The sequence below is a fragment of the Hemicordylus capensis genome, chromosome 2, assembly GCF_027244095.1.
Source record: "Hemicordylus capensis ecotype Gifberg chromosome 2, rHemCap1.1.pri, whole genome shotgun sequence".
NCBI classification, from domain to species: domain Eukaryota; kingdom Metazoa; phylum Chordata; class Lepidosauria; order Squamata; family Cordylidae; genus Hemicordylus; species Hemicordylus capensis.
The window spans coordinates 158,334,945-158,407,033 of NC_069658.1; the positions used below are offsets into that span (position 1 = coordinate 158,334,945).

General features: G+C 45.1%; 1 protein-coding gene across 1 annotated transcript; it reads left to right on the forward strand.

Moving 5' to 3' along the window:
- Positions 1-524: 524 nt before the first annotated feature.
- Positions 525-27,926, forward strand: LOC128343699 (rap1 GTPase-activating protein 1-like; the record flags this gene model as incomplete). Its single annotated transcript, XM_053293134.1, has 6 exons — positions 525-586; positions 4,365-4,494; positions 4,742-4,897; positions 8,123-8,257; positions 26,546-26,909; positions 27,855-27,926. Coding segments are annotated over 5 exons (579 nt in total), but the record flags the coding sequence as incomplete, so codon positions are not given.
- Between the last annotated feature and the right edge of the window lie 44,163 nt (positions 27,927-72,089).

A 72,089-nucleotide genomic window follows, 5' to 3' on the forward strand; every position in this document is an offset into this window, starting at 1 on the left:
GTTTTAAACTGTTTTAAACTGTTGCCCTGATTTTCAGGGCTTTTAGCTGTTTTATTGGTTTTATTGTGTTTTAATAGTTTGATTTTAATTGTTAATTTGTTTTAATTGTTTTTATCATGTTGTGAACTGCCCTGAGCCATTTTGGAAGGGTGGTATATAAATCAAATAAATAAATAAATAACCACACTCATCTTCTTCCAATCCAGCTTCTCTCAGTCGATGCAATCAAAGGCTTTTCTGTAGTCAATAAAGCACATATTGAGTTCTTTCTGGTATTCTTTGGCTTTCTCAGTTATCCAGGGTGCTTCAGCAATGATGTCTCTTGTTCCTCAGCCTTTTCTGAAACCAGCTTGAACATCCGGCATTTCCCTTTCTACGTAGGGCTCTATTCTGCATTGGATGATCCTGAGCATTATTTTGTTAGCATGTGCTATTAAGGATATTGCGCGATGGTCTTCGCAATCTGTTAAGTCTCTTTTCTTTAGTAGGGGTATGTAGACTGACCTCTTCCAATCTGTTGGTCTCTAGGCATCTTAGAGTTCTTAGATCTCCTTGGGGACAGAATCCAGCTGCAGGACTTCCGCGGGTCACTACTTTTGCATTGATGCCTCCAGCACTGTCTGTCTGAGCAATTTTCAGCCCAGCCCAGAAAAATTAAAGCCTCACCTGGGGGATGGCTAAAAACAGGGGACAGGGCTGAGGAGATAAGGAAGCTAAAGGACAGGCAGCCCGCAGGCAAGGAGGCTGAGGGAAGGGGGCATTGCTGGCAGTGAACTAAGGGCCGAACTATGTGTAGCGGCGTGAGTTTTGGGTGGTATATAAGTATGGTAAATAAATGAATGTGAGAACAAGCATGCGATTAGCCCTTGTGTGCCAGCTGTACAGCAGGGAAGGGCAGTCTGGCCTGGGGCCATGGTGTGTGGGACAGGGCTGAACTCTTTTCCGCTGCCACAGTTCCCATCCAGATCAGGCCCTCCCTAAGGCTGCTCTTTGCCCTGGGAAAGAAGTTCCCATTGACTTCAGGTGGATGATCTTCACTGGGACTGTAGCGTGAAGGGAAATGGTTACGTATCCCCTTGCTGGACATGACTGTCCTGATTCTGGGCACCCTGTCAGATACTGTTTTAACTTTTAAAACAACAACAACAATTGCGGGGCCATACGGCGCATTACATTGACGCGCACACAAACATGGCCCTAAAAGCATGGGCTGTGAACTCAGAAATTCTCAGTCATAGATAAGTTGAGATATGGACTTACTAGTTGGCCTCCTAAGATAGTAGTTTAGACTCTTTTAGCTTCCAGTCTCCATCTGCAATATCAAGGGTATTAAATAATAATGCAGATTATAATCCAAACTGTGCTTTGGATTTCAGAGACTGCTCAGGGCCGAATATCACACACTTCCTCTGCTTGCAAATGCCACCCGCAGTTTGACACAGAAACCGGACAAAGAGCGGTTCTTTTAAAGTTCTGCTTTAATAACAGGAATCTGACGGAGGGTGGTTGTTGTAGCGTCACTGGGAGATATTCTTTAAAACTGGTCAAAGTGTTATAACAATACTCGTTAAAGTGAAATAACGTCCCAAAATCCATCTCTGTTGATCAGGCAAAATAAAAGAAGAAAGGTAGCACAGGAAGATCTTTTATTGTCACAAGCATACTTGTAGTCTCAAGTGGAGCAAACAAAACCATGTTCTACGACAGATCATCATTCTCAGAACTCTGCTTGTTTTTTCAGTAAGATTGCTTAAATCTTAAATCGTGAAGCAGAGAAGTGTGAAAGAACAAGGTGAGAGGAGAGGAGAGCTGGTCTTGTGGTAGCAAGCATGACTTATCCCGTTAGCTAAGCAGGGTCTGCCCTGGTTGCATATGAATGGCAGACTAGAAGTGTGAGCACTGTGAGATATTCCCCTCAGGGGATGGAGGTACTCTGGGAAGAGCACAAGGTTCCAACTTCCAAGTTCCCTCCCTGGATTCTTCAAGATAGGGCTGAAAGAGAGATTCCTGCCTGCAACCTTGGAGAAGCTGCTGCCAGTCTGTGAAGACAATACTGAAGCTAGACAGGTCAATGGTCTGACTCAGTATATAGCAGCTTCCTATGTTCCTATGTAACAAGTGACACAAAACTAAATGACCATTCATTCTCAATTGATTTATTAATCATCAGCTTGGAGAACCTCCAGCTCTCAGCAGCTGCTAGATGTGATGGGCTTAGTGCTACCATGTGTAGGCACTAGAAGGCCTGGTCCAGACCTTTCTGAACTGGAACCAGGACCGGCCTTAGGGGTGGGCAAGGCAACTGGTTGCCCAGAGTGTCAACTTTAAGCTAGTGCAAAGAGCTGAGTTTGCACAAGCCACACAACTTGGCAACACTGAAAGACCAACCTGGGTTGTGTGTGTGTGTATATGTGTGTGCGTGTGCATGCCAAAAGCACTCCTCACTCCTCAAAGGTGCTGTGTATGATAGGGCCAGCCCTGCTCAGGGTACTGAGTAGTTAGCTTGTAAATATTTCCAAAAACAAATATGCAACACTCTGCGTGCAGGAGCGTGTATGTGGATGAACTAGGGGGGAAGGAAGAAGTTGGAAGATGCTGCAAGTCGTAAGAGTCTAGGTCAGGGCTGCACAACTCAAATGCCCTAGTGGGCCAGAACCACACACAACTAGGCGTGAAAGGGCCGCTGTCAATTTTTAGCACATTACATTAAATTTAAAAATATCGTTAGTTACTTGTGGACCTATTCCCCCTATCAACAGACCCATAGTTTTAACCAAGAAATAGTGGCCAGAAAATAGGTCCTGTCCCTGCTCAGTCAGTGGGGCCCCTGGAGTGCAAACCAGCCCAAAATAAATGCCAAGTCCTCTCCTCTCCCTAAATTGTCATTGCTTTCAGGCTGCAATGCTAGGCATGCTTACATGGGAGTAAGACTCACTGGGTACACCATGGAACATATTTCTGAGAAACCATGCATAGGATGGCGCTATAAGGCAGTTTTCAGCTCCTATGTTGCTGCAGGATACCTGGGGGCCAGTAAAATAGTCCCTGCAGGCCGAATCCGGCCCCCGGGCCTTATGTTGTGCAGGCCTGGTCTAGGTGGATGCACACACACCTGCCCTCTTGTGCCTTAGCCAGATTGATTTTCAAATGAAAAGGGAGAAGATGTAGACATGCTGCTGACCCAAATGGAACCTCCCCTCCTGGACAATGGCAGAGAAATCCCTGCTGTGAGAAAAACCCGTTTTGGGGTTTTTTTGGTCAGTATCCCTACCCTGCCAGAGCACTACAGACTGGATGTGCAATTCTGTCTTCCCAAGACGTGTCTGAATGGGAGTCTAGACATGCCATCCTTGCTTCTCCTTATGCTGTTTAGAACCATATTTCTTTAGGGGCTCCATTTTGTATTGCTATCGCCTTCTTGGCTAAATGCTCTGGAATCTAACATATAGATGAAAACCATAGTCCACTGCCCTCTGCAGCACAGTGGACTATCAAGTTTTCATCTATATCTTAAATGGCAACTTGGATCACATTTTATTTCCCAACTCTGGATTTAGAGAGCCATCCCTTTTATTTGCCATTATGAGGGCATGTTATTCTGAATTATGCTCTCCCACAACTTACCTGGGTGCTCAAATGCATTCCCAGTTATACCTCAGAATGAAAGAACTGTTGGGAATTCTCTCTGGTAAGAGATACTCTCCTAATATAGCAGAGTGCACAGAGGCACAACACAGCGGAGTCTGCCCAGGCATGCGTGTATGCTAAGAGTAAAATAACCTGGAGCCAGTTCATCGTTTCAGATCAATATATGGAGCATTTATTAGTGAACTCCATTCTAGATAGTAAAGTGGAGAAATAGTATCTCTACTCTATCTAGATAGCTGGATGCAGATGGATTCTACATCTCTGCATACATAATGCAGGGAGAGAGGAGCTTGCATTGCATGTTGCAAGGAAAAAGAAAGGAAAGAGAAGGAAGAGGAAGTGGCCAGCCAGGCAGGCAGGAAGTCAATCCCTGAGAGTAGCAATCTACATACCAAAGGGATAATGTCAGAGCAGTAGAGAAAGGATGACCAATGTCTTGACCTCTCTAGCCCTCTGACCCACTAGTCTGTCCTCCTATGTCATTGAGACATGAGACAGCGCAAAGTCCTTCACTTCCAACAAGAACTTTAATCTTGCAGAAGCATTATGAAGAATTGGTAGACGTGCATTTTACAAAATGTGCCCTCACTTGACTTGTATTTCCATCTCTGAATAAAGTGTTTCTTTTTACTCTTCTCTTCTTTTTCTCCTCTTCCCCCGCTCTGCCTCGCCCCACCCCCCACCTTTCCTGAAATATGTGGGACTGATCTGCTCAGATTCCGAGGTGGCTTGGATGTTACGAGAGGTCAGACAGGAACAGAGTCTGTCTGCACCAATTTCCGGGGCAAGGAGATCATGTTCCATGTCTCTACAAAGCTACCCTTCACAGAGGGAGATGCCCAGCAGGTACCTGGTGCTTCGTGGCGCTTAGGGAGCTGCAAACTGTGGACGGGGTGGAAGAGAGAGTGATGTATGAGCATCTAGACTGGTAGCGACATATAGATATTTTAGTGTTGATGGAGCAAGTTGGGAGTGGGGTTTAGAATAGATTCAGGTTTTCAACTGAGATGGGAGGCCGGTGGGGTTAAGTAGGCCATGTTGGGCTATTTGCTGTTTGGAAGGATAACTCCCTCTCTTGTGTGCTTCCTTCCAGCTTCAGCGGAAGCGCCACATTAGGAACGATATTGTGGCCATTGTCTTCCAGGATGAAAATACTCCCTTTGTCCCTGAAATGATTGCCTCCAATTTCCTGCATGCCTATGTGGTAGTGCAGCTTCATCACCATGCCCTTGGGGAGACTCTCTACAAGGTAAAATGCACACCTGGGAGCCATAAACACTTCAAAAGTAGCACCTGCTGCATCTCTGAACTTTTTCCGTTGCCTAAGCTCCTTGCTCCTGGCCATTAGGCCTGTGTAAATATTTGGCTCCAAGTAGCCAAAGTCAGATAATCCTCCGGGCCAAAGTCAAAGAACCCTTCCGAAGTGACTATCCCCATTGCCCACCTGCTCACAATGTTGCGCTGTTCCCCGCAGTGGTGGAGACCCTTAAAGATGCTGCTGGATGCTCTGGCAAACTCCAGTGGCATCTGGGAAGGCACGCAGGGAGCACTGGAAAGTGAGGAGTCCATGGGAAAGCACGGGAAGGATTCCACTTCCCAGACATTGCTGCAGCTCACCAGGGCACCTACTGGCCACGGTGGGGCTCTTCTGCTGTATTAGCAGCAGGGAGCGGCATTCATGTGCCTCTATAACAGGGTCTTAATCTAAGTTGCACTTTGTCCCTCTGCCCAGAGGAACAAGAGGCAGGGATCAGATTGCTTTGTCATTGCTTAAAAGATGTGGAAGTGAAGCCTTTCGTGCTCACTGGTTCTGTGTATTTTGTTAAGAATGGCCAGTGTATCATGTGTGTGCCATTCTCCACCAATGCAGAGGGTGCTGCTTGTTGTCCTCTGGTATCCTTAAATAAGTACTGAATTGACTTCTGTGATCACACTGGTAACGCTGACTCTGATTGGTGATAATGTGACCCATTCTTGTTTGGGGACAAGAACCTGGATAATGGCAGGCCGGTTAGTTTCTTAGTGCTGCAGAAGCACCCAGCACAAATCCTGGAAGGAACAGGAGTGGGAGGCGAAGGTTGCCGAGGTGTTTTGCCACTCTGGTCTGCGATCTCTTCGAAAAAGCTAAGGAGGCTGTTCACACGAGCAGCCTGGACAGAGCTGCTTGAATGGAGCACCGGCGGTCAGAGCCGATCTTGGCGCTGCCCTGCCGGGTAGCCGAATTTCTGTCCTGGGGCTATTCTCGGGGTAGACTGGTACCCTGGTCATGTGTCTGCTGGGGCTGCCTGGAGTGGAAATGCCCCCAATGCGCCTGGCTCCTTGCGCAATGCATTGAGGGGTTTCTGGAGGCCAGGCTGTGTTCCCCAGGCCTCCAGATGGCTGTGCTGCCATGAGGAGCATGGCATTTATGGGCCTGTGAGTCGTGCAGTCCCGGAAACAGTAAAGATCATCTGGGGAAAAGGTCAGATCGATCCTGCCTTCCCCCGACCGCACCCTCCCTGCCCTGCTCACAGGTTGTGAGAATGACCTGAAGGAGTTCCCTGGTGAAGAGAAATGCAGCTGATCTGATCTCTTTAGAGTTATCAAGGCATTTTTAGAACATTGCCTAGTAAACCACAAATAAGCCATCTTATATTATTATTATTTCTCTGTGTAAACCGCTTTGGAAACTTTTGTTGAAAAGTGGTATATAAGTATTTGTTGTGGTGGTAGTAAATTTGCCGGTTAGCTGGGAATCAATGCAAAGATATTACAGTGAGGTGGGAGAAAGAATTGACAAAGGCAAGGATTATGTGCAAAGGAAAACTTTCAAGTTGGAATTAAATAGCCTACAGTGTTGTTCTTGAATAGCACAGTGCTGAATAGCACAGGGTGTTTTTAGGCTTGCTTGGGGTTTTTTGCATGTGAGTTGCCATTTTGGAGGGGAATGGAGAGAGGGCAAGCTCTCCTCACTCTGCATGCAAAATGGATCCGTTTCCTGCTGCTCTGAGGCTCCAGACCCTGCCCTACACAAAGAGCCTTTCCACACAAGCAGTGTGGAGAGCCTTACCGGGCTCTGTGGGGGGAGAGTGGGCTGAGCAAGGAGCCAGGAGCCGACCCTGGGAGGCCAGATTGCCTGCCCACACAACTATGGGCTCTGTCACGAAGCCAGGAGGGGCGGTGGGGATCGAGGGCCGCCCGGCTCCTGGAAGTCCCAGGATGCCTCGTGCAAGTGCACGGGGCATTCTGGGGAGACCCCGGAGGCTGCTTGTATGTAGTCTTCTGGTCAGGGGTCTACTCATGTGTTGCTGTGCCCAGTAAAACAGGGTTAGCAGAGTGCTAACGTGGGGTGAACTTAAGCGGGCTAAGTGAAGTAGTTTATTTAGGAAATGCCTCAGAGAGCTAGGAAAGGCCTTCATGCCAAGGCCTTTCCTAGCTTCTTGCTACATCAGGAAGGAAAAGGAGGAAGAGGAAGTCTGTCTCTCAGGTGAGAGTCTCAGGTTTCATTCTATCAGCCTAAGGAAGGGAAAGTAGAGTAGAAAAAGTGTAGTCAGATATGGGGCTCCTTTGCTCATGATCTCTACCCCTCGTGCCCCTAATGGTCAAAAGGGTTACTGGGCTAAGAGTCGATGCCATCAGGAGCTGCATCTCCTCACACTTCTGGGTCTCCTCCACACAGTTTCTAACTGGTCAAAGACCAAAGAAGAGAAGTATTTATAATAGAACTTGGTAGGAGTTTGCAGTTGAAGGTGGACATCCTTGGACTTTTCTAGATGGCAGAGGTGTGATTTTTTTTTAAAAGCTTCTGCGCAACTTCCTAAGCCGCCATTTTACCCACTGTTCAGATGCTTATGTGGGCATCCATGCTCCTTCCTATCATGGTTTGACTCTCTGGCCACATGTTGAGCATGGACTTTGTGTGATTTTTCACAGTGCTCCCTGCCACCCAGCTCTTGGGTTCTGAGAAGAATCTATCCCTTTTTCATTACTGCTGAAGGGACATACGCTATGCCAAGTGCTGGCTGGGAGGTGGTGCTGTGAAAATGGGGCAAGGTCTGTGCTCAGCATGTAGCCAGAGAGTCAATGGAGCCCACACAAGCCGATGCTTGCATCTGGACAGTGGGCGAGATGGCATTAGGAAGTTGTGTGGAAGCTTTGAAAAGCCTTCATTTTACTGCTCTCTGGAAAAGCCCCTTGTCTCCGCTTTCACCTTGCTTCTCAGTCTTAGAGTCAGAGTTTGCTAGCATGGCAGGACCTCGTTTTCTGTGTGCAGAGGCTGTTTTTGTGTGGGGGGAGCATTCAAACATGCATGCAGCTCGTAACCTGCAGCCCAGGAAAAAGGTTCCTCTGTGAATTGACTGATTGTGTAAACTGGCCCTCCTATATACTGTATATATATATACTTGCCTTGTTTTCTGTTATTCTGACTTGGCTGTCTGTCTGTGCTTGTGTCCTCTTTGTTCTCCGACCTGGGTGCCTTCTCTTTCTGGATCAGGAGCGGACCCGCAGTGCTCTTCTCGAGAGTCTTTATGAGGAGCTGCAGATCCGGAGACGCAGTATGATGGGCTTGGCCTCTGGAGATGATGACAAGATAGAGAATGGGGGTGGTGGCTTCTTTGAGAATTTCAAGGTGAGAGAACAGACACTTCGTTCCTTTTAGTGTAATGGAGTGTTTATCGATTTCTTGTTGTTCTGGAGAATATATGCAGTAACAACGGCAGGCTTGGGAGTATTGAAAGCACTTCACAGAAGTCCTCTTGGTTATTTCCTCTGCAAGGTAGGTTTGCAACACTTCCTCCAAGTTGTCGGTGTAAGGAGGAGGAGGGCTGAGGCCAAGGCCAAGAGACGGGGCTTACCGAAGGCAAAGGACTTCCCTGGCTCAGAGTTCAGGCTTTCCAGCCACCACACTGCTACAATTTTGCAGTACCTGATTTCCAAAGAAAATACTTCCACATGTCTAGCTGCTTTTTGCGGGCAAGTTGTTAAGACTGGGGAAGTTCTGGGGTCCCAGTGCAAGTTCTGGGGCCCCAGTGCAAGTTCTCCGAGAGGTCTCTTCCTTCCCCTTCCAGCTCACTCTTTGTTGTGCTCCCCAATGCCTGCACACTTTACAGTCCTCCTAACTTGTACAACTTGCACTCTCCCTGTCTTACTATAAAAAAATTACAATGAATGGAGGGGATGCATATTCTGTCGAATAATGAGCCCCTGCTGGCGCAGTGGTAAAACTGCCGCCCTGTAACCAGAAGGTTACAAGTTCGATCCTGACCAGGGGCTCAAGGTTGACTCAGCCTTCCATCCTTCCGAGGTTGGTAAAATGAGTACCCAGAATGTTGGGGGCAATATGCTAAATCATTGTAAACCGCTTAGAGAGCTCCGGCTAGAGAGCGGTATATAAATGTAAGCGCTATTGCTATTGCTATTGCTATTGCTAATATTAGAAATGAAGAGTGAGGGAGGTCTGACATGCCATGATGTAAGCAACTTAGTCCGGTTTCATTGGTTGCTGTCTCCCACTACAGTCCAGGAGCAGGCAGAACAGGTTTTTGGGGTGCATGGTCTGGGAAGCAGGACCCCAGCCCTTGCCTATCATGACACGGAAATGCCATGATAACCCCAGGCAAAGTGCCTCATTGGGAGCGGGAGGATTTGCATGGAACTTGTTGGAAGTGTGAATGGGATCAAGGCTGGAGGATTTCATACCCTGTTTTGTACAATGCTGGGGGAGTCCACAAGAAGAACCTTTGCATCAGCCGCAGTTGTCTACTAAAGTGTTGTGTCCTGGAGCTGGGCACATCCACAGCCTTTGGGTACATCCAAGTTTGTAACTTGTCACATCACCTTGCAGCCACCTAATGGCGCAGCAGGGAAGTAACGTTCCTAGGGAGCATGAGGTTGCTGTTTCGAATCCCCACTGGTATGTTTCCAAGACTAGTATGGGAAACACCTGTATTGGGCAGCAGAGATATAGGAAGGTGCTGAAAGGCATCATCTCACACTGCACGGGAGATGACAATGGTTAAATCCCCCCCTGTATTCTACCCAAGACAACCACAGGGCTCTGTGGTCTCCTGGAGTTGACACTGACTCGACGGCACCACCTGACTTTCCTTGACATCCCCTGGGCAGTTTCCATCTTGCTTTCCCAGGCTTTGATGGAGCTGCCCCTGCCCAGGACTGGAGAAATGCTTGTGGGGCTTCCTTCCACTGGCCGAAGATCTGAGGACAAAGGTCTGTGGGGACCGAGTTCCTTCTCTCCAGATGCTTCTGGGCAGACTCTGCGAGTAATCTTTACTTCAGCAAGAAAGAGAGGTTTCTAGTCCCTCCCGGTAGTTGTAGATATTCCTCTATATTCCAAGCTTCTTTTTCATCCAAAAAGAGAAGCCTGGTAAGAGGAAGTCAAAAGCAACCTTGAAGAAGAGAGATGATTTTTTCATACTTACAAGCCCCTCGTGGCAGTTGCAGCTTTTCCTGCAGAAAGCTCCTGTTCCACCCACCAGCAATGGCAGCTAAATCAAGCCTCCATGGGCAGAGACAGTATTCTTATACCAACTGCTGAATACCAAATACCACAGAACTATCACCTTAAAGGGGTGCGGGGTGGGGGGACACCTAATATCATTCTCTCTGCCCTTAAGTGTTTTTTTTTAAAGACTCTGAGCCTCCAGCTGTTACCAGCAGTGACCAGCCAATTGCACACAGACAGGCAGGTGGGGAAACAGCCCTCCCTTCTTGTTTGTCCCCAGCATTTGGTATTCAGCAGCATACTGCCTCTGCCCATGGAGGCTTGATTTAGCTGTCAGTACTGTTGGTGGAACAGGCAGGAGGAGCTTTGAGTAGGGAGAGAGAAGTGGATGGAGGTGTGGGAGTGGCTTGTAGCACCCCCACATTTTGGAGGGCCCAGCTGCCCCAGCACAGGGAGGGACACAATGGTTTTGCAAGACCAACACACAAAATTAGGAACTAGATCAGTGGTTCCCAATCTGGGTTCCTCCAGATGATGTTGAACTAAACTCAAGCAGAGTATTATGAAAGCAAACGAATGTTCTTATAGCAACAGCAGATCCAATAACCCTCAGTCAGAACCTCAGAGAGAGCCTGTGTGTCCCAAAGATGCTTCAGCCAATTTATCGTTCTGTTTCTCCTGGGTGCTTTCCAAACTAGCTGCTCAACAGCAGCAAAATGCCTCTGTTCAGCAAGTTGTATTCGAAATGTAAACAGCAGGGAGAGCAGTCTTGCAGAAATTAACAACCTGAAAAAACAGCAACTTTCTTAAACTGGATATGCGACGTCATAGCACTATATCGCAGTGATTAAATTCAAAACAAGCCACTGGAAATGTGAACGGCAGGCACCCTGCTGTCTGCAAAGGGACTGCAGTGTCACGACGCAGGAAGTGTGGAAGCACACTTCAGAGATACGCCGTGACCCCGTTGCAGGGTCTAATCTGGAAAGTGCCCGGGATTCAAACTGTAAACTGGTTCCAAATTGTTTTCCCTGTGTCCTGCCAACAGTTAGAAGGTATCGCCTTTCCAGTTCTGATGGCTATTGCATCCCATGGACTGGAGAGAGACTTACAGATGGAACATTAAACATCCTTCTGCTGTTTAGATCCCTGACTCCTTGGTTAGACACAATAATAATTATCCCTCTCTCACTGCACTAGAATGAGGGGTCATCCCATGAAACTGAATGCTGATAAATTTAGGACCAACAAAAGGAGGTACTTTTTTTTACACAGCGCATAATTAATCTATGGAATCCTCTGCCATGGGACGTGGTGATGGCCACTAGCTTAGATGGCTTTAAAAGGGGCTTAGATAAATCCAGGGAGGTGAGGGCTATCGACGGCTACTGGTCTGAGGGCTATAAGCCACCTCTAGCCTCAGAGGCAAAATAAATACCTAAATACCAGTTGCAGGGGAGCAACAGAAGGAGAAAGGGCATGCCTTCATCTCTTGCCTGTGGACCTCTCAGAGGTGTTTCGTGGGCCACTCTGTGAAATAGGATGCTGGACTAGATAGGGGCCTTGTGCTTGATCCAGCAGGGCTGTTCTTATGTTCTTATGAGGATAGACCCATACACAGTAATCAAGATGACCAAACTTACAGCAAGACTTGTAGCCCAGTCACCCAATGGCGATGTTTCCCACAATGTTATAATCATCCCAAAAACAGTGATGTAGGAAGGAATGCAGATACTTTGCAATAGAAAAGCCAAAAAATGTCCTATCCTAAGGAAACTCATATTATGCAATATGTGTACATTACAAAAGTGAAGTATGTATTCCCATATTCTGCACAATTTTGTTCTGATTTTGCTAGAAGCACTGAGCCATGCAAGGCATTGGAGCCCCCTTTCCTAGCCCACGAGCATTCTACTGACAACTCTGCCCCCGTTCCCTCTAGCTAGCCTGGCTTTGGGTATCTCATGAGTAGGCGTTGCCTGCTTGACTGATCTCATCAGCTATAAGGCTCAGAAACCTGCTTTTCTGTTCACAGAGATGATCAGGATGCTGAATTCCTGCCAGTACCAGATCTTAGCAGCTTGTCTGTACTTGCACAGAACTGTGGCGCTCTGAGTAGGCCCTCCTACTGCAGGCGTGTCCATAGCACATATCTAGACCAGGGCCAGACAACTTCCTGCCCTCCAGCTGCTGTTGGACTACAATTCCCATCATCCCTAGCCACAGTGGCCAGTAGTCAGGGATGATGAGTGTTGTACTCCAACAGCTGGAAGGCTGCAGCCCTAATCTAGAGAGTGCATTTTAAACCCCTCAACAAGCTCCATCAGACCCTGTGGTACTTCTGCAGGAGATGCTGATATTTCCGCTTAGCTCTAGCTAGGGAAATGGATCAGGCAAGAATCAATGAGGCAATCTGCATTACTGGCTTTTCACTAAGAAAATGAGGATGGGAAGCAGCTCAGGGCAAAGGGTCTCTTTCTATGATGGACTCTTTCCCTGCCTCTGATCTGGAGAGAAAAAAAGAATAATCAATACCCTCATTCAGAGTATCAGTTGTTGTGATGCACCACTGTAGAGTGTGGGGAATGCGGGGGCACTGAATCTAATGGCAGACCATATCAACACCACTGACTTAAATGGGTTTGATATTCATTTCCCCAGGGAACCCTTAGAAATGTAATTGTTTCCCCCCTGGAGTGAGAATGGAACCTGTCCAGTGCATGAGATTATTGATCCTGTAACATGTGAAATGTCTATATGAGGAAAGAGGCACCTCTTCCCAATGGCACCAAATTAGTTCCCAAGCTGGCCACCCTGTTTAGCGAAACTCAGGGCTGACAAAAACCAAGGAGGCTGGCCACAAGCTCTTCGTGACATCTGCTCTTGTGATACAGGTGCTGCAGTCGACAGCACATCCTGTAACCTGCCTCTGTTTAGTGCTCTCCGTCTTGGGGCTTTTTGCAATATAGACACATCCTGAATTCTTCTCTCCTTTGTAGAAGATCTGTCCCACTCAGGTCTGGTGCTTATTGATGGGCCTTATGGATAATCACTGACTCTGCTTTCTGCTTGTGCTGTACATGATAGTCCATGGCTAAAGTTTCAGTCCTAAGGGCATTTTCACTTGAAAGCAGATTCCATTCAAAGCAAGGAGACTGAACCACAAATGTGCTTAGAACTGGGGTACAAGCAGGAAAGGGCTCTAGAGCTGGTAAGATTCTGGACTGCATGACTTCTGTGGCAGGTGAACTTTTGAATGACTTTTCACTTAACAAAACAGAACCACCTCCCTCTATCTAGTATACTAGAGTCACAGGGCAAGGCTTGTGCTGAACTTTACTTTTACTGCCCTATATCCTATAAGTGCGCATGCATGGTTCGGGTTTTGTTTTGTTTGCTGTGGGGTGGGCCGCATTCAGACATGCAATCCTCCACCTGCAGTTTAAAGTGGCATAATTCTGCCACATCAGTTCTGTCACCTTATTTTGCATGGTGTGGGCCTGGTTTCCACAACCAGCAGAATATAGAATCCTGAGATGACAGAGTTGCCTGTTTCTCAACACCCCTGGAGGTACGCAAAACACAGGCAGGGGTATGGGACGAGGAGAGCGGGGAAGAAGCTCAAGAAGGAGGGTAGAGAGGAGAGGGCCCAGTTGCCTTTGCTGCTCAGTCTTTGCTGCTGTTTTTTGCCTAGAATTAGTCTCGCTTTCTCTTCTCCTATCTTTTGCTCTCTTCCTGTTGTGCACCTTCCTTCTCTTAGAGGGCAGAAAAACTGGCACACCATGCCATACACAACACTTCATATTTCCCAGCAATAATCTGGCACACTGTGCTTTGCACAGTGCTGGGTTCAGCCCTCCTAGCATTGACCAACATCGTCTCTAGCCTGGTTCATATTCCAGTTTTGCAGCCCAGTGTAAAAACTGGCAACCCTGCCCATATTAGACGAGACATCTGTTATATCACAGCCTTATACACGCAACCCTTCTTTCATCATATGGCACCCGTTATTGTGAATATAAAATCAACTAGAAAATTGAGGTTCTACTTAAATTTCTCAGAAGGTAGGGGTTCTCTCTACTTAAAAGGCTGAAAGACTTGGGCCTGTACAACTTGAGGCTGCAAGATGCGATTTTTGAATCCTCCTTCACCTTAAACAAACTTTCTGCAAGTAAAAAGCACTCTCTGCCACACTGCGCATTCAACAATGTGATTGCTCCATCTGCAGCCCACTACCTCATTCTGCTTTATGTGCAGACCAGGTCATGTAGAACGATTCTGAGGGGCCGGGGCATTTTTCACACAGGGCTTTTAAAGCCCTGTAGCTGAACACACATCTCCTCCGGAATGGAGGGTGTGCGTTCACATATCGGGCAGATTTATCCCGAAGTCCCTACAAGCTATCAGGGAGCACTTCACACACAATTCGTGGGTTTCACTGTGTATTAGAGTGTAGCCCAATTTATATCCCAGGTTAAAAAATCCACTTTTTGTATCAGTTTTTTGGAACAACTTGGAGTTTGCAGTCAAGCTTGCTGTGTGAAGGATGCCCTGGGAAGTCATCACCTTTTTGACTCTAGATGGAAAACCTTGATTCTATTTTTGATGGAATATCTTCATTACAGTAATGAGAGCCTACTCTCTCAACTGGTGCTGGTGGCTCTAGATAGCAGTGGAAGATGTTGGGTTTTTGGAGAATTGGAATTATGTTGGTGAGTATCTCTTATTTGCAGGAGACTGAGAGCAAAGACTTTGGCAACACTGCTAAGGATGATCTGGATTAGATCAGTCCAAGTAGCTTCTGTCCAAGGAGGTTCAGAAAGCAGTACCTTCTCTGCCTGAGTCTTGGCGATGTAACCTTAGTTCCCTCGGCGATGTAACCTTAGTTCCCTCGGCCTCCCTCCCCACTACCCTCCACTGTCTTCTGGTGCTCTTCATGATGTCCTTCTGTGTGTCTGTGAACCTGTCTGTGTCTGTCTCCCTGTTGCCCTCTCTCCAGCGGGTGATCCGGGGCCAGAGCCTGGATACTATGGGGATAGCCATGAGGAAGCAGCAGCTGCAGCAGCCGCCATCCACTCTGCCCAGCCGCCCGGCTACTGCTGGTCTTGCTCTCAACCAGAGTGTCGCTGAGGGCCCCAAGGCCATTGCTGCGGTAAGGTATTGGGGAGGTGGGGGTCACAGTGTGGAGAGTACCAGGTCTTCAGTGTCCCCTCCCCTCACTCCCCTGGACCTGCTACTCTGTTGACATTATCAGCTCTTGGTTGCTCCATGTTTGCGTTAAGTGCAGCAGGGTTGCCATTTCTTTTTCATCTCTGTGTTCATTTCCCCATCTTATTTCCCCTCTGTCTGGACCCGAATCATTTATGTGCTGATTCTGACTTTGACACACAACTTGAGGAATGGGGAATGCTTCACTTCTATGGGGTTGAATATTGTAAACTTTAGAGACCCCTCCCTCCTTGAGCATGGCAAGCCTTGATTTGGACTCAAGGACTCTCTCGGCTGCTTGGGAACCTTTGGGGGCATTGATTCTTCACATTCAATCTATGCAAAGTAATTCTTTCCCTAAATGCAGATGTAGGAATTTAGTTTAATATATTTATTGAAGTTAATTTTCCATCTCAGCCTTGCCTGACCAGACCTTGGCTGTTGGGTTGGAATTGTCCACTGCTTCAGGAATGGAATACAAACTCAAGAAATCAAATTTAAAAGTTTATTTCTATCTTATCAACTTCAAAACAGCAATTGCAAATGTAGATTAGACAAACCATAAAAATCGCAAACATAATTCAGACAGACAGTACACCCAGAGTCAATTGACCGTTGCCTGTGGTAGGTTACAGTGGACAGTACTTGTATACTCCACCCACTTTCAGAAAATCCTCCTTTCTGTAGGAAACAGAATCCATTTTAGTCTGTGATAGGCTATTACAAATAGATATTCGTCTACCTTAAGTGGTGCAGTGGGGAAATGCTTGACTAACAAGCCGAAGGTTGCTGGTTCGAATCTCCACTATATCAGGCAGCAGCGATATAGGAAAAATGCTGAAAGGCATCATCTCATACTGCGTGGGAGGTGGCAATGGTAAACCTCTTCTGTATTCTACCAAAGAAAACCACAGGGCTCTGTGGGCGCCAGGAGTCGAAATTGACTTGACGGCACATTTTACCTTTATTCAACATTACAATATATCCTCTCCCAACATGAATCAAGCACCCTCTATATTTTTGTGCTGACAACCAATTGTTTTTGCTGATAGGTCTGTCATTCTTTCTCCCATTTACGCCCTGTAACTACTAGTAGCACATCGATATCAATGGCTTTGCTTAATTCCCCTTTTCCTACAGCCAAGATATCCTATGCTTAAAGCTTATGAAGGGCTACCCATGCTAACTAATGATGCTTGCTGTAGGCTTGGTGGTTCTGAATATATATTGACAATTGATTAAGCCCCCATATATATCTTACATAGTAAAGTGAAATTTTGAAACTCATTTGGAGGCTTGCACTTGGTCAAAACCCCCCTACCAAACCTAATATCTGAAGAATTTTGAGAGAAGTAAGAGTTTTGATAATGTTTCTAGAATTTTAGGGCTATCTGTTCTTACATGGGCCCCTGCATAAAACATATAGCTCAGAATATTTAGTGCTGCTGAGTAAGAAATGACACCCGGAATCCAGGTAGACAAAACACCTGCATTAAAAATGTAATGTCAGTGCTTCATCAGGTTGTGGGTATAGCTGCCTTTCAGCAGCATTAAATTGTCCTGTTAAGAGTCCAGAATTGGTAAAGAAGTCTCCCATGCAATGAGCAAACTTGAGAAGAATAGGGATGTTTGCTGCCACCCCCAATCTCCCCCCACCCCACTCCCTTCAGTGCTGACGTGTTGAGGCCACCCCCAGACCTGGAGTTGACCTTGGCCACCGTATTTCTTGAAAGTGAAATTTTCTGGGAGAAACTGTCTGAGGAGTTCTGAGGGAAGTAAACATTTCTATAAGAGTAGCAAAATTTCTCAGGGTTTTCCCCACTTACAGCAGGCAATTTGCTGAGGATATTGTATCTGCAATGGGTATTGTTTGCATAGCAGGGCCAGTCTGTTCAATGACTCACTGACTGCTAAGTGTGATGAAGTGGTGTCTGTCTAGAAGCTAGAATAGCTGGAGATGCTACATTGGCAGCTGTTCTTTCACTTGGCATTCATGTAACTGTTGCTTGATCAGATTTGGGCTGAGCTTGTTTGGGATGGTTTCTAATGAGACAAGTGAGCATTTCCTCTCTTGCACAGGCAAGGCTTTGGAAGGACAGGAATCCTAACATCTTTTTCAAAAAGCCACAATTGGGTGGGTGGCGTGATTTGGAACAGAACTGCACAAGGGGTCGCCTAACAGTTTGTCCCACCTTGCCACAGCTCTGCTCCAAATCACTCTCTTGGCAGTTGCTTTTTGAAAGAGAAAAAGTCATCTGGAGTTCCAGTTGCAGAACTCCTGCATCTTTGGCCTTGAATTACTCCTGCAACTTTGGCCTTGAATTACATGTGAAGAAAAAGCTGTTCTGGAGATAGTCCAGTCAGCTTGAGGCTTTAGTAGCAACCAGAATGTGAAAAGCCTGTCTGTGTGGATTTGTTCTCAGACAGGGCTTAATTTGAGCAAGGCATGGTCCCTGAAGACTCCGAGAACTGTAGTCAAAACCGGTGTTCTGTCACTGAACCATGTCCCTCCCTTTAGTAGTAGAGTGCATGCTGTAGAATACCTTTTCCTTAGGTCGGAGGCTGTGGCTTACAGTTAGTCTTAAGCCATGATACCACTGCCCTCAGGGCTCCAGAACATTCAATCACATCTGACCTCTATGTTGCCGATATCACGTGTGCAAGAAGGGCAGTAGCCGAAGGAGAAATGGCAAGTTGATTTTCTTTTCCTTTCTTTTCTTGCAATGAGATTACAGTACATAAACATGGTCAATGATAATAATGCATGTGAATATAATGGGGGGGGGAAGGGGTCGGGGAGAAAAAACCCATAAACATAGCTTAAACATAGTAAGATACAACCAATGCAGGAGAAAAGTGGGGGAGGGGGAGGGGGGATCGCCTTCTTCAGGAATATATATCTTATATTTCAAAGCATAAACAGTTAATTAAAGTTCAGCCAGGTCGCTGAAAATTCTCCTTTACCTTGCCGATGAAGAAAGACCCGTTCAAATGCTGACAGAGAACACATACCAGTAATCCAAAGTAGCAATTCAGGAGTGAATTTGTCCTTCCAGTGTTGTATTATAATCCTTTTGGCAACACCCCAAGTGCAAAGAATCCACAGTTCTTGATATAGTTCTAGATTCTATATGCTGGGGATGTACCCCAACAATATGTGAACATCCTTAAAGGCATTGATAATTGCAATGTCATATTAACTACCGTATTAATTTCAAGCCAAAATGGCACAATAACTGGATAGAACCAAACCATACGCTTAAGTGTACCCTCATACAGATTACACCAACATCTAGCAGTCTGCAGCCATCCTTGATTAACATTGATTTAAGGCAATGGGATGTGCTGCGCCTTTTCTTTTTTCTTATCCTCTGGACCAAACTAGACGATTATAGTAAATGTTCAGGTACTCCACACACACTGGCCCTCACACACCTAGTTCCACCCCCACCTTAGTCTTGCCGAGTAGAACTGTTCCTGCCATTACATCATGACATCCCACGTTCCGCATCCCTGCTTCACTTCATTGGCTTCTGGCTATGACAGAGAAGGAAACGTGTCTCAGGAAGTTCTCGTGAATTTTAGGCAGGAAGGTGGAGCTTGACACCAGGGTGCCATTTTCAGCCACAACTACACATCTCTCAGAGTGTCCCACTTGGCCCTCTGGGGATCTGTGCATCTACCTTTCTGTGTGTTCTCTTCCCTGGATCTATATCTCCCCTTGTTTGTGCTACTGTCACTCTCCCACCCCCATACTTATGGAGTTCTGACTACTGATGTTTGTTCCCTTCTGTCATTAGTGTGCTCCTCTTTCTCGAGATTCTTCCCTTTCTCCTTTCCTGTTCTGTCAACCCTTGGCCGCTCCCTCATCCTGCTCACCTGGTACCTTGTGAGACTGGACAGGGCTGGATCTGTTGGCACTGAACAGCAGTACAAGGACAGAGCCTGGACTCCAGGCCTCCCCCTAGTCTTCCTCTTCCAGCTCTTGTCTTTGTTTCCTTCCCTTCCTTTCCTCCCTCTAGTCCTTTGCCCTGCCTGGGAGAAACCCGTCGCGCAACCGGGGCAGCCGCTTCAATGGGAGACGCAGTAGTGCCATTGGCATTGAGAACATCCAAGAGGAGAAGAGGTATGGCTGTGCGAGGGAAAGGGAAGGCTAGAACGGGGGCTGCTGGGCGGGGGGTGATGATGGCAGCTCTCTGGGTTGTGCGAACCTCTTTCTGTGAGAGCTGTTACTAGAATGAGTGGTCATCGGCGCTTGCCATTGCAGAGCCCGAAGTGAGGTGACATTTTTTAAACTGAGGGGCTTCATCCTTTTTAGTCATAACCTTCACTCACTGTTGTGAGCTGTGGGCTCTGTCGGCCCCCTCTTTTCCCCAAGAGCTTCAGGCCCACCGGAAGAGGCACCAGCTCCCGATTGCCACTCGCTGGCGACACATCACCCCTGGGAAACGGGTCTCTCCCCCTTTGTATGCATCTTAATCACTGGGCATTTGGGGGAGGTGATGTGTCCAGTTTTAATTTCTGTAGTCAATTATTTAAAACTTGCATGTGGCACTTTTGTGCAGGTTTTTGCTATTTACATGTTTAGGAGTTCTCTGACTTGGCTAGCTTTTCTGTATATTAAAATGGGGGGGGGGAATAGAGCAATAACCGGAGAGAGTTGTTAGTATTGTGTGATCTTGTTTCCAAATTGATGACATGAAAAAAAAAACCCCTAGAAAACCAGTTCTAGATAAAATAGGATAAGATGGCACCAGGTGGAACTGAGAGTCTGGATTTGGGGGAGAGAGAGGGGAACAAATGGCTGGGGCTGAAGAGAAGGCAATGGTTCCAGTGTTCCTTCTAACAGGGATTCCCAGCGGTTGTTGAGTACAACTCCCAGAATCCCCAGCTGTGACAGTTTCTGCTTGGGGATTATGGGAGTTGTAGTCAACAACCTCTGGGAATCCCTGTTAGAGGGAACACTGAATAGTTCGTAAGAGAGGTGAAGGTGGTACCAATAGAAGATCATTCCCCATAATCTTCCATGCTCTTCTCTTTTATCCCACTGTCTTCTCTGGTCAAACAGTGGCAAAATGACAGTGCATGTCATGGGCAATCATAACGATTGTACCACCTTCTTTTTGGATGAAAAACAACCGCCTATTACATGTTTTCATCCTAGGAGATGGAAAATGATGCAAAAGTGGAAGATAAGTCCAAAGAATCAAATTTTCTCAAATGGTGAAGGGATTTTGAGTTTTATGACGGGAAGAAGGACATAGATAATCTGTATTATAATTTGTGGCAAAGTTTGACCTTTCCTTTTTGCAGCTGACCAGAATGGGATTGTTACTTTCAAATTATACTATAACAAACGTTTCTGGTGAGATTGAAGCACGCTCTGCTAATTAAAGAGGCTTTTCCAAAGTTTGCAGCTGCGATTGTAAGAGTCTTTTGTGTGTGTGCCAGGGAAAAGTGATATTCTGACTTAATAATAGCCCCATTTGCTGCACTGCAAACAGCTTTGGAAGGGTCTCAGGAGTTTTTAGAAAGAACTTGTACAGCAGTTCAACACCACACTGTGCTCCTGAAACTTGCCCCCTTTCTCTGTCATACGTCTGTCATCTCATGGATTAGGGTTTAAGAGTATACTCAGTAATAGTAAGCAGGGGCAGAATGACCCTTATTTTACTCACAGTCCCTTCCCAAAAGTGTGTTGTCATCCCTTTGCCCCACCTATGGGCAAAAATGGAGGTTTTTTCATTTGCTCCAAGAGCGACAGAAGTAAATTAAGATTCCTGTTACATGGGCAGTAACAAAATAGCAAAATTCAGGCATTATATGGCCTTCCAAGTCCCACCACCACCACATATTTATTTTCATTATGTGAACAACACATAGTGTGAACAACACATAAGAATAGCTAGAGTCTGTGGAGCAAACTAGATAAGACATTGAAGACACATGCAGCATCTGTTTCAGTTTTTTATTTTGAACTAAGTGTAAACTCCCAAGTTTGATGAGAGCAGCAGCAGGGGGAAGAAGGGGTGTTTAGCCCTTTCCCCGTGGGCTATTTCCCCATTCTCAATTCTGCCCCTGCTTACTTTCTCCCAGCATCTCAGATCAGCAGCGGACATTCTGACTAACAAAGTGTGTGTGTGCTTCAAGGGACTGAAGGGCAGGTTGGGAGCCCTTGAAGAGTTCCCCCCTTTCCTCCTGCACGCACCCTGTTGATCCAGAGCCCTTAGAATCCAGAGCACTCCCCGCACTCCAGAAGGGCTCTGCAAGATTGGAAACGCATTGCTGGCTGGGACTTGTGTAAGGGCTCCCGTCATGGCCCCACAGTCTCTTGAAGTGTGCGTACTTCATTAGTGGGGATGTCGGCCACTGTATCTTGCCCAGCCAGAAGAAAAGCAACTGGATAGAATGTTTTTGATCAAGCAAAGGGCCTGTAGGGAAGGCGTTAATCACCCCCCGCTCCCTCAATGCTACAGCTCTGATCAAATTTAAATTAGGAACATAGGAAGCTGCCATATACTGAGTCAGACCATTGGTCTATCTAGCTCACTCAGTAGTGTCTTCACAGACTGGCAGTGGCTCCTCCAAGGTTGCAGGCAGGAATCTCTCTCAGCCCTGTCTTGGAGAAGCCAGGGAGGGAACTTGAAACCTTCTCCTCTTCCCAGAGTGGCTCCATCCCCGGAGGGGAATATCTTACAGTGCTCACACATCAAGTCTCCCATTCAGATGCAACCAGGGCAGACCCTGCTTGGCTAAGGGGAGAAGTCTTGCTTGCTACCACAAGACCAGCTTCCCCACTTGGCAGCATTAAAGTAAAAGAGATTTCTCTTGTATCACTTCTAATTTGACCCTCCACTGTGACAGTGGAGTTTACAAACCAAAGTTGCAGCTGGCCTGCCTTGCTCTCCAAGAGTAATGCTCAGTTTTAGTTGCAAAGAAAGTACGTGTGTGTGTGCGTGTGTGTGTCCATCCCTTCTCCTTACAGTCATGAGGGCTGGAATATCTAAATCGGATCCACCTTGTATTATGTCAAACTTGTGTCTTGTCTGACTGTCCATGAGAATGGGGAACAGCCCACCTTCTTGCAGACACAAGTACAAAGCCAAATTTCTGGCTACATTTAACAATTTCTGGCATACTCCTTAGAGTGCATTTGCCCTTCTTCAGCTTAATTGGAAAGAACAAACGGACAAAGCCAAGAGAGATTTAAATGACCTTTAAACAAAACAACAACAACCCTCTTCCCTACCAGTCAGGTTTCCTCTCTCTATGGTACCACTAAACACATAATTGCAGAGAGGAAATGTGACTATGTGGCTCTTCTTCTTCTTTTTTTAAAAAATTAAATTTTTATTAATTTTAACAATAATCAATCACAACACATTAAACAAATATGGACTTCCCGCTCACACCTCCTCGTGAATCACCAACTATAGAGTTAACCCTTGCTATAATAATAATTCAAAACATAGATTTAAACTTTACAAACACAATTTTGATCTGCTCAACCTGATATTATTACTAAATTTCAAACCCTGTTGTAAAATCAATATTTTACAAAATAGTTCTTTAAATACAATAAAAATGGTTTCCAATCTTCTTTAAAACATTCTAAAATTTGGTCTCTTACCAATACTGTAAGTTTTGCCATCTCCGCATATTCTAAAATTTTTATCAGCCAATCTTCTTTTGAAGGCAGTTCATTGCTCTTCCATTTCTGTGCATATATTATTCTGGCCGCCGTGGTAGCGTACATAAAGAATGTTAAGTTAGTTGTAGAAAACACTCCTCGTGTTATTCCCAGCAGGAAGGATTCTGGCTTCTTAGGAAATGTCATTTTAAATATTTTCTTTAACTCATTATATATCATGTCCCAAAATGCTTTAGCCTTTCTACAAGTCCACCACATATGAAAAAAGGTTCCTTCAGAGTGTCCACATTTCCAACATTTGTTTGAAACATTTTTATACATTAATGCCATTTTTTTAGGTGTCAAATACCACCTATACATCATTTTATAATAATTTTCTTTTAAAACATAACATGCAGTGAACTTTAAATCAGTTTTCCATAATTTTTCCCAGGCTGCCATTTCTATATTGCACCCCACATCTTGGGCCCATTTTACCATAGTCATTTTAACCACTTCGTCTCTTGTCTCCTCCAAAAGCAAGAGCTTATACATTTTAGAAACTAATTTTTCATCATTTTCACACAGCTCCTTCTCAAATCTCGACATCTGATCCTCAAATCCAACTTTAAGATCCTTCTTATAAACTTCGTTTAGCTGATGGTACTGAAACCAATCACTAACCAAATTTTGTACTTCAGTTATACTTTTTAACTTACAGCCCTTTCCTTGAAAATATAACAGATCCCTCTAAGTACCCCATTGTGATTGGATATTTACCTCTTTACGTGCTAAAGCTTCAATCGGAGATACCCATAGCGGAGTTTTAGGTTCCAGCCATTTTCTATATTTTACCCATACCCTCATTAGACTCCTTCTTACATAGTGATTCAGAAAGTCTTTATGTATTTTACTTTTTTCATACCACAAATATGAATGCCATCCAAACCTTCTATCAAATCCTTCCAAATCAAGTATTCTAGGATTTCTTAATGTTATCCATTTTTTCAACCAGGTCAAACAAACAGCATCAAAATACAACCTTATGTCTGGTAGGGTAAGACCACCTCTTTCCTTTGCATCTGTTAAATTCTTAAAATTACTTCTTGGTCTTTTCCCTTGCCAAACAAATTTAGTTATGTCCTTCTGCCATTGCTTAAAACAAGCTAAAGTATTGATTATAGGAATAGTCTGAAAAAGAAATAACATTTTAGGCAAGACATTCATTTTCACCACTGCAATTCTTCCCATTAAAGACAAATTCATATTAGACCATCTTTGTAAATCAGTTTTCACTGTATTCCATATTTTAATATAATTATTTGAGAACAACAAAGAATTATTATTTGTCAGCCAAACCCCCAGATATTTAATTTTCTTCTCCAATTTCAACTCACTTATTTCAGAGAATCTATCCTTAGATTTCTGATCATATTTTTAGTCAAGACCTTCGTTTTAGTCTTATTTATATAAAACCCAGCCAATTGGCCAAATTGTTGTATTTTTTCCAAGAGTCTTCCAATCTTGTCCAATGGATTTTCTAAAAAGAACACAACATCACCTGCAAAGGCTCTTAGTTTATATTCTTGTTTCCCAATTTTCGGGCCTTGTAAGCTCCACACCACAACTCATATATCTTATCACTGCCAGTTTAATTTTCTCACGGTAGAGTGGAACGCCTTCTTCCTTTAATTGGCTGACTTGATGATAGACATATTCAATAGCAAACAGCAAAACGCTTCTTTCATAGACTTTCTCAAACAGCAGTGGGGGGAAAAAGCAATAGTAATTCCCACTAATATAGGTTTTTTTAAAGCTTTAAAGCTTTTAGACATCAGTTCAGTTCTTGAATCCCAGCATTTAGTAAGAAGATTGAATTTCCCTCCTTGATTTATAGTCAGAAAACCTACAGCAACGGCTTGAGTTCTGTGAAGTCCTTCCAACAAAAGCAGGTGCGATTCCAGCAAGTTATCCTTAATCACGCTGAGAGGTGAGCTTCTTGAACTTTAAGTAATTAATTAAATCCAAACCATAGAGATTAGATGCCAACCAGCTTCAGTCGAAAGGATTTCCGATGTAGGAGGAGTGAGCTTGATGTCTCCCAGCCCCCACCGCTCTACTTAAAACAGAACTGCGCTCTTCAACACAGCTCTAAATTAAGGAGCCGGCTCAGGGGGAATCTGTGGGAGACCTTGATCCAAACCCTTTAATCCAGGGTGGCATGGGGGTGGTGGTTATGAAGCCTCAAAACCCCCTTAAATTGCTCCTCCTCGGTCTTCCCTGTCGGGAAGCGTGTAGCCTCGTTAGCTATCCAACCGGAAGTCTGACTATGTGGCTCTTCTGACAGATTAGCCCGTATCAAAATTGTGGTGTCTCACAAGCAGAGAACTGGAAAGTGCTGCGATGTTTGTAGTGCAAGGAATAATGATAGAAAATTGTGCTGTTTGCTACAGAAAAGGGTCAAGAATCCTTGAGATCACTAGTCAAACTAGTGAAAAGGGGAGTCATTTCTCTGGCCTTGAGCTTCTGGAGAATCTAAATGGTCCCTACACAGCCTGGGCTGGAGGAGCGTCTGCTGATGAGCCTTATAGAAATTGTTAGCTCTTTTGGAAGGACTCCTGGCTCTGTGTAGTAAACTGTTTCTCATTTCTCCTTAGCAAAGACGTTGCTGAAAGAATACAGAAGGTACTGGAGAATCCAGGACCCTTCTTTGACCTCAAGTCAGATGGTTCCTCCAGTCCCAGTTCCCCAGAATTCCTTAACAGGAAGTGCAAGTGAGTTCCAACAAAATATTGCTGTGAAGGGAGAGGCTGGAAAAGGTTTCAGTAGAGCATAGAAAAATTGGTCATCCCTACCGTGTTGCTACCTACCAATACAGAAGACATTGGCTGACATGATGTGCAGCCCACCAACCTCTGTAAGGATGCATTGTGGGCTCTTGCAGTCGCAGACTTCAAAGGAAGCTCCAAGGTTGCCCTGAGGCAGCAACTGCGGAAGCTATGTTTCCACAGGTTTCCCCAGTTGGCACTTCCTCTCAAGGCTGCAGAGCCCCACAGTGGATCCTCCTTATGGAGGTGGTAAGCTGCGCACCATGTCAGCCATTGAGCATAGTAGCTAGAGGCTTGAGCAGTTCTGTTCTCACAGAATAGACTTTAAGTTCTATATACAACAGGAAAGCTTTGTTGTAGAGATGTGCGTGAAACGGATTTTGCATTCTGTCCCAAGCTCGGAATGGAATGCAAAATTCCTGGAAAGTTCTGTCAGAACAACCAGTCGTGTCAGTTGTTCCGACAGAATGACCCTGTTTTGATTCAGAACGCTCCGAGCACCATTTTCAACTCCAAAATGGTGGTGCTGACCACAAAAATGGCTGCCATGTGTGTGCAGAGGCCAGAAGAGTGCCATTTTGCTTGAATGTTTTGAGCTCGAGTTCTTCTGTTCTGAGCTCATTTGAAGGCACTCTGCTCTGAGCTCGGAACACTTGAAATGGCTGGTTCCCAGTCAGAATGTTCCGACCATGATCCATTCTGCATATCCCTACGTTGTTGTAAGGGAATGTAACATTTTTTGATCCTGTGTTATTACAAGGGGGGTGACTGGGGCTTCTGTTCATTCAGCAGAATCCCCTCCAGCCAGACATCCGAATATTGTGTGATGCAGCCCCTGTCCCACTCCTCATCCAATGTGAGGAGCTGTTGCAGAAGAGTGAGTGAAAATGGAACGTCTGAGGAGGAGGAGATTGAGGCGGTCAGTGTGGGGTCTTCTGAGCCCCTTTCACTCTAGTAATTCCCCTGTCTCAACTGAGTAGATACAGCAACCCTAAAAGCTCCCTCTTAACATCTAGTGATGGGGGCCTCTTTCCCGTTTCTTTTGTGCAAGAGTTGATGTGTTCCCTTGAAGGTCCCCAGAAGCAGGACACGCTGGCTCAGAGTGCATGGTTGGCCGATAATGTCTGTACACCCAGCAGTACCAGCTCACCAGGTAAAGACAGCAGGAATTCTTGTGTGTTCTTGGTCAGACTGTACATTCCAGGGGCAAGGATAAGAACATAAGAACAGCCCTGCTGGATCAGGCCCAAGGCCCATCTAGTCCAGCATCCTGTTTCACACAGTGGCCCACCAGATGCCGCTGGAAGCCAGAGGCAGGAGTTGAGGGCATGCCCTCTCTCTTGCTGTTACTCCCATGCAACTGGTACTCAGAGGCATCCTGCCTTTGAGGCTGGAGGTGGCCCATAGCCCTCTGACTAGTAGCCATTGATAGACCTCTCCTCCATGAAGTTATCCAAACCCCTCTTAAAGCCATCCAGATACAATGGATAACTTTGTGTCTAAATGGACATTGTTTGTCCAGCATTGGAATGGGAAAGTCCAAGATTCTGTACATGCTTATGAATGGTTATCAATGCTAAGATTTGTTAATTGAATAATTTTGATATTTCAATTTAAACAAACTTCAACAGATTGTTCAGGTCAACTCATACATTACTCTGGCAGTGTTGTTGATGTGCAAAGTCATGGCAGGCCTCATGACACTACAATGATGACAGGAATCTTTATATTGCACAAGAAGATTTGAATCATATGGGAACCTTGCTGCCCTGATGGAAGGAGGATACCAGCATGGGAAAGACCCATGGGTGTCCTGGCTTATTGGCATGGTGTATTCCCGATTCTCCCTTCAACCTCCGACATTTAGGGAGGTGACTGAAACCTTAAAATAGCAACACTTCTTGAATTACCCCATAAAAGATAAATAGGGTCAGCAATTTTCCAGGGACTAGTACCAGAAGATTGGGACTGTCTTGGGCAAATTTAGTTAGCAGGTGATTATGATTCAGTGTCACAGTTGGGAAAAGGATGAATCTAAAGCTCCCAAAATAGGTTGATTTAAAAACCTGCTTTTTTTAAACCCTTGGTTCTTTTTCAGTAACTCGTCTGCTCCCTTCCGGCAGCGGTGCAGGCTCCATGGAGAAGGGGAAAGGTGGCAAAGTGGATGCTCAGTGTTACAGCCCAGTATGTTTCCGTTTTTTCCATGACATTCAGGAGGCAGGGAGGTGATTCGTGGGTTCTTCATATCTAGGAAACCAGGGGCAAGGGGAAGAATTTTTAAGAAACTGCCACTTCCTTGTTCCACAGGCGTCCATTTTGTGCTGTGTGTGATATCATCGCTGGAGGGGTGTCTCAGTGCATGCTGGGTAACGCACAGGTAATCCACACCCTAGGGGGCCTTGTTGCCCTAGGGTAAGGGAATAAGGGCATGTGGGGAAAAGATGACGGAAGGGAAAGGGACTCTGCCATTCCTACACAACCTGGTAGGAAAATGTGGGCTGGAATCTAAAGTAAAACATCTTTGGGTCTGTGTTCTCCTTTGCCCACAGCACTTCCCCATCCCCTTTCCTTGACCCTCTTGCCACACTATGTGGGCCATTTCGCGAAGATGAATATGCTCTGTTCCCTACCCAGCACCATTCTTTCATGGAGTCTCCTGCATGCTTCTAACAAGCTCGGTGAACCTCTTGGCTAAATTCTCCCCCAAATCTCTGTTCCTTACGATGCCCTTCCCCACTCCGTCTCTCTGTGTTGCTGTGGCTTGCTGCTTTTCTGAATCATCTCTCTGCTCACTGGCTAGTTTTGTGTGTGTCAGCCTTTGCTGCTTTCTGTCTCCTGTCATTAAGGTTGGTTGCACCCTTTTGTCAGTTTCCCAGTGTGTTTAGGGAAGTGTAAGGTGTTGAGGTCAGGAGAGGGGCAGCCAAGGCTAGGGAGGCTTTCGAATGGCCTCTGCAGCTTCTTTGATCTGTAACTCATTTTCCAGGCAATGTACTCTTTGACCCCTGAATACTGCCTCATCTGGCACAATATTGATTTTTCGGTCTGGCTTTGAAAGAGACAAGCAGAGCGTCTTGCAGCACAATGGATGCCAGGCTATTGTGTGGGCTCCATAGATCAGGACGATACAGGAAACCCAGCCCACCGGACCCTCATCACTTAGGGTCCATCACTTAGTCCATCACTTACCTCATCACTTAGCTGCTTGTGCCCTAACAGGCAGTGCTTTCTGCTTTGCAGGATCAGCCCCAATTGAACCCACAGTGTTGATTCTGAAATCCTTCCACCATCTTTCTACTCTCTGAATATCAAGCAATTGATTCATATGCCCACATGCAGCTAACATGCTGCTTGGCTCTGCATAACATTTGGTAAATAGCAGTCACAGGGGCCGGTGTCCAGAATGGGGCTGTGGCATGTAGGGAGGGGGATTTTACCTTTTATCATGATCCCAAATCCAAGTTGCAGGCTTGCGCAACTGCTATTCAGTAAACAAACCACCACGCAAACAAGATGCTTAAAATCACGTCTAGTTTGGCCCTGGTGACCAAACTTGCCATGTGATGGCATTGGTGCATCCCTGCAAACAGTCCAAATGACCTGAGTGTTTATTGCTGACTTGTGTATCAGCCCAGAGTGAGTGTGTGAATTGGTCTCCCAGCTGCATTCATAGTAAGTGCCATGTTGTTGTTCTTCCTTACTTTCTACCCACAGTCTCTTCCTCCTCCTCCTCCAGCACCAAAGGGTGTTCCCTCCAATGGGATGAGCATTCTGGGGAGCCTCTGAGCAATGTCATTTTCCTTGTAGGAAAAACCCCGTGGAAGGGGATTCTTTCAGCCTGGCTAAAAAGCCCACACAGATCTCTACAGAAACCACTTGCCCCACTTGTTACCCCTGCTTACTTGGCAAAGAGGCACCTTTTAACATGGTGATTCTCTTTATTTAGCAGGGGGAGAGTAACTGGCCCTATCCACGCTCCAGCACAGTACTTCCAGTGACTGTTGCTGCTGTCTCTCTTATGTTTCTTTTTAGATTGTGAGCCCTTTGAGGACAGGTTGTTATTTCTCTGTGTAAACCGCCCTGAGCCATTTTTGGAAGGGCGGTATAGAAATCAAATAAATAAATAATAATGAATAAATAATGAATCTATTTTGGGCTTAAAATAAATTTTAAAAATGATTCATGTATAGCTTCCTCAGCTGGTCACCTGAGTTTTTTTTTACTCCCGCCACACACGTTGACAAGTCTGGATTCTTTACGGAGGCTGCTGGTAACTGAGAGGTCACTTTCTGGCTTCTCTGCTGCAGTGCTGTCTAGTGTAATCTCCAAGAGGGGAGGGCTTTTTCTGTCTAACCTTATTACAGCTAAAGTAAGTGTCCATGATCCAACATGGAAGGACTCTTGTACCCAACTAAGCCTTCTCAGGAAGGCAATGTCTGTGTCCCAAATTCACTCTTCAGACTCCAGGCCTCAAAAACTGAGTACTGAAAACCTTATCACTCCAAAGATTATACCCGATTTGTAAGAAGGCCTGCTCCAACAGGTGCTGCATTATGCAGCATAAATACATGTGCATATTTATTTATTTTATGTTATTGTTAAATTTATATACTGCCTTTCATTAAAGCAATCCCAAGGCAGTTTACAGCAAAAATTATTTTAACACAAGATGGTAAGAAAGACACAATTAAAATATTAAGTGGGGGGGGGATATTAAATCCAATTAAAAAATTTAAACAAAAAGCATAAAAGCAATAAGGATTATAAGGAGCAGCAGCAGAGAATCAAATAAATGCCTGGGCAAAAAGGCAAGATTTGACTTTTTTTCCTAAAAGCTGTGATGGAAACTGAGGAGCGAATAGCCACCGGGAGAGCATTCCAGAGTCTGGGGGCAGCAACGGAGAAGGCCCTGTCCAGCGTGCAGGGCAAGAGTGTCTCCCTCATTGTCGGCATCCAGAGCAGAACCCCCTCAGATGATCTCGTCAAGCGGGCAGCAACCCTTGGGAGCAGGCGGTCCCTCAGGTATCCCGGGCCCAAACCATTTAGGGCTTTAAAGGTCAAAACCAGCACCTTGAATTGGACCCGGAAACAAACTGGTTGCCAGGGCAGCTCTTTCAAAATGGGTGTGATGTGCTCCCACCGGGCAGCTCCGGATAAAACCCTAGCTGCCGCATTTTGCACTAGCTGCAGTTTCCGGATGTTCTTCAAGGCAGCCCCACGTAGAGCATGTTACAGTAATCCAGCCTTGACGTGACTAAGGCATGGGTAACTGTGGCCAGATCTGCCTTCTCGAGAAAGAGACGCAGCTAGTGCACTAGCCGAAGCCGTGCAAAGGCACCCCTGGCCACCGCCTCCACTTGAGCTTCCAAAAGCAGAGCCAGATCCAGTAATATCCCCAAGCTGCGTACTTGTTCCATTCAAGGGGAGGACAACTCCATCCAGAACCGGTAAAATCTCCTCATCCCGATTGGCTCTCCTACTGACCAACATTACCTCCGTCTTGTCTGGATTCAATTTCAGTTTATTAGCCCACATCCAACCCATCATGGCCTCCAGACCCTGATTCAGGACATCCACCGCCTCCCTAGGATCAGGTGACAAGGAGAGATAGAGCTGAGTGTCATCCGCATATTGCTGACAACTCCGTCCAAGTCCCCGGATGACCTCTCCCAGCAGTTTCATGTAGATGTTAAACAGCATGGGGGATAAAACTGAACCCTGCGGGACCCCACAGGCCAACGGCCACGGGGCCGAGCAGTAGTCCCCCATCACCACCTTCTGGACCCTCCCCCCAAGAAAGGCCCGGAACCACTGCAACACAGTACCTCTGATTCCCATACTCGAGAGGCGGCCCAGAAGGATACCATGGTCGATGGTATCGAACGCCGCTGAGAGGTCCAGCAGAACCAACAGGGACGCACTCCCCCTGTCTAGTTCCCGGCGTAGGTCATCCACTAGAGCAACCAAGGCAGTCTCAGTCCCATATCCGGTGCGAAAGCCAGATTGAAAAGGGTCCAGATAATCCGTATCATCTAAGAACCTCTGCAGCTGGGACACCACCACACGCTCTATCACCTTGCCCAAAAAGGGCAGATTAGAGACCAGTCTATAGTTGTTCAGGTTGGAGGAATCAAGGGAGGGCTTTTTTAATAATGGTCTCACCATCGTCTCCTTGAGGCATGATGGCATCTTGCCCTCCCTTAATGAGGCATTGATAATCACCTCCTACCATCTACCTGCCCCCTCCCTGGCAGCTTTATTAGCCATGAAGGACAAGGGTCAAGAGCACACAATGTCACCCATACACTGCCCAGCATATGATAGCAGGAGGGGTGTGTGTTCCATTTCATAATTCATGGGACTCCTCAGATCTATGGAATTTCACTGTACATACATGTATACAGGTGAAACTCGGAAAATTAGAATATCGTGCAAAAGTCCATTAATTTCAGTAATGCAAATTAAAAGGTGAAACTGATATATGAGACAGGTGCATTACATGCAAAGCGAGATAAGTCAAGCCTTAATTTGTTATAATTGTGATGATCATGGCGTACAGCTCATGAAAACCCCAAATCCACAATCCCAGAAAATTAGAATATTACATGGAACCAAGAAGACAAGGATTGTAGAACAGAACAATATCGGACCTCTGAAAAGTATAAGCATGCATATGTATTCAGTACTTGGTTTGGGCCCCTTTTGCAGCAATTACTGCCTCAATGCGGCGTGGCATGGATGCTATCAGCCTGTGGCACTGATGAGGTGTTATGGAAGACCAGGATGCTTCATTAGTGGCCTTCAGCTCTTCTGCATTCTTTGGTCTCATGTCTCTCATCCTTCTCTTGGCAATGCCCCATAGATTCTCCATGGGGTCAGGTCAGGTGAGTTTGCTGGCCAATCAAGCACAGTACACTGTATACTTTTCAGAGGTCCGATATTGTTCAATTCTACTGCTCTGACACTATCCCTTTGGAATGGAGATTGCTACTCTCAGGGACACTTCCTACCTGCCTGCCTTGTCACTTCTTCTCGCCCTTCCTTCTCCCTTGCAACATGCAAACTCCTCTCTCCCTGCACCATGTGTGCAGAGATGCAGAATCCATCTGCATCCAGCTAGAGAGATAGAGATCCTATCTCTTCACTTTACTATCTAGAATGGAGTTCACTAATAAATACTCCATATATTGATCTGAAACTATGAACTAGCTCCATGTTATTTTACTCTCAGCATACATGCATGCCTAAGCAAATTCCGCTGTGTTGTGCCTCTGTGCACTCTGCTATCGTGAATAAGGGTTTCTCCTACCAGAGGGAATTCCCAACAGCACTGCTGATTCCTTGCTGTGTATGTCAGCTTGATTAATTTCATGTGTTACATTATTGTGAAATAGAAAAGAATAGAAAACATTACAAAATTGAAACAATATAGGTCTCAATATTCTACTACCAGAAATATATGACTACCCCACTTAATATGTCAGTCTTTCTTTCTATCTATAATTCATCATATTTCTGCTTATATTACAGTTCAAGAGAAATCTATTCAACACATTGAGATTATTGTTATTCCTTCTTATCCACCCTTCTACATAAGAGGTAAATTTCAAGAAGTTAATAATACCCTAGCCATTATTTTTCCCATTATTAATAATTGGAGTTGCTTTTTGTTTCCAGCATTGAGCTCCTAAACTCCTAGCTGTCACAAGCAAAAGAAAAATAATCTGTACCTCTTGTTTTCTTCCCAGCTAATCCTAATGGCCCAATACTTGATGTTTAGAATCTAGTGGAATAAGAACGCTCACTATCTTTTGGATTCTATCTAGTCATGGTTATGTTTTGTTAACTAGACGTTTGTCCAAGTGGGGATCCTGCGGGAGTGTTGGGGGGGGGCCCTCAGGAACAAAAAGGAGGGAAAGGAGAAGGAGAAAATGGAGTTGTTTCTGAATAAAGACTTAGTTAAATCTACATAAGAATGTTTTGTGTTTACAAGGGAAGCAATTTTAAAGTATTTGGTGAATTTTGAGCCAGCTATGCGTGCGAGCCTGCAAAGCTTGTGACTGTCTCTGCATCTTCATTTCATCGCATTACTGGGCCGACATTCCTGAACGACTGCATTCTACTCTTGGGAATGCAGGAAATACTCCTGGCACTGCCATATATTTACAAACAGCACAAATGGAGTTAGCTAGATTCAGAAAATGAAGCTACAATCCACAGACAGACAATCCAATTATGCCCCTAAAATATATATTAATGGAATGTATGCCATTGGGTTGGTGTCAGGTATAGTGGCAAGAGTGATTAGCCTGGATCAAATTGACCTGGTTTAAGTTGCTGCTCTCTCAAGTTGTTTGCTGAGTCACCTTCAGCAAGAGCTTTTTCAGGGAGCATCTTCACTTTGGGAGGGTTAGTGTGCGGCCACATATCGGCCCGATTAACCCAAAGTGCCTGAAATATTCCAGAGAGCACTTCACACACCATTCAGGGGTTTCCCTCCATATTGGAACCTAGCCCGGTTTATGTCCAGGGTTAAAAACTCCTCTTCTTGCACCGGCATATCCGTTATGCCCCAAACTTGCAGTAAAGCCTCGTGGTAAGGCCTGCTGTCTAAAAAGCCTCCCGGATGCTTTCCAGACTGGACACTACAACAGTGTCACCACATGGCCATTAATTGTCCTTCCGCACTGTCTGGGTTTCTGCATCGCAGTCCCTGCGCTGTCAGCAAGGTGCTGTCCACATTTCCAATGCTTTCTTTCAGGTTTTCTCTTTGCAATACAGCGCTACAACCTTGTAAATAGATAGCTGTATTTTCCCGATGCAAAAGTTTCATGCAAGCTAGAAAAGACTGCTCCCCCTGGTGTTGAGTTTGCACAACAACCTCTATTTACGAGTTCAAAACGATTTTGCTAAGCTGAAGTCAACTACCGCTGTTCAGTGGGTAATCTGGAAAATGCCCTGGGAGCTTGCCAGATGACACTCTGTTCAGCAGTAAAATGCTTCGGCTTCAGGATCATTTTAAAAATGAAAATAGCTTGTGCAACCCTCCTACAACAGGAAAATACAGCTATTTATTTGTGATGCGCATGCAACATTGTAGGACTAAAACAGAAGGATAAAATCCTAAAGATGTCATGGGAAATGTGAATGGCACCTTTCTGACAGCACAGGGTTTGCAGTGTTGAAACACAGGCAGTACGGAAGCACACTTAACAGACAGTAGTGACACTGTTGTAGTGTGTCATCTGGAAAGCACCCTGGTCAATTTCTCTTCCTTGCAGTCTAATTTCTCTTGCAGCATTGTTGTGAGGATAAAGTTGAATAACCCTGTATTCTGCACTGAAGTCCTTAGAGGAAGAGCAGGCTATCAGTATGAGAAATAAAGAAGGAAAAATTAAACATTTTCTTTGAGAAAATGAGTTTTTTTTCTTTTTAAAAACAGAAAGCAAAGCACAGATGTAGTGGAACATGAGCATAAACAAAAGTATAACTAGCATGTTTTTGGAGAGGTTTGCCAAGTCTTTACTCCAAAGAAGAGAAACTTGAGCTACTAACTATTTATTCCATGTTATCCATGTCAGTGTTCAAGACTGTGTTCCAAATGACTGCTATATGAATGAGATTTTCTCAATCAAAGGATTTGATAGAAGGTTTGGATGGCATTCATATCTGTGGTATGATAAAAGTAAAGTGCATAAAGATTTCCTTAATCACTATGTGAGAAGGAGTCTAATGAGAGTGTGGGTAAAATATAAAAAATGGTTGGAATGTAAAACTCCATGATGGCTATCTCTAATTGAAGCTTTAGCATGTAAAGAGATCAATATGCAACTTGAATGGGGTACCTATAAGGATTTGTTATGTTTCCAAGAAAAGGCCTGTAAGTAAAAAAACCTAACAGAAGTACAAAATCTGGTTAGGAAGTGGTTTCAGTACCACCAGTTAAATGAAATCGATAAGAAGGATCTTAAAGTTGGATTTGAGGATCAAATGTCGAGATTTGAGAAAGAGCTGTGTGAAAATGATGAAAAATTAGTTTCTAAGATGTACAAGCTGCTGCTTTTGGAGGAGACAAGAGATGAAGTGGTTAAAACGACTATGATAAAATGGGCTCAAGATGTGGGTCATAATATAGATATGGCAGCTTGGGGGAAATTATGGAAAATGGATTTAAAGTTTACCGCATGTTATACTTTAAAAGAAAATTATTATAAGATGATGTACAGGTGGTATTTAACACCCAAAAAATTAGCATTAATGTATAAAAATGTTCCAAACAAATGCTGGAAATGTGGACACTGTGAAAGAACTTTTTTTCATATGTGGTGGTCATGCGGGAAGGCAAAGGCTTTCTGGGATATGATATATAATGAGTTGAAGAAAATTTTTTAAATGACATTTCCTAAGAAACCAAAATCCTTCCTGCTGGGAATAACGCAAGGAGAGTTTTCCAGAAGAAATTTAACAATTTTTATGTATGCAACCACGGCGGCTAGAATAGTATATGCGCAGAAATGGAAGAACAATGAAATGCCCTCCAAAGAAGATTGGCTGATAAAAATTTTGGAATATGCTGAGATGGCAAAACTTACAGTACTGATAAGGGATGAAAACCTGGAATGTTTTAAAGAAGATTGGAAACCATTCTTACTATACTTAAAGAACTATTTCTCTAATATTGATTTTTCAGCAGGGTTTGAAATGTAGTAATAATAGCAGGTCGGGTAGAGTAAAATTGAGTTTGTAATGTTTAGGATATATGTTTTCAATTATTATAGCAATGGTTGACTTGTATACTGAATGAATCGCACAGACTGGTGAGTGGGAAGTCAATATTTAAGATATTGCAAAAACCAATAAAATTTTAAAAGCAAGAAAACCAGGAAAACAACACTTGTGATGTACCATATGACTTAATTTCAACTTATACGATAAATCCATTCTTTTATAGGTTGAAGAAAATGTCAGTTAAGAAATGTTGTTAGTTTGTACATTCCATTACAATTAAAAGCAACATACCTATCCGAGAGAGAGAGAGAGAGAGAGAGAGAGAGAGAGAGAGAGAGATATTTTCTCAATCGATGTTTGCTGAAGAAAAGTATGTGGATTTTGTCTATAAAAATAAAAGCTGTGCATTGAATAAAAATTAAGCAAGTACCTGGATTATCTGTGCGTCTGAAAGATTTAACAGATTCCATTCAGATTGTCTGCTGCTTCAAACTGTCATCAAGATGCAAACAAAATATGGGAGTTCAGTCAAAGCAGAGTTGTCACAACCAAAAGATGCTTTTCATCTAGAGGTGTTGCTGCAGTTCATATTTCCTTCAGAAATATGGGCCCTGGGAGCTCCTAATGCTCACTTCAATCATTTGAATCTGAGGCAGGCATTTGAATCTGAAGGGGAATTTCCCCCGTCCTTCCAGAATAGGCACCTTCTAACCCCAATAATTGTTGCAATCAAACTTGCAAACCAACCTTGGCTCATGTTAACACCTAAAGACCTGTGGCAACAGCAGGTCCTATCTTCATCCATGATGCAAGAATCCAATTTAAAAATGTAAATTCTGCTGGTTAGCAGAATTCTGCATTGTAAGCAATGGCTCAGAACAAATCCTCAAACCTAACTTCATAGTCTGAACAATCCAGCTAGAAATTGGTTGAGATAAGGTCTGCAGACCTCTGTGGGGTTGACTGTAGGTGAGGAATAAAGCTGGTGATCTCCTAAACCTAAAGGAAGGTGCTCAACCACCCAATCCCTGATTATCACCCAAAACACCAACACAAAGTAGCTTGTGTCCCTGCTGAGGAAGTACTTGGGGCATGGATAGCAAAAGAAAGTCAACCACTAGTTTCAGTACCCCCCAAATAACTTCAAAATCTTTTACACTCTCATTTTGTGAACTGCAGCTGCAGAATACCTCACAATGATAAGACCTGTGTGTGGAAATGGGGGGTTTGGGTGGGCATTGCTGGAGACCTGGAGAGCAAGGTAGAGTACTTTATTTCTCTTATTTATGCCCCCCCCCATTATTAGTCTTTTTTGGTGTGTGGGAACCTAACACACAACCTCCAGTGATTAACCCTCTACTTCTAAGACAATGAGGTGATTCTTACGATTGCAAAAAAAGTGGGCTAAGGGAGCCTAGCCCAACTTTTGGCGAGCGTGAGAACCACCAGGCGAGCCCAGTGTCCTCAAAGCGGGTAACCCGCTGACGGAGCCCTCCCCTTAGACGAGGTTAGTGGAGCAAGTGCTCCGCTAAGCCCATCTATTGGATTGTGTGTTGCCACGGCACGGCTCTGCGCCACGACAACACACGAGGAGACCCCCGCCAGGAGGCTGAAAGAAACCTCCCACACTTGTGTGGGTCATCCTGGAACTCCCAGGGGCTGCGTGGCCCCCAATCCCCACAGCCCCCTCTCTTATTTTTACTGATAACATCATTTCTAATCAACATCTTCAAGATGCATGGTTCAAGAAGATAAAGAGGGTAAGTCCTCATAGATCATTTGCATCTCACCATTCCTTTCCCATTTCCAGGATCAAATCTGATATTCTAAAGACAAGCAGAGAGGCCTTCAACTATTTTCATTGGGTTGTGATGATAAAGAAGATTTAGATCAAGTTCTGCAACCACAGAACGTTTTCCAAGAAGTTTTCTGGGCAGCCGGCAAAACCCAGTAAAACTGCCATCACAGAGGGCTTCAAGATGACTGCTGCCAGCATTGTGTGGAAGCACTTTGACATCTCTCCAAGTGCCCCAAACCGTGCTTCTTGTGTCCACTACAAGGCACAAGTCAGCAGTGGGGAGGTGGTCAAGCATCTGGGGACGTCCTCGACACGGCGACACATCTTGTGGCATCACCCTGGTGTCCTTTCTGCTACTGACAGTGCTAGCAACCTATTTGTGTGCCTTTGATGAGCTCTGCCAAGGGCTGTGCCCCAGTTGCTGAGAAGCAGGGGACATTGCCTGCCAAGCAGTGGGCACACTCATGATCGGGCAAGCTTCCTGGTCATCCAGACCCAGGTCTCATCACCCAGACCATTGAGGATTGTGGAGAATGCCAGCTCACGCTAGCTACACGCCCCAGATGATCAGATCCCCTCAAGAACCATCTTCAGTCCTGTCCCTGTACCGAGCATGCAGGGAGCTCTTGTCGGGGCTACTGGAGGCAAGAGGGCCCAGCCCCAGTGTGCATTTTACAACTGACCTGGACTAGCCTCAGTGGAATGCAGACTGGTTTCCTGTTCCTCACTGCTCACTAGGGACATCTGGTGCTGCTGCTGTGGCCAGCCCCTCGCATACAGCATGGCCCAGGTGGGCTGTGCTGCATGTGCAGGCAATGGGTATGACACACAGGGCTGATAAGCTGGTGGCCATCATCAGTCAACACACTGAGGAATGGCTAACCGGGAAGCCAAACCTTGGGCGGGTCTTCATGGTCACTCACAGTGGCTCCAAGGCAGTCTCCCAGCTGCAGTCTGTGTCCATACACTGTATGGCCCACACTCCGCACTTGGTGGTATCAGATGCCCTGGGCCTCAAGGAGGTCAAGGAGGCCAAGGAACAGGGAAGCAAGCCTAGTGGTCCTTCTGCTTCCACAGCTGCACTTGTGGAGAAGTGCTGCAAGATTGCAACCTATTATCACTGGAGTGAGAAGGGCAGGCGCATACTCTGTGAGCAGCAGCGTGAGCTTGACCTCCCTTGACACCTCATCCCTGGGGATCTTCAGAACTGGGGGATCTCCACCCTTCTCTTGCTCCAGCACATGGTAAAGCAAGAGGTGGCCATCCACAACCTGGCAAAGAATCGTGGGGTGTGTGTGTGAGAGAGACCTTTCCAACTTGGAGTGGAAACTCATGTCTGGGCCAGTCTTGGCACTCCTGACTGTTTGCCACAAAGAGTGTACTGAGGCAATACCACTTAGACAGGCTCTGCCCACCACACTTCTCCTTAAGAACGTGATGAGAGAACTCCAGATCTCCCTGACCATTAGGGAGGGCAAAGCCCTGGCAGGTTGGCTGAGCACTGGGTGGGTGGAGTAGCTATGCAACAAACTGAGTGACTCAGAAGACCATACTTTGGCCTGCCTGTGTTGACCCAACTGTGAAGGGCAATGCCATCAACCCTGGTTGAGTGCATTAGTGAAGCAAAGCAGAGGAGGCTAAATAACCAGGGGGAGGGTGCTGATGCACCTACATCTAGTGCATGTTCCACACCGAGCACCAGTATAGCTAGGTCGTCGCCCCCTCCTCTTCCCAGTCCAACAGCGTGGCATCCCTGGTGTGACCAATATTTAAGGGGGTCACCTTTAATTAGGAGTATTGCTTCGGATAAGGCTAATACAAGTCCCAAAAAGAAAACAGATCCCGGACAACAGCTGGATTTAGTTCATCAGTTTATTGTTACATCCTAAACATTAGCTAAAGTATAGTCCATTCACTCACACACACACACATACATACATACTCACCAGCCCCATTTAAAAGGTGTTCAGTCTTTAAAATGGGGTGTTGGAAGAAGCTGTGGGCCCCACGATCTTTGATGCTTCTCTGGGGAAGCATCTGTTGATGCCTGGCTTTAAAAAGGGTTGCCTGTCCTTGAAGCTGTTTGATGTTCTGTATTGGCCTCCGTCCTTATCTCTTGGACTGACCATAGTCCTTGTTTGAGCAACTCCTTTCCTGCTGCCTTCGGCATTTCATTCCGGTCTTCCCTGGCCCTTCTTGGGGTCATCTGCATTTCTCCCCAACATTTATTCTGTCTTTGGGGCTGGTATGTATTTTGCTCACTCATGCATTCTTTCACATACACCCCCCCCAATTCCTTTTACCTTTTGTTTTGGACAGAAGTAAATCATACCAACAACCTTTCAAGTGGGACCAATTCCCCTTATCAACATCAATACTTCATTCAGTTATACTACAGAACTACAACATGGACAATCACTTTTAATCAAATAATTGTACTAGCTGTATTATATGTCACTGGCAACGCCGCTGCCAGTTCCACATGTTTGTTCCATCCAGCAGGGATGGTTTGTTCCATCCAGCAGGGTTCCATTATGCTTTAGCACATCAAAGTGCTAAAGCATAATGGGATTGCAACAGTGCCAGCGCCAGGTTGGAGTGGACCCTGAGGCAAAGCCCTGTACTGACTTTGATGGCTGTCTGGGCCCCCAATGGGTGGCAGCCAGGAGCTCCTTCCATCCTCCCCATCAGTAAATGGGGTAAAATCTTCAGTGGTAGCTCCTCCTTCTTCCACCCAGTGCCTGATCTGGTCCTGATGCTGACCTTGGATTGCACACAATGGGGCCTAGAGCCTCAAAACAAATGACAGATCTGGGCCTGATGATGCTGTAGACTTCCATGGGTCAACCTGTCGATGTCTGCATTTGTTTTATCAGAAGTTCCATCCAGCAGGGTTTGTTCCATCCAGCAGCTGTGTCCTTGGCACAGGAGGAGAGGGGGCACCCTGCCCTGAAACCTGAGCTTGCCGGAAAAAGGTTGGGTCTACGTTTACTATTCCTCTGAAGAATAAATGAGAAGGTACATTTTGAAAAAACAGCAGTTTAGCAATGAGGTTGACTTGGAACCGAAAATTCAAAAAGCATCCTACTAAAGGAAGAGGTATCATAATACAGAGACCAATCAGGCACACAGAAGAAGACCAGGAGACCTGCCTTCAGATATTCGAAACCAAAGGAGAAGCATCGATTCTGTCTGGAGTGAGTGTAGAATGGAGGAGTTTGAGGGGGCCTTGTCGGCCTGGGCCACCTAGGCCAATCTCCTGCATGATGCAGGGAATCCGGAGCTAGAGAATCCCCAGCACAGCTGACGATCCAGTCTCTGCTCAAAGACCTTCAGTGAGTGGGAGCCCCAGCCCAGGTTAAGGGTTCCATTCTCAAACGGCACTTCATGTGTATGTTTGAGGGATGTACGTGATCACAGCAGCTTTCATATCTGTCAGTTTTTGAGCCACAGATTAATCCTTAGCTTTCAAAGAGGAATGTAATGCTTTAGCACCAACTAAATTATAAATATAATATGACTACATGCACACTCCTTTGAAGCTATTCTGACGATCACTGAAAACCGGGCTAGAGGAGCCCAGCCCGATTTTCAGTGATCTTCTGGACAGTGGACTTGTCTCTTTATGTTTTCTGCTGCTGCTCTCAGGCAGTTGCAGGGGCGATGGGGTGGGGGGGGGGAGGTTTGCTGGATGTGGGGAAGTGGAAAGGCAATGGACTTGGGAAAGGGGGGCAGCTAAAGCAACTTAAGTGGACTTCTTTCTGTTTGCTGCTACTCAAAAAGGGGGGTGTCTTTTTGTGAGCCATCTTATTTATTTATATATCTATGTAAACCGCTTTGCGAACTTTTGCTGAAAAGCAGTATATAAATATGTGACATATTCATATTGTGGGGAGTTGGGAGGAGTGTAGCGGTGGGGGGGGGGAGTCAGCAACACCAGTGGACTTTTTTTTTCTATTGTGTTCAGGGAAGCAAGAGGATTGTTGGATGTGGGGAGGCAGAGAGTTAGCCCAAGCAAAATAAGTGGACTGTTCTGTTTGCTCCTGCAGCTCAGAAGATGATTTGTGGAGCATAGGGGGTTGTTGCTGTGGGGAAGTGGGAGGAAATTCAAAGCTGTGTTCAGCTGCAGAAACAAATAATTTCCCACACATAGCTTTGTAGGATTGTGGCCACTGTGTGAAACAGGATGCTGGACTAGATGGGCCTCCTTGGGCCTAACCCAGCAGGGCGGTTCTTATGTTTTTATGTAGAAATACAATCCTCATTGCAGTGGTGTACCAGGGAAATAGAACCATGGTGGAAATTTGTAGTTTGAAAGACAAATGGCCAGATGGATTCTCACAGATGGAACATTTGTGAAAAGGAGAGCAATGAAATATTCATATTATTAATAATGAAACTCAACATCAATGTTCATGACATGTGATTTGATATGTCTTTTCGTAGATGTGTAAATTTATATCCCACTCTTCCTCCAAGGGGCAGTGTATATGGTAACCTTATTTATCCTCACAACAAGCCTGTGAGGCGGGTTAGGCTGAGAGAAAAGTTGCTGACTTTTCAGTGTTGTCAGTGACAAGTCAGTGCTGGCCAGTGAGTTAAGAGTTGTTGCTGTTCTTCTTCTTCTTCTTCTTCTTGACTTAAGATCTAGTGTGGAGCTAGAAATGATGATGAATAGCAGTAGGGAAGTGAGAAAGCCGTGCCTGGATCCCTGTCCCTGTTTTAATTTTAATGTTCAGTTAATAGGTGCAATAAAAGGGCTGAAATATTTATTTATTTATTTATTTATTTATTTATTTACACAGTCAGACAGTTCATTTTGTCAATCAGCAGCTGGTCTTTTGTGCCTCTGGTGTTCGGGCAATTTCCTTTCTGTTCAACTGGAAGCTGTTTGTCAGTTAATAAGTGTTGCATCACTTCATCTGCTATTATTCCAGTTAATAATTTGAACATGGTTGGCAGGCAGGTTATCGGTCTATAATTACTTGGGACTGTACCTTTTGCTGGGTCTTTCATTATGAGATGAGTTTTCCCAGTTGTTAGCCATTGTTCAATATCACCACCTGCAAAATGTGATTGAACTGTTTTGATGGTTGTTTATGAAGGCTTGTTAGGTGTTTAAGCCAAAAGCCATGCAGTTCATCACCGCCTGGCACAGTCCAATTTTTAATTTTCTTTGCTCTTTCACTTATTAATTCTGGTGTTATTATTAGATCTTGAAGTTGTTATTAACTGGTTTGTTTTATCCAGACATTGAGTCCTTCCCAAGGACCTGGGATGGCTGAATTTTATTGTCAATGTTGTTGCTGTTTTTATAGATATCGTCACAGAATATACTGTATATACTCAAGTATAAGCCGAATTTTTCAGCACCCAAAATGTGCTGAAAAAATCAGCATCGGCTTATACTCGAGTCATCTATCTGTCCATGCTAAAATGTCCCCCTGAAATAAAGTACATACTGGTCACAATATACCCCACTGATGTCTCAATTAATGTAATTTTATTGGCATTTGTTTTGATTATTGAAACTCACCAGTAGCTGCTGCATTTCCCACCCTAGACTTATACTCAAGTCAATCCGTTTTTTGGTTTCTTAGGTAAAATTAGGTACCTCGGCTTATATTCAGATCGGCTTATACTCAAGTTCCCAGTAAAGCTGCTTTTTGTAATTGGCTGATGGTGATTTCTGTGGCCCCTATGATGTTGAGGTGCTGTTCAAGGTCTTTTGGAACTACACCCAGGGTGCCAATTGCCACTGGGATTATTTTGGTCTTTTTCTGCCACAGCCTTTCAATTTCAATTTGTAGATCTTTGTATTTGGTGATTTTTTTCTATTTCTTTTTCTTCTATTCTGCTATCCCCTGGTATAGCTATGTCGATTATTTTGACTTGTTTTTCTTTCTTCTCGACTACAGTTATATCTGGTGTATTGTGTGGCAGATGTTTGTCTGTTTGTAGTCGGAAGTCCCATAATTTTTTTTTTTTGCATCTTCATTTTCTACAACTTTTTCAATTTTATGGTCCCACCAATCTTTGGCTACAGGTAGCTTGTATTTTTTGCAGATGTTTCAGTGTATCATGCCTGCTACCTTGTCATGCCTTTGTTTGTAGTCAGTCTGTGTGATCTTTTTACAACAGCTGATTAGGTGGTCCACTGTTTCATCTGCTTCTTTACAAAGGCGGCACTTGCTGTTTGTTGTTGATTTTTCTACTTTTGCTCTTATTGCATTTGTTCTTAGTACCTGTTCCTGTGCAGCCAGTATTAAACCCTCTGTTTCTTTCTTCAAGTTGCCATTCTTAAGCCATTGCCAGGTCTTGGTGATGTCTGATTTTCCACTTATATTGTGCACATATTGGCCATGCAGGGGCTTATTTCTCCATTTTTCTGCTCAGTTCTTGACTTGTTCTTTCTTGTAGGCCTGCTTTGTTTCATTGGTATTGAATAGTTTCTCATTATTGACCATTTGAAGTGCATCTTCTTCACTGTCCTTGATATATTCTTCAAGGCCTCTTTTCTCCTCCTCTACTGTTTCATGGACTTGCAGAATTCCTCTTCCACCTGAGCTGCGAGGGAGGTATAACCTATCGACATCACTGCGGGGGTGCAGAGCATGATTGATGGTCATGATTTTCCTGGTCTTACGATCTAGCGTCTCTAGCTCTGCCTGGGTCCAGTCTGTTATTCCTGCAGTGTATCTGATAACAGGTAAAGCCCAGGAGTGTATGGTTTGTATGGTGTTCCCGCCATTGAGTTTAGACTTGAGGGTTTTTCTAACTCTCCTGATGTGTTCAGTTCCAATTTTTCTTTTAACTTCAGTGTGTGCAATGTTTTCAGCCTGGAAAATGCCCAAGTATTTGTAATGTTCTTTCTCTTCCAGGTTCTTGATCTTGCTTCCATTGGGCAGTTCTATTCCTTCTGTTTTTCTTATTTTTCCTCTGTTCATTATTAATGCAGCACACTTGTCTAGTCCAAACTCCAATGCTATATTGCTACTGAATATACAGACAGTATTTAGCAGTGATTTGATTTCTGACTGGGACTTTCCATACAACTTCAGATCATCGATGTACAGCAGATGGTTGATTTGACTTGATGTTTTAGATGTTTGGTATCCAAGGCCTGTTTTGTTTAGTGTTTGTGAAAGTAAGGTCATGGCGATTACAAACAAGAGAGGGGATAGTGAATCCCCTTGGAAAATGCCTCTTCTAATTCTACTGATTGTTAACTGTGTACTCCACATGCTCATTGCTTTTTAAATAAATATCTGATTGTTTAGGCTGACACCAGTTGTTTCTAAACATTTTAGTACCCATGTGTGAGGCAAGGAGTCGAAGGCTTTCTTGTAGTCAATCTATGCAACACTTAGATTTGTTTTTCTTCTCTTGCAATTTTCTAAAATCATTTTGTCAATCAGCAGCTGGTCTTTTGTGCCTCTGGTGTTCGGGCAATTTCCTTTCTGTTCAACTGGAAGCTGTTTGTCAGTTAATAAGTGTTCCATCACTTCATCTGCTATTATTCCAGTTAATAATTTGAACATGGTTGGTAGGCAGGTTATCGGTCTATAATTACTTGGGACTGTACCTTTTGCTGGGTCTTTCATTATGAGATGAGTTTTCCCAGTTGTTAGCCATTGTTTAATATCACCACCTGCAAAATGTGATTGAACTGTTTTGATGGTTGTTTATGAAGGCTTGTTAGGTGTTTAAGCCAAAAGCCATGCAGTTCATCATCGCCTGGCGCAGTCCAATTTTTAATTTTCTTTGCTCTTTCACTTATTAATTCTGGTGTTATTATTAGATCTTGAAGATGCTACATCTGAATTTGTCACCTCTGCACATGTATCCTCTGTACCAGTTTGAGAGAGAAGTCTCTAGTGGATTTGAAGAGATGCAAGAACCAATTAAAAAAATGTCGACCCCCCTGTCCCCAACAGCAAGCAATTTTAAAGGCTATTTCACATACACATATTCATCACTTGATGCAGCCGTGTCGTGGCTTTTTCCTTGAATTTGGCAGCACCGAGAGAGACCTCATCAGGGTACATCTGAAAGACAGGGGAAGATTTCTGTCTATTTGTTATTTATTTATTTATTAGAAACATTTGATATACCGCCCACTCCGAAGACTCCAGGTGGTGCACAAAACTATGCAAGCAAGACAACATTAAAAATTACATCCTGAATTAAAAACTAAAGTAACTAACAAAAAGCAGGGCAAAAGCCTGGTGAAAAAGAAAAGTCTTCAATAGAGATTTGAAGATCAGTAAGGAAGGGGCTAAACGAATCTGGATGGGAAGAGATTCCCTTTAAAAAGCTGCTTCTTTCTACCTCTCTGTGATAGATTTTGATTTTTGAAACTCTCTGGAAGGGTTGTAAAAGTTGTAAAAACCACATTTACAAGATACAGTCAACTGGAGAACACATCTTGGACAATTCCCTGCACCAACCTTTGTTTAGCTGTTGTGCTGTGGACACAATTTCTTTTTCTTCTGCACATCTCATTTGAAAAACATATCTCTCATCCTACAAAACAAAACAGAAAACAAAACATGAAGTCTCTGGCTTATATCCAATGGCTATTCAATCATTCCCACTCTCTCCTTTCTGATTCTCATATATTTACCAAACTCCTCTTCCTCGTTAAAGTCTTCCAAGACAAGGTCATCTGAAGAGAAGAGAAGAGACTTGATTTTCTTATTTGAATTGACTTTGATAAGAGGTAAGGAGGGGCTCATGCATATTGAATAAATGAAGGAGGGTCTACAGGGAGACAGTTCTGCCCCGCCCCCCTTCCCTGGAAATAGCCCAAGTTACCTTGGATGCTGCTCTTTATCTTTATGGCGAAAGGATACTTCAGTGTCTTGAGCTGTAGAAATCGAGATGCATTTTATTTATTAAATATGTGGACTTCTTTTTCCATGTCTATGAGTACCAAAAAGATGATACAGTTGGGTGCAAAGTTGAGGATTACCAAAGCTGGAGTGTGGCTCTTTGGGGCACTGGGCAGACAGAAGAGACACAGGGGGAACCCAGCTCTCTGCTGTTCCTCCTGCCACTGCTGCTGTCCCAAGGGGCATTGGGTGAGCCCCAATGGAAACAGCCCTTCTGCAGCAGGTGTGCTGCCAGGCAGCCCCAGGGTGACCAGAGACCAATAGGAGGTCTTCTTCTGAACCTGGAACCTGACAGGGGTCCCGGAGGATTTTGAATAAGAGCCAAGCCATGTCCACAGAGGAGTACTTACATCAAAACCTGGCAGGCTGGCAGCATGGCTCAGAATGCACCTGCAGGCTTCCTGGCCCAGAGCCTTCAGTTTGGGCTCCTTGGCACTGATGTACCTCGAGAGCGCCTGTGGGTTGAAAGAGCAGCTCAGTCACTGCACTGGCCTAAATAATCCCTTGCCATGCTACTGAGAGCTAAGCCCGGAAGGAATTTGCCCCATTACAGGAATATCCATTGACTGATGGCCCAAACAAGTTTAAGGGTGATCTATTCCTGTACAAACATCCCCCAAAATTAAGTTTAAAAGATCTTAAATATTTGTGAAGGGTTGTTTATTGGATTGATGTTTTTCTCCTTCTTCTCAGCCAGTTTGCTTCTAATTGGGAAGTGGCCTAGAAATACTCTAAATCAACAAAGAGAATGGGGTCTGCTGCTTCCTTCTGTCAGACCAGGTGCTTCCTTCTGTCAGACCACGTCTGAAAGGATGAAGACAGAAGCCCCATTGACACCTGATGTTCAACACTCGGACAACGAGTGGACAGTGCACAGGTGCAGAAGTGTACACAGGGACAGCTATACATACAGGCTGTGGAAGACAGGCACTGCTAGACACTTCCCATCTGGACCATGCCTTGGAGGGGCCTCTACCCAGGTTCACTTTTTAAAGGAATGCAACTACAGTCATGCACACAAAATCACGTCCAAGTGTCCAGACACCTATACACATGTACTGCCTAATGTCCGAATAGGGCACATTACACATTAAATTGCACTTACCTTCAAGATGCTGTTTAAGTTGGAGACTGTGGGGGCCTCCTCCAGAAACCCCCGGATCATCCTCAGGAGGCTTTCAAAGATCTCATTCTAGGGGGAAAAGAGAAGATCAGTCATGAGTAGGAGAGACAACCTGTCTTAAGAACACAATACTGAAAAAGCACTCATGCTTACGGCAGTATCGTGTTTGATTCCAGTTGGGCTGAGAAAGAACCAGGATATTTGGAAGTAGGAAAGGCCACTCACAATTATCCCGGAAGAAGAGCTTACACATTATATCTCAGAAATGTAAGGAAGAACCTCTGCAGGCAGTCAAACCATTTCAAGGACCCCAGGAGTAGAAGCAGCAGGAGTCTGTGCCGCAGGAGGAAAAAGCTCAATGAGAATTTACCTGGGTCCCTGGCTCCAGGTAGTTGGCCCCGGACACCGCCACGTGCAGCACTGCCAACTTCAGTTTTTGCGGTAAAGCCGGCTTGATTTTGCTTGAAGGGGGGGTGGATATAAGATTGCATAGTGTGAGCAGGGCTGGTGACTCAGTCAAGGGAAGCTCATGTAGAGAAGAGGAACAGGGCAACTAAGCAAGCATCAAAATGGTTGTTCTGTGATGGTTTCTCCTCTTTTTTCAAAAATGACAAATCCAGGCCTGGGGAGGCCCTGATGCAGATAAGGCTACTTCTAGCCTTATCTACCTCTAGCCTTATAACTTAAGAAGATTTTACCCAACCCCTTAGAATTAATTGCCATCTTTTTAAAAAGGGCAGATCCAGTTACAGATCTCGTCTAGTTTGCCACTGCCCTTTTCTGATACAACCCCCTCCTATTTAATCCCTGATGACTATGCGTCTACCTGAGCAATGTGACGGTGTCCATGGCTCTTCGTAAGAGGGAGCCAGGGTCCGGATGTATTGTTATGTTCTCCATTAGCTCCTGGGAGAAGGTAAAGAGCAGAAAAGAGTTGATCAGTACCCATGGACTTCATTGGGACAGATCCCACAACAACATTTTCACACTGTTTTTCAACAAAAGTTTACTTAGAGAAAAAATAAATAGAACAACAAACAAACAAGATGATGCCCCAAACACACAGTCTTGGAAGTCAGGTTTAGACTGAGCCTGCTCTTGGTCATTCTCTGCTGCATCTCACTCACCAAAATGGCATCAACAGCCTCCGCCTTGCTGAATTCCAATGTATCAATGGACCATGAAAGAGCTCAGGGGTGTAGCTCCTTCCCAGAAGGGAAAAGGTGGAGGCAACTGGGACCTTTTCGTTTAGAAAGAAGAAAAGAATGGGGGGCATGAGAGAGGTGCACCATCGTGCATCATGTTTGGGATGGGTTTTTGGAGTATGCTGCCACAAGATGAAGTGAAGAACAGTAACTTAAACAGGAGTCGCTTTTCACTTCCAACTAACACTGATGTGCCGGCTGCATTGGCGCTGTCAGGGACACCATGCTGCTGGACTAGGAAGTGGAGATGACACTGCTGCTGGGTATGGACTGCACACTAGAAGTAGGCACTCCAGCACCCGCCTCCTGGTTCAGACCCAGCCTCCTCTCCTCTGCCTGCCTAACTTCTTGAACCCGGAGGGCCCTCCACCTGGGTGTTGCCCTTCACGGGTCACATCGGCAGGCCAAACCATGCTCTGCCAATTGACCCAACTTGCTGCTGAGCCATGCCACCACTCCAGTCCTCAACTGACCTGCCAGGGGGGCAGGTGCTTCCCCAGTGGTCAGGGAGGGCTGGAGCACACTCATCATCTTCTCCAGGAGAAGAGCAGCCACCTCGTCACACAAGCTGCTCATCGCAAGAAGGAACGGCTCAAGTGTCATGACAAGCTCGGAAATGAGCTTCCTGTCTGCGTTGGACTGTTGGCATACTCCCAAGCCCAGTTCCTTGCCAGGGCATGATGTGTCCACCTCTTGCTTCTGTAGGCGCTGGAGCCAGAGAAAGGTGGAGTTTCACCATATCTCAACATACTCCAGATGTTGCTGAACTACAACTCCCATCATTCTTAGCCACAATAAATTGCAGCTAGGGATGATGGGATCTGTAGTTCAGCAACATGTGAAGTACCACTGGTTCGGAACCCCTGATCTAGAAAAGGGAACACAAGTATTTGCAGAAGGCAGAGGGCCTGCAACGTTGCACTGGGAACTTGGGGAAATGGAGAAACCATTAAACTAAGAGTTGAAGACGCTTATATGGTACCATACCCGAAGCCAGTTTAATGTCAGTCACTTGACAGTACTTATGCCACTGAGAAAGGCTCTGAAATGTTCAAGGGAAAGCATTGTTTTGTTATAACTGGAAAGGAATTGCTTATGAATGGAATCAAGAAGAACAGCCCTGCTGGATCAGGCCAAGGTCTATCTACTCCAGCATCTTGTTTCACACAGTAGCCCACCAGATGCCTCCAAAAAGCCCACAGGCAAGAGGTATGTGCATGCCCTGTCTCTTCTTGTTACTCCTCTGAGAGTGATATTTGGAGGCATCCTGCCTTTGAGGCTGGAGGTGGCCTATAGCCACCAGATTAGTAGTCATTGATAGACATGTCCTCCATGATTTTCTCTAAGTCCCTTTTAAAGCCATCCTAGCTGGTGGCCGTCACTACATCCAGTGGCAGAGAATTCCATAGGTTAATTATGTGCTATGTGCGGAAAAATACGTCCTTTCATTTTCCTGGCCCTCAGTTTCACAGGATGGCCCCTAGTGTTGTGAGAGAGGGATAAAATTTTCACTCTCTCTACTCCATGCATAATTTTATAAACCTCTACCATATCATCCCATAGCTGCTCTTTTCCAAACTAAAAAGCCCCAGATATTGTAGTCATGCCTCAGAGAGAAGATGCTCCAGGCCCCTGATCATCTTGGTTGCCCTTTTCTGCACCTTTTCCAGTTCTACAATGTCCTTCTTAAGATACAGTGACCAGAACTGTATGTACTATGGTATAAGGGCATTATATAGATTTGTATAAGGGCATTATAATATTAGCATTTTAATTTTTAGTCCCCTTCCCAATGATCCCTAGCATGGAATTTGCCTTTTTCACAGCTGCCGCACACTAAGTTGACACTTGCAATGAGCTGTCCACCAAAAACCCAGATCTCAATCCTGGTCAGACACCGAATGCTCAGACCCTGTCCGCATATATGTGAAGTTTGGGTTTTTTGCCCCAATATGCATCACTTTTCACTTGCTTACACTGAACCACATTGGCCATTTTGTCACCGACTCCCACAGTCTGGAGAGAGCCTTTTGGAGCACCTCACAATCTCTTTGGGTGAATGGCCTATTTGAAGTAGACTGTGAGAAAGAAAAAGGCAAAGCTGCAAGACTGTGCTCATACAGAGAGAGTTATCAAAGCTGTGGCACAGAAGATGAGGTCATCAAGACAACTCCCAAGCTATATCTCAGCTGGAGAAAGAGGCTTTAGTCAGAGACCTAAAAACCGACACCTGCATTGTACAATCCATGCATATGCATACATATGCGGTGTGAAAGCAAAGGGAATCGGATCGACTTTTTCCAAATGCAAGGAAAAAGAGAGAAATATTCCCCTTGAAACAACTCACACTGATATCAGTAAACACATGCAAATATTGTTAATGTTGCAAACATTTAGGAGAAAACCTCAAATTCTGCACTCAGACAATGGAGGCTTTTGTGAGCACATGGCATGTTATGGTGAATAGGAACAGAGCCTAATGAAGGTTTTTATATATTTTTTATAAATCATTGACTTTTCAAATATATATATACAAATATATAGTTCTACAACATATGAAACATATAAAAGAGCTCTCCTACATAAATCCCGCAAATTAATCACAGTTAGTTAGAGGATTAAATACAGAAATGGACTCAAGATTGCAAGAATGAAATCAAATATTTTGTCTGTCAGATGATATTTCCAATCAATTTGCTACCTATCATGAACATTTATATTCTTCTAGTAGTTTTTCTGAATCAGCTTATTATTATTATTTTACATTTATATCTTCCTCCAAGGAGCCCAGAGCGATGTACTACATACTTAAGTTTCTCTTTCACAACATCCCTGTGAAGTAGGTTAGGCTGAGAGAGAAGTGACTGGCCCAGAGTCACCCAGCTAGTTTCATGGCTGAATGGGGATTTGAACTCGGGTCTCCCCGGTCCTAGTCCAGCACTCTAACCACTATACCATGCTGGCTCTCAAATACAAAGCTTAGCAAAGTAGGGATGATTTACCATCAGATTTTTGCAAGAAATTTCAGAAGGTTATGTCCATTTCATATCTAGTTTCAGAAGGTTATGTCCAGTCCATATCTAGTTTAGAGATGTGCGAACAGTTCGAAAGGGCTTCGGTCCAATGGTTCCGTGGTCAAATTTCAGAAGGTTATGTCCAGTCCAGATCTAGTTTAGGGATGTGCGAACAGTTCGAAAGGGCTTTGGTCCAATGGTTCCGTGGTCAAATCAAACCCCCCTTCTCTCTGGTTCGGTCCGACCTTGGACCAAACCCCACCGACGGTTCAGGGAGTTCGCGATTTTTTTAAAAAAAATTATTTAAAAAAAAAATCTTTAGTCCCTTCGGGGGGCTTCCTCTAGGCCACGGGGAGACCCATGAAAGTTCCTCCTTCCCCCACCGACCTTGGTCAGCACCACTGTGGCCTATCGCATTTTTTGGCCTGTTCAGGCCTCCGTATGTTGGCACAGGGGCCATTTTGTCCACCGCCGCACATGCACATATGGCTTCCGCAAGTCCTGGCATGGCCCAGGGCCTCGCAGAGGCATCTGCACATGTGCGGCAGACTTTTTTTTTTTTTTTACATTAGGTCAGCTAATTAATGAATATTAAGAACTGATAGCCTCTCTCACTCCTGGTCTGAGGCTAGGATTGTTGTAATCCATATAACAGATACGAATCCTTTGGAGGATCTGATAGACCAGTTTCGCTCTTAAATCAAGATCCAAAATTACTGACATCTATTTTAGCAATGAAGAAGCATGGCTTGACTGCTTATTAAAAACATCCTGATCAAAATGGTTTTATTTCAAAGACTGCTACTACTACTGTACTGCTTGCGTAGATTTCATAATATATTCATCAATGTCAATATAGTCACTAAGGGCATGTTAGGGGAAAAAAGGTAATAGGGAGGTGGTCTGAGGAGGAGAGCTGGTCTTGTGGTAGTGAGCATGGATTATCCTGTTTGCTCTGCAGGTCCACCTTGGGTGACTGCATGTGAGCATTGTAAGATACTCCCCATAGAAGATGGGGACATAGTTGAGTGGAAGAGCATCTGCAGGCTTGCCTGCAGAAGGTCCCAGGTACATTCCCCCACCATCGCCCTGCCTAAAACCTTGGAGAGCTACTGCCCATCAGTGTAGACCAAGGCTGCTCAACTTTGGTCCTCCTGAAGACGTTGGCATACAACTCCTATCATCCCTCACTACTGGCCACTGTGGCTGGATGATGGGAGCTGTGGTCCAAAAACAGCTGCAGTGCCGAAATTGAGCAGCCCTGGTGTAGACAATACTTACTGAGCTTTACAATACTAAATTTGAAAAGTTCTAAGATGTTGGGTAGAAAACCAAAAGATTGTTAGAACTTATAAAAAACAATATTTTTTTCTGTTCTAAAGGCTTAACATTAGGGATGTGTGTTTTGTTTTGGATACAAAACGTTTTGTGCATTTTGGCTGTTTTGTAGCCAAAACAAAACACCCAGTGCTCAAAACAGAAAATTTTGTAGCCAAAACAAAACATCCCTGTTTTGGATACAAAACGTTTTGTTGTTTCGGCTGTTTTGGAACTCCATTTTGCAATCACAGAAAGTCTTTCTCCTTCAGTCTCCATTTTGAGTTTTGACATCTGTTTGAATTTCCGGCCCTTCCAGCCCGCAGATTGGCCAGCGAAAGCACAGGCTGATCTGCTGGCAATTGCCTCCTTATTCCTTTTAAGCAAATTTAAGGGTAAATTTTACCCTCATTGGCTAGTGGGGCAGTGTGCATTTACTCTCATTGGCCAGTGGGGCAGTGTGCATTTCGTTGTTGTTGCTTCACATTGTTGTGTGTAGATCAATTGCATTTCGGGCGGCGGGGGGATGTGGATGTGTATGACCTTTGGAAATCTGCCTGATTTTTCCCAAATCTCTGCTGTTATTGATGTGTGATGTTGATGTTATTTGGGGTGGATTGGGGGCAGAAAGGGGGCTTTATGGGCAGAAGAGTGGTTCAGGTGGTAGTGCCCCAATGGGTGTCTACTGCCACCCAGATTCCAAAGGAATTGGGAAAGGGCTGATTTTTAAAGAATTTATGAAGTTGAAATGTCTTTGGGGCAGATTCAGGGCAGAAAGTGGGCCTGAGGGGCAAAACAGTGGGCTGGGTGGCAGTGCCCCAAGGGGTGCCTGCCACAACCCAGATTCCAAAGGAATAGGGCAAAGGGCTGATTTCTTAGGAATTGTTGGAAGTTTACACTTCTTTAAGGTTCCCCTCCACCTAGGGAATAATGGAGGTTTCAGCAGACCCATAACGCCACCTGGGGGGCACAGGGGTGGCCGGAAGTGAGTGGTGGTGTAGTGCACATAGGGTGCCAACCACCCCCATGGGTTGCTAACCCATGGGGTGCTGTGTTCTGTTGTTTCTGAGGTGTTCTGAGTGTAGATTCTCTGATAGCATATGAGATTTTCAATGACAAACCATGAATTCACTCTCATATGCTACCAGAGAATCTGAATCTACACTCAAAACATTTCAGAAACAACAGAACCCAGTACCCCATGGGTTAGCAACCCATGGGGGTGGTTGGCACCCTATGTGCTCTACACCACCACTTGCTCTGGGCTACCTGGGCCCCCCAAGTGCAGTTATGGGGCAGGATTTATGGAGGTCCATCATTCCCTATGGGGAAGAACTTTACAGACACGCCATTTACAGACACTCCATTACATCTTTAAAAATCAGTCTTCTGCCCAATTCCTTTGAAATAATTCTGGCAGCTTCCTAGCCCCCACTGGACACTATCACCCACCCTACTCTGCTCTGGGCCACCCCTTTCCCCCCAACATCAAGCTATACTTTTGCTAAAACCTCCATTCTTCCTTATGGGAAAAATCCTATACTTCAAAAATTCACCAAAAACCAGCCCTTTGCCCAATTCCTCTGAAATTTAGGTGGTAGTTTCCACCCATTGGGCACTACCACCCACACCCACTAGTTTTTCTCTGGGGCCATTTTTTAAAATCCAAAACGTTTCGGATTCAGATTTTGCAATTTCGAACAAAGAACAAAATTGGGGTGTTTTGGATTCGTTCCAAAAACAAAACAAAGCAAAAAAACAAAATGCACAACCCTACTTAACATCTATTCTCTCTTAAAAACATATATCCATATATGGAACCAAAAAGGCCACAATTCCATGAAAAGGTGGGAGTTGGATTTCAATACAGTTTTGGGATCAGAATGCTGGGGTGGGGGATGGAATCAATGCTATCTTAAAACATTATCGTTGGATATTAGAGAACTAAATGCAAAGGTTATTACTAAAATGGTATAGAATACCATGTGGTTGCGAAGGGTTGACACCAACTTGATGTCAGATCAATCAAACTTGATTAAGATCAATCAATCAATCAATCAATCAACAGAACAACATGCACCATATACCATGCAAATGGTATAAAATACCAGTTTTAATACTTAGGCTTTTATGTATTTCTGTCTTCTCATGTCTTTTAATCTTTTTACATCCATTTTATCCCCCCCCCATGCCTTTTATTACTTTTCATTCATGCATTCAATCATTCAATTTCTATATCGCCCTTCCAAAAATGGCTCAGGGAGGTTTACACAGAGAAATAACAAATCAATAAGATGGCTCCCTATCCCCAAAGGGCTCACAATCTAAAAAGAAACATAAGATAGACAGCAGCAACAGTCACTGGAAATACTGTGCTGGGGGGTGGATAGGGCCAGTTACTCTCCCCCTGCTAAATAAAGAGAATCACCACAGTAAAACGTGGCTCTTTGCCCAGTTAGCAGGGGTATTCAGGCCTTTATTCAGCGGGAGTATTCAGGGTATTTTCAGGCTTTTATGCCCTCATGCTTCTGGTGTACTTTCTACTATTTTTAGTAGTTTTAGTATTAATATGTACCTTAAATACCACACACTTTTTATCTACTCCCATTTTTATCATGTAATCACCCTTATACTTTATACTCGTCTATGACCGTAATAAAGGCTGATTGAGTGATTGATTGGCTATCTGTGTATTGTAATGTTTAAAGTTTTTGGATTTATAGCGCAATCCATTTGATGCATGCCTGCTTAGGGTTTCAATCAGATTTTCAATCAAGTAAGTGTGTACAGAATTGCAGCCTTAACTGAAAAGCTCAGTGTATTTTTCGTTCTATTGCTGTTATTAATATCTCAAACTTAGTGCCGTATTTCATTTATTTTATATACAGGGGCGTACCAAGGTTGGAGTGGGCCTGGAGACAAGATTTTTAAATGGATCCCTCGCTGCCTTCCTCTCCTGCTCCTGGCCCCATGTCTCTGCTGCAGACGAACATTAAGGACATGTGTAATATAGTACAGCAGCAGCTTAACAGAGGACAGGAGACTACAGCTACAAGGTGTAAAGAGCAGCAGGACCAAATCATCCAACAGTCTCAGCTTTGTGAAATACAAAGGGGCAATTCATGCTTGCTACCACAAGATCAGCTCTCCTCTCCTTCTGTGGGTTCCAAAGGAAGCTTCTTCCCCAAGCTTAACTATTTTTGTCAGGGCTGTAGTATGGCGGGATTTCAATAACAACAACAACAACATGTTTCATTTGCTCATTTAAAATGAACAGTAATCTGAACAATGCATCACGTTAAAAATATACAAACAAAATTCAGTGTTATTGATATCCAAAAGGGCATATAAAATATCCCCATCCTTCTCCGGCACGGGCGGGCGCCTCTTGCCTTCCTGCCTTCCCTTCCCTCCACCGCCTTGGACAACCCTGTCCGTGGAGAGATGCAGTGCCGGCTCAAGGGGTTGTGGCACCCTTGGCCAATGTTGCTCTGGCGCAACCCCCCCCCCATTCTTATATAGTTAAAAACCTTTTCCCCACCCAGTTTGTATATAGTTAAAATCCATACATTTGTATGTCTTATTGTTTATTTCATTCAGTACATTTTAATAAAATATTAAAACGTATTTTGGTAACTTCCAGGCATCAGGTTCTGTGTAGCAGGAACCACTTGCAAGTTACAGAATCCCGCCCCCCCGCCCCCCCCCCCCAGTCTACCCAAACTCACTCATAAGAACATGCCCTGTGGGATCAGGCCTAGCTAGTTTAGCATCCTGTTTCACACAGTGGCCCACCAGTTGCCTCTGAGAAGCCACAGGCAAGAGGTGAGGGCATGCCCTCTCTCTTGCTGTTGCTCCCCTGCAACTGGTATTTAGAGGCATCTTGCCTCTGAGGCTGGAGGTGGCCTATAGCCTCCAGACTAGTAGCCACTGATAACTAGCCATCTATTCTGTATAGATCTATAGATAAGTAGCTATACGATTCTAGTAGCCATCTATTCTGTACATGGGGCCGTCCCAGGATCTACTATGGATTGCATAAAAAGATTAGCTTCTGGAAGCACCAATAGCAACCAGGGTTCTTCTACTAGCTGATACATTCTTTATGCCAAAGAAGATGCCACAATTTGCCTTTTGTGCAGTGCTTAGGACAAAACACTACACAGGACTCAAGTTGCCTAAAAGCTGTATTGGCTGACTAGGTAGTCCTTCCGCTGAGAACAATGAGACTTAAATTTTATTTAAGAGAATGTCTTATTATCTAATTTTTATTTGAGAGTATTTAAGAGTGCTTCTTCTCCACTATTTATTTATTTATTTTATTGTTAAATTTATATACCGCCTTTCATTAAAACAACCCCAAGGCGGTTTACAGCAAAAAAAAATTTAAGAGATTGTAAGAAAGACACAATTAAACTATCAAGCTAAAAATATAAAACAAATCTGATTAAAAATTTAAAACAAAATCATAAAAGCAATACAGAGTACAAAGAGCAGCAGCAGAGACAATCAAATAAAAGCCTGGGTAAAAAGCCAGGATTTAACATGCTTTCTAAAAGCTGTGATGGAGACCGAGGAGTGAACAGCCACCGGGAGAGCATTCCAGAGTCTGGGGGCAGCAACAGAGAAGGCCCTGTCCCACGTGCACGACAACTGAGCCTCCCTCATTGTCGGCACCTGGAGCAGAGCCCCCTCAGATGACCTCGTCAAGCGGGCAGCAACCCTTGGAAGCAGGCGGTCCCTCAGGTATTCCCACCACCCAATGAGGTCATTTGAGGAGGTCCGTCTCCAGTTACCACCAACTCATCTGGTGGCTACACAGAGACGGGCCTTCTCGGTTGCTGCCCCGAGATTGTGGAATGCGCTCCCTACTAAGATACGATCCTCCCCATCTCTGGCAATTAAAAAAAATAAATCTGAAAATCCATCTTTTCACCCAAGATTTCTCAGCTTTTAAAAATGTGTCAGTTTTAATTTTGTGGTTGATTTTAAATTGTTTTTACTTTTTATATGTGTTTTAATTATTTTATGTTAACCACCCAGAGACGAAAGTTTGGGTGGTATATAAATTTGATAAATAAATAAATAAAATAATGTAAGGTAATTAAAAATAGTTAAATGTCTGAGGTGCCGATTTTGTGTGTTAGGATGGAGTGTCTACCAGTTCTGAATTTTATAAACCCTTCAGTGTTCTGGTAGGTATGGGGAAGTAGTAATTTTGGAGTATGGGAGACCAAGCCACAAACTCACAGCTAACACTACAGTGAACATTTACTGTATATACCATTTTCCAATCAGCATTCTCAAAGTTGTTTACATAGAAAAAATAAATAGTGGATAAATAGATGATTCTCTGTCTCAAAAGGGCTCACACTCTAAAAAGAAATATGTGATAGACACCCACAACAGCCACTGGACAGATGCTGTGCTGGGGCTGGATAGAGTCAGATGCTCTCCCCGATATTAATATAAAATATATTAGAGAGAATCACAACTTTAAAAGATTTTTCTTGTTCAGTTAGCAGGGTCTCTTAATTTACATGTACAGGATTTTGTATGCTATTGGATGCCTGATTAAAATTTAGAAGAAAGATGGAGGGAACCTGCATTTAAAAAACAAGCAAACATATTTACCTGAACTGATCTGGAGGCCATGATAGAGGCCTCTGAACCGGTTCGAACTTGGCCTGGTCCGGCAATCCGGTGCTGGCGGGGGGTGGTTCTTTAAGGGCAGCGGTTTGCACTTACCCCTCCCGCCGCTTTTCCTCCACTGGTGCTCTGGTTTTTGGAAACAATTTTTGGGCGGCAGCATTCCTTCCTTCCCCGTTGTTAGCCGGAAATACCAGAAGTACATGGGCGCTTGATACTTCCGGTATTTCTAGCTAACAATGGGAGCAGGGGCAGCAGGGAGGAATGCTGCTGCCCCAAAATCGTTTCCAAAAAACAGAGCGACAGCAGGGGAAAAGCGGCGGGAGAGGTAAGTGCAACCCCCCGCCTTTAAAGGGAGACCCCCGCCAGTGCTGGACCGTGCCTTCGTGGTTACGTGCACATCCCGTGTGTGTGTGTGTCTTAAATTTAGACACCTGTTCCTTTTATAATTGTATTTTTCAAGGGGGTTGTCTTAACTTTGGAATCATCTTCTATTTGAATAAATACAGGAGGGAGGAGGGAACACTCTCATCTCACAGGGCTGTTGTGAGAGAAGAGAAAAGCAGGGGTAAGCAGCGAGGTGGCCAGATTTGCAGATGATGCCAAACTTTTGGGTAGTGAAATCCAAAACTGTTTGTGAGGAGCTCCAAAAGGATCTCTTCAAACTGGGTGAGTGGTCGACAAAATGGCAAATGCAGTTCAGTGTTGGCAAGTGTGAAGTGATGCACATTGGGACGAAAAACCCCAAATTAAAGTATACACTGATGGGATATGAGCTGTGGGTGACTGACCAGGAGAGGGATCTTGGGGTCGTGGTGGACAGCTTGTTGAAAGTGTTGACTCAATGTGTGGTAGCTGTGAAAAAGGCCAATTCAATGTTAGGGATCATTAGGGAGGGGATTGAAAATAACACTGCTAATATTATAATGCCCTAATACAAAAGGGCATTATAATATTATGCAGCCACACCCAGAGTGCTGCGTGCAATTCTGGTCACCACATCTAAAAAAGGACATTGTAGAAGTGGAAAAGGAGCAGAAGAGGGCAACCAAGATGATCAGTGGCCTAGAGCACCCTTCTTATGATGCAAAGCTAGAACACCTGGTGGGGCTTTTTAGTTTAGAAAAAAGATGACTGCGAGGAGACATGATAGAGGTCTATAAAATCATGCATGGTATGGAGAAAGTAGATAGAAATTCTTCTCCCTCTCCCATAACACTAGAACCAGGGGTCATCCCATGAAACTGATTGCCAGGAAATTTAGGACCAGCAAACGGAAGTACTTTTTCATACAATGCATAATCAACTTGTGGAATTCTCTGCCACGAGATGTGGTGACAGCCAACAACCTGGATGGCTTTAAGAGGGGTTTGGATAACTTTATGGAAGAGAGGTCTATCATTGGCTACTAGATGAAGGGCTAAAGGCCACCTCCAGCCTCAGAGGCAGGATGCCTCTGAGTACGAGTTGCAGGGGAGTAATGGCAGGAGGGAGGGCACGCCCTCAACACCTGCCTGTAGCTTCCAGTGGCATCTGGAGGGCCACTGTGCAAAACGGGATGCTCTACTAGATGGGCCTTGGGCCTGATCCAGCCGGGCTGTTCTTATGCTCTTAAAATAGTCTCTCCATTGGGAAAGACAAACTATCTTCCAAACACATCTAGAGTCATATACCGTCCGGAAGCAGCACTGTATGGGAAGCCAACCAACCAAAGACAGGAGGCCAGAAAGGTTTCTCCCTGCCATTACTGTCAAGTCAAGAGGATTTCTAAGAACACAGAGACCACCAGATTAGAGCAATAAGCAATAGTCTTCAAAGTAAACCCAACACACCAGCCACTACATGGTAAATCACACACATCATGCACACGGAGACAGAGGCTTCAACAAGAAGTGTGTGTGTGGTGGGGATCTCTCTCTCTCTCTCACACACACACACATGCACGAGTTCCAGACCAGGGACAGGAGGAAGCTGGGAATGTAAGGAGAGCACACACACATAAACTGGCTGGCTTTCAAATCACACAGGCTGCTCACATACCCCTTTTCAACCTGGGAGGGGAAAAACACAACACACAACTACACACAATTCAATCCTCCCCCCAAAGGCTGAGCAGTCCTAGGCCTCCAAAGGCGTGTGACAGACCCAACATGAAGAGTAGCACACTTCAGTAACAAGGACTTATGATTAGATTGAAAGGGAAAGGTATGTCATAAGAACAAGTGTCTTTTCACACAGCAGATTGCAAGAGAGAGATTTCATTCCATGGCAACTCACACTCCAAGCAATGACAGAAAAGAAAAGCCACCGTCCTCCTAACACGCCGAGCTTCGCACTGGTCCTTATTACTCACAGGCTGCGGCCTTCCCAAATCCCCAGCGGCTCAGCCTGCGGCTTCCTCAGGGCCCTCCTGGGACAGACCTGAACCAGCAGCAGCCTAGCAAAGCTCCCTCTGCTCCAGAAAGGAGTGGGGCCAGAAAACCCAGCCCAGCCCTCTGGATTGGTCCCTTGGACTGGAACTTCCCGGGCTATTTCTTCCCTTTGTAGGGCAGGCCCACCCTCCCAACAGTTCCTCTAAGTGAGGCCGAGTCCTGCCTCTGATTCTGATTATCACAAAAGCTTTGCATTTACTTCTCTACTATCCAAAGATCATGATTTAAGATAGCATTGATTCCACCTCCCAGGTGGATGCCAGCATGGCTAACGGGTACCGTCAAGGAAGCCATAAAAGGGAAAAAGACTTCCTTCCGAAATTGGAAGGCCTGTCCAAACAAAAAGAACAGAAAGGAACACAAACTCTGGCAAAAGAAATGCAAGGTGACAATAAGGGAGGCAAAAAGAGAGTTTGAGGAACATTTAGCCAAAAGTATCAAGGGGAATAACAAAAACTTCTTTAAGTACATCAGAAGCAGGAAACCTGCCAGGGAGGCAGTTGGGCCATTAGACAATGAGGGAGTGAAAGGGATTATTAAGGAGGATATGGAGGTTGCAGAGAAACTGAATGAGTTCTTTGCGTCTGTCTTCACAGCAGAGGATACTGAGCATATACCTGTTCCTGAACCAGGCTTTTTAGGGATGGAGGCTAGAGAGCTGAGTCTGATAGAAGTGACAAGGGATGATGTTCTAAACTGTCTGGAAAAACTGAAAGCTAACAAATCACCAGGGCCAGATAGCATCCATCCAAGAGTCCTCAAAGAACTCAAATGTGAAATTGCCGACCTCCTTGCTAACATATTTAACTTATCCCTGAAATCGGGCTCTGTACCAGAGGACTGGAGAGTAGCAAATGTAACACCGATTTTCAAAAAGGGATCCAGGGGCGATCCGGGAAATTACAGGCCGGTTAGCCTAACGTCCGTTCCAGGCAAATTGATGGAAAGCATCCTCAAGGATAAAATTGTAAAGCACCTAGAAGAACAGGCCCTGCTGGGAGTGAGCCAGCATGGCTTCCGCAAAGGTAAATCTTGCCTCACCAACCTTTTGGACTTCTTTGAGAGTGTCAACAAGTATGTGGATCAAGGTGATCCAGTTGACATAGTCTACCTGGACTTCCAAAAAGCTTTTGACACAGTTCCTCATCAAAGACTCCTGAGGAAACTTAGCAGTCATGGAATAAAGGGACAAGTACATGTGTGGATTGCTAACTGGTTGAAAGACAGAAAACAGAGGGTAGGTATAAATGGAGAATTTCACAATGGAGGGAAGTAAGAAGTGGGGTCCCCCAGGGATCTGTACTTGGAACGGTGGTTTTTAATTTATTCATAAATGATCTAGAAGCAGGGGTAAGCAGCGATGTGGCCAAATTTGCAGATGATACCAAACTCTTCCGGGTAGTGAAATCCCAAACGGATTGTGAGCAGCTCCAAAAGGATCTCTCCAAACTGGGGGAGTGGGCGACAAAATGGCAAATGCGGTTCAATGTTAGCAAGTGTAAAGTGATGCACATTGGGACGAAAAACCCCAACTTCAAGTATATGCTGATGGGATCTGAGCTGTCGGTGACAGACCAGGAAAGGGATCTTGGGGTTGTGGTTGACAGCTCGTTGAAAATGTCTATTCAATGTGCGGCAGCTGTGAAAAAGGCAAATTCCATGCTAGGGATCATTAGGAAGGGGACTGAAAATAAAACAGCTAACATTATAATGCCCTTATACAAAACTATGGTGCGACCACACTTGGAGTACTGCGTGCAATTCTGGTCACCACATCTTAAAAAGGACATTGTTGAACTGGAGAAGGTACAGAAGAGGGCAACCAAGATGATCAGGGGCCTAGAGCACCTTTCTTACGAGGCAAGACTACAACACCTGGGGCTTTTTAGTTTAGAAAAAAGACGACTGCGGTGAGACATGATAGAGGTCTATAAAATCATGCATGGCGTGGAGAAAGTGGAGAGAGAGAGAGATTCTTTTCCCTCTCACACAACACTAGAACCAGGGGTCACTCTATGAAATTGATTGCCAGGAGGTCTAGGACCAACAAATGGAAGTACTTTTTCACACAACGCGTGATCCACTTGTGGAACTCTCTGCCACAGGATGTGGTGATGGCCAACAACCTGGATGGCTTTAAGAGGGGTTTGGATGCCTTCATGGAGGAGAGGTCTATCAATGGCTACTAGTCCGAGGGCTGTGGGCCACCTCCAGCCTCAAGAGTGTGCCTCTGAGTACCAGTTGCAGGGGAGTAATGGCAGGAGAGAGGGCACGCCCTCAACTCCTGCCTGTGGCTTCCAGCGGCATCTGGTGGGCCACTGTGCGAAACAGGATGCTGGACTAGATGGGCCTTGAGCCTGATCTAGCAGGGCTGTTCTTATGTTCTTATGTACTAGATACTTAGTCCACCATTTTGTTGCCACGTATACTATGTCTGGGGTGTCAGCATCATTCAGATTGTCTGTATAAATGTAAGATGCACCTATAACCAATTTGTAATCAGTTTAAGAGTGTAAAGCCCTCTGATTACCTGTTGCAACTGCAGTGCAATAAAATTGCCTCTAATGTATTCCCACTGGGTCTGTTTGATTGGCAAAAAGGCGGACCCAGGGACGAATCGAATTCACATCAGTACCAGCAGGTGAAATATCCGGCATCAAATGCTTTCATCTTTTATCCTGAATAGGTATTTATGGGCAAAACACTCCAGCTTGACATATACCCTGCTGGGGGTCTTATCTGTTGGTGAATGAACAGGAGAGGGATCCTGGGTGTTTTGTGAAATTGAAAGTGTCAGCTCAGTGTGCAGCAGGTGTGAAAAAGGCAAATCCAATTGTGGCATTTCCTCCTCACTAGCATCACCATTCCCTCCTCACTAGCATCCAGGCCTCAGAGGGATGGGGAGGGGCTTCCAAGCACCCTGTTTCTCCTCCATCTGCCAGGGAGAGGAAAGGCCTTGCTCTTCCCCGGGAGCCCATACAGGAAGCCACCCTCCATCTCCCCTGGCTTCCTCATCACTGGCTTCAAGCCCATTATAGCTGTTCCCAGGGTCAGCCGCCACCCCTCTTAGCCCCTCCCCTTCCTTCCATTCCCATCCTGCCTGTTAGTCCTTAAAGGGGCTGCCTTACAGGACTCCATTTCCTCTTTCTCCATCATCCCCCAGGGTCTCTGCAGAGGGGAAGGGCCAACTAGTAGGGATGTGCAAACAGGTTCAACCCTGAACCAGTTCGATGTCGAACCTGTTCAGTTTGACAGTTTGGGGTCAAACCGAATCACCCCCCTTCGGTCTAACATCAGACCAAACCCCGACAGTTCGAGGGGTTCGTGATTTTTTTTAAAAAGTGAACTCCCCTTTTTTTTTAATCTTTTTACCCTTTGGGGGAGTTCTTTGGGGCACTGTTGGGGGGCAGTGTCCACGGAGGTTCCCCCTTCCCCCGCTGGCCTCCTCCCTCTCCGGCCCATTCAGCTGGTTCTTGAGCCCATTCGAGCCTCTGTAGTTTGGCGTGGTGGTGAAAATGGTGGCTGCCACACATGCGAAAATGGCCTCTGTGGGGCCTAGCATGGCCCAGGGACTCACAGAGACCATTTGTGCATGTGCAGCCGCCACAATTTTGGGCAACATCCCAAACTATGGGCCCAAAACATACATGATACATGATACTCTACTATCACATACCAATGCTAAACCAATTTAAAAATCATACTGGGCATGTCGGGCAATTTCAGTCTCTGGGCGGTTTACAACCAGATTAAAAACAAAGATAAAACATTAGTTTAAAAAAAACAACAAAGAACAAAAGAAAACAAAACAAAATTTAAAACACAGCAATTGAAAAACAAATTTTAAAAGAATATTCTAAAGACAACATTAAAACAATTAAAACAATATCAGTTAAATGCCTGGTTGGACAGATGTGTCTTTAAAAACTTTTTTAAAATTGTCAGAGATGGGGATGCTCCTATTTCACTAGGGAATGCATTCCAAAGCCTCGGGGCAGCAACAGAGAATGCCCGTCCCTGAATAGCCACCAGACGAGCCGGTGGCAAAAGCAGACAGACCTCTCCTGATAATCTCAATGGGTGGTGGGCTTCATGACAAAGAAGATGTTCTCTTAAATACCCAGGGCCCAAGCTGTTTAGGGCTTTATAGGTTATGACCAGCACCTTGTATTTTGCCTGGAAACATATTGGCAGCCAGTATAACTCCTTCAATACAGGAGTAATATGGTCTCTCCTAGATGACCCAGAGATGAGCCTGGCTGCCACATTCTGGACCAACTGTAGTTTCCGGACTACGTACAAGGGCAGCCCCACATAGAGTGCATTGCAATAATCCAGTCTGGAGGTTACCAGCAGATGTACCACTGTTTTGAGGTCGTCTATCTCAAGAAATGGGCGCAGCTGGCGTATCACCTGAAGCTGACAGAAGGCACTTCTGGCCGCTGCCTCAACCTGGGACGCCAGAGAGAGACTTGGATCCAGAAGCACCCCTAGACTGTGTACCTGTTCCTTCTAAGGAAGTGTGACCCCATCCAGAACAGGCAGATCAAAATCGTCTCTCAAATTTTGACCCCACACAATAATCCATCTTATCTGGATTCAGTCTCAGTTTGTTATCCCTCATCCAGCCCATTACCGACTCCAGACAGGCATTTAGGGAGGTTATGCCCTCTCCCAATGATGCCAACATGGAGATATAGATTTGGGTGTCATCAGCATACTGATAGCACCCTGCACCAAATCTCCTGAGGATCTCTCCCAGCGCTTTCATCCCCTGTAACGACCCATTGACCTGCCAACATTACTTCTTCGGTTTCCCACCACCACTGAGATGGCTGCCCCACAGTCAGTGGACACGCCCCCTGTCTCCTCATCTCCATATCATTCTCCTTTTATTTATTTGTATTTGTAAGGGAGGTACCCTTCTCTTGCTACTTCTAATGGTAGATAAATGCATGGTGGTCAAGGCTCCTGGTCTTTTTCTATCCCTGCATTTGGGCCTTTGGTGATGAGGTGATGAAGTGAAAACCCACTTTTTTGTTTGGAAAAAGATTGGTCAAGTGGAAAGGAAACAGAAAGATGGATGGATGCTCAGCCATGCAGAAATGTTACGTAAAGGAATTGAAGTAAATATCTGGAAAGTTCCTATGATGAGTTGAGCAGTGAGAATCTTCCAAGGCAAAGAAAGGAGGTCTTTCAACATCTGCCTTTCAGACCATGAAGCCCCAAATGCTACTCAGTGCCCAGCTTAACTGCCAGATCACACAGGGATTGCAGTCCAGTCTCTGGGACTCACACTGGGTTTGGTGCTACAGCATATGCACCAACTCAGCTTTTGATCATATTGATGATATTTTGATCATCTCTCTGAGATAACCTCCCAACCAGTGCTGCACCTAGATAATTTTGGAGCCTGGAATTAAAGGCCTTTGGAGCCCTCCCCCTCTGGAAGTTAAGCATCATCCCCTTACACACGCACACACAGACACAGACACAGACACACACACAGAGACACACACGGTATTTTTAACACATGGGGTCTTGAGGGCACAAATAGCAACTGAACTCACAAGAATGTAATAAAATAAAACAAGTATATTTATGCAAATATGCATTAGCAGAGACATTTCAACACACAACATAACATAGTCCCGTCTCACATATTTCTTTACGCACTCCCCCCGCCCCCGTCTCTAAAGAATCCAATATTTAAGCAACTGAATTTGCAAGAATGTAAAGATGTAAAAAACAAGGCTGTGTTTTTGTGTGTTTTTGGAGGGCGGATGGAGAAGAGTGTGGGATTTTTAATTGTGTTTTCATGCAGCTTGGGGGGCTGGGTGGGAAAGCAGACCCACCATTCAGAAATGCAGGCAAGAAGTTCGAGATGCTTCACTCTTCTCTTGCAGTGTTGCAATAAATGTGACTAAACCAAAGGGTTGTTGTTGTTTTTAAAGAAAAAAATTATGAAGACGATACTTCCCACTGACCTGCACATACCATATTTTGCACTGAGAGTCCTGGCACTTAAATTAGCTGAATGCAATTGTTTTTACACCCTCCACCCCTAAAATAATTTCCTCATTTGGAAAGGAGAAGCTGCACACACACAGCAGAAACAGAGGCTGAAAAAAAGAACTGAGAAGCAAAGGGAGATCAGAGTCAACATAGAAAGAAGCATCTATTCTTCCTGCTTGTTTGGCATTTTCCTCCCCGCTCCCTGCACTTTCCTCTAAACAAACTGATGAGAATTTTTACACCATGAGTGGTGTCCTGAGTGGTGTCTCTTGTTATTTCCTTGGGCTTAAAGCCCACCCACAAATTCACACCACCAGAAAGAAGAGGGAAACACGGGCTCTGCTCTCACAACTTCAGCAGATGGTTGTACTGTAAATACATCAGCTCAGAAACAAATCTTACACATATGCAAAGCTGGAGAGGAGCTGAAGCTGTGAGGAGAGGGAGACCCTAACTTTAAAGAGGCAAAAAGCGAAAGTGATCCCCGGAAGAAGAGAGTTAAACAGCATCTTCCAAATAGAGCAGTGGCAAGAAGAAGAAGAAGTTAAAATGCAGGCAGCGGAAGGTGGGAGGGAAGAGCACCTCTGCTCCCAACTTTCCTGACAGTCCTAGTACCTGCCTAATATTCCCTCCCACCAGCCAATGGGGGCACAGTTACCCATGCCAACAATGGATTGGAATCATAACTAGCCAACCAAGAAGCAAGGAGATCACCAGCCAATTGGAAATCACTGCCAGAAGAACAATCAGATTTTGTGATGATAGGCAAACAAAATGACAACAAAAATCAACAAATCGATTGGATTCAAATCAGAGTCCATTCGATTGGACCTCAAAAAGCACCACTGAGGCCAATAGTGATTTGATTCACAGCAGGAAGCTGCATGTGGCAGCGGAAAGCAGGAAGGGACCTGCTCTCCTCTCTTTTAAAGATCCCACTCACCGCTTCTGAGGTGTGAATTCTCATTCTATCATAGCAAATGAGATTTTTTTCAATTAGACAACTCTCATGACCCCACTTTCACTTTTTCACACTCTCTACTACTATGAATATGAGGAAGTAATCAATTTAGCACACTTCACCTTATGAAGACAAACCTCAGAAATTCACCAAAATTCACCCCTCTGCCCAATCACTCTCAAATTGGGGATGGGTGGTAGCCTCCACCCATTAGGCACTATCTACCAGCCCACCCCACTCCTTTGGGGCAGATCCACTTTCTGCCCCAAATCTGCCCCAAAGACACCAAAACTTCAAATATTCCCAAAAAATCAGCCCTTTTTCCAATCCCCCTGAAATTGGGGTGGCAGCCTCCAAACATTAGGCAATACCACCAAACCCCACTATTATGCCCCAGGCCCCACTTTCTGCTCCAATCTGCCCCAAAGACATGAAAACTTCAGAAATTCCCCAAAAATCACCCCTTTGCCCAATCCCCCTGAAATTGGGGTGGTAGCCTGCACCCATTAGGCACTACCACCCCACCCCACTCCTTTTGCCCAGATCCCATGCTATGCCCCCAAACTGCCCCAAAGTCACTAAAACTTCAAAAATTCCCCAAAAATCAGCCCTTTGCCCAATTCCCCTGAAATTGGGGTGGTAGACTCCACCCATTGGGCACTACCACCCCACCCAAAAATTTTGCCCCCAGGACCATTTTTTACCCCCCGAATCGATTCATATTCAGATTCAGATTAAATCCAAATCCGAACCCAATCAAGGGTGATTCGGGTGGCCCATATTCGGGCACAAAACAGAACAGGGGTGATTCGGTTCGGGTCCCGAACTGAATCACTGAATTCCCGAATTGCACACCCCTAATGCACATCCCTACAGGACAAACCAAAGGAAGAGTTCATTGTGAGTTTTGTGCCAATGAAGGGTTTCGAACAAGGAGACATTGTAACTCAACAAGAAATGAGGCACTTAATGAGGCCACGCAATTTAGGGATTCCATTGAATAGACTCATATATTGCTAAAAAGGAAAGACACAAGAATCTTGCATGTTTGATGACATTGATGAAATACCAGTAAGTGAAGGTCACAATTGGAGAGAAGCTGCAAAAGAAGGAATTGATTCTTTACACAAAAATAATACATGGACACTCAGAGAGCTGCCTCCAGGAAGAAAGACGGTAGGAAGTCCAAGAGAAAGGGTTTGTGGAGCTAAAAGATTGTCCAGCAGATAATGTGGTGGCAGACAGACTAACCAAGCCACTGCCAAGAGACCGTCTTCACACTTGATGAGAGATGATGGGACCCATAGATTGATGAGGAGGAGTGTTGGAGACTCCATAACCATTGATTCTCAGCACTCATAGATTAGGAATAGAGGCAGAGAGAGTAGGACTGTCCCCTTGTTCTCTCGCTCTGTCCATTTCTACTCTGAGTTTCATCTGATGGGCTGACACTCCTGGTACACTCCCTTCTTCCTTGTTCTCTCTGTTCCTTCCTTCCCTCCCTCCCTCCCTCCCCATGAGCTAGTTAGTACAGGGTGCAGGTTTTCTATCTAAGTTTATAACTTCTTTAAAACAAACCCTTGCTGTTTTAGACTTTAAAAAACACTCATCTCCCGACCTCCTCTCTGAGCTCTGTTCTCATCCAACTGTTAATGAGGAGTGGATTCAAATTCTCCCTTATAATTGGGACATCTGTGAAGCAGGTCACAATAGGCGTGTTCACAGCTGTTGCCCGTCCTAATTGGGTGGGCAGGGGACCCAAGTCAGACCTGGCCCAGGAACAGAAGGAGAAAGGCAAAGCTGTGATGAGATCCTACTTACATTGCGAAGAAGTCTTTCCTCATCTTCTCCCCCATTTCCCTCCCTGTCTAACTATTCACCCCTGACTAACTATCCCTCCTCTTACTAAAAGCTGACTGGACTTGCTTCAGGACTTGGAGGCCTCCCCTGCCAACCAAGCAAAGAGCCACCTTTTCAAAGGGCTGATTCTCTTTATTGAACAGAGGCCGCACGGGGGAGCAGTTGGCCCTGCCCACCCCCTGCCCAGTAACCCTCCAGTGGTGGTTGCTGGTGTCAATCTTAGCTTTCTCTGTAGACTGTGAGCCTTTGGGGGCAGGGAGCCATCTTTATTCCTTTATTCTTACTCCACTTAAACTGCTTTGGAAACTTGTGTCGAAAAGCGGTATATCAATAGTAGTAGTAATAGAAGTTCTTCCACACCTCACCCTTCCTGTTCATATGTCTGTTGATCTGAGAAATCAGAGGACTCTCTTCCCCACCATGTTGAAAGCAAAACCACCACCACAGGCCCCTCAGAGCAGACCCCTCCACCTCCGCCCACTGCCATTCATCCCAAGAGCCACCTTGGTTGCTGGGATGTGCTCTTGTTTCAGCCCGACACGGGGACTCCTTCCTTCAGCGCAATCCTGACACTGATTCTCACCTGAGGGGACACATATCACTTTGCTGCCTCTGCCCTCTGGCCACTGCTCTCTGCTCTTTCCAGAGTGTGGCGATGCTGTCACTTGCCTGCCAGGAGGCAGCGTGGAGCAGGTTGGTGGCTGCTTAGCCTTCTCCACTCTGCCTCTTCATCGCTGACTTTGGCATTATTCAGCGGAGGGTGGCGGAAGACGCAGCAGCAGGTCCCTCCCTCCCTCCCTCCCTCCCTCCCTCCCTCCCTCCCTCCCTCCGAGTCTCAAAGCCAAGAGCTGATGCCCCAAGTGGAAGGAAGCTCTGAACAGCTGCCTGGCTTCCCTCTGGACCCTCTTGTTTGGGGAACAGCAGGGCTCTCCTTCCCATGCTTGGAGAGGAGGAGACCCCGTGGAAGTGAAGGAGGGAGGAGGCTACTGACGGAATAGTGCAGCAGTCAACCACAGAGAGGCAGCCGCTTGTCTTCTCCATGCTGCCTCTGGAGTCATACTTCAAAACCTGCTTGGAGGCAATGCATCAGTCATACCTGGAGGGGCCAATATTCAGGTAGAAGAATGAGTTCATGGATACTGGAGTTGGTCTGTTTGGGTGCACACCCAAGGAAGAGAAGTCTGGAAATGGCTTGAGTGAAGTGTATGTGCAGGTTTGAAGGGGTGACCTTCAACTTCTCTGAGAACTGGGATGTCTCTTCCAGGTGGAGAGCGAAAGTTTTCTGAACTCTTAACAACTGAGTCCTCACCAGCTCATTAGGTTTACAAGTAGAGGGAGTT